This window comes from Haliotis rufescens, unplaced genomic scaffold (assembly GCF_023055435.1).
Source record: "Haliotis rufescens isolate VD_foot unplaced genomic scaffold, xgHalRufe1.0.p SCAF_26, whole genome shotgun sequence".
Lineage (NCBI taxonomy): Eukaryota > Metazoa > Mollusca > Gastropoda > Lepetellida > Haliotidae > Haliotis > Haliotis rufescens.
The window spans coordinates 5,316,910-5,388,998 of record NW_025963957.1 but is presented as its reverse complement, the minus strand read 5'-3'; the positions used below and the strand labels follow the sequence as shown (position 1 = coordinate 5,388,998).

The 72,089-nt window shown below is 38.8% G+C and overlaps 3 protein-coding genes across 5 annotated transcripts; all 3 read left to right on the top strand.

The window, feature by feature from the left end:
• Positions 1 to 251: 251 nt before the first annotated feature.
• LOC124147373 lies at positions 252 to 10,810 on the top strand. The gene is made up of 4 exons (XM_046518073.2): positions 252 to 429; positions 807 to 884; positions 9,072 to 9,142; positions 10,116 to 10,810. The coding sequence occupies exons 2-4, from the start codon at positions 882 to 884 to the stop codon at positions 10,507 to 10,509; spliced, it is 468 nt and encodes a 155-aa protein (XP_046374029.1). The 5' UTR covers positions 252 to 429; positions 807 to 881; the 3' UTR covers positions 10,510 to 10,810.
• Positions 10,811 to 16,116: 5,306 nt separating this feature from the next.
• LOC124147372 lies at positions 16,117 to 28,407 on the top strand. Its single transcript, XM_046518071.2, has 8 exons — positions 16,117 to 16,244; positions 17,892 to 17,937; positions 18,180 to 18,299; positions 20,526 to 20,654; positions 22,315 to 22,590; positions 23,742 to 24,002; positions 24,452 to 24,560; positions 25,185 to 28,407. Exons 1-8 carry the CDS (start codon positions 16,224 to 16,226, stop codon positions 25,426 to 25,428), a joined length of 1,206 nt encoding a protein of 401 aa, XP_046374027.2. The 5' UTR covers positions 16,117 to 16,223; the 3' UTR covers positions 25,429 to 28,407.
• A 10,064-nt stretch (positions 28,408 to 38,471) lies between these two features.
• LOC124147371 lies at positions 38,472 to 66,127 on the top strand. 3 transcript variants are annotated; one of them, XM_046518069.2, is made up of 5 exons: positions 38,472 to 38,615; positions 39,064 to 39,203; positions 42,520 to 43,068; positions 49,051 to 49,394; positions 57,437 to 66,127. In XM_046518069.2, the coding sequence occupies exons 3-5, from the start codon at positions 42,525 to 42,527 to the stop codon at positions 57,740 to 57,742; spliced, it is 1,194 nt and encodes a 397-aa protein (XP_046374025.1). In that variant the 5' UTR covers positions 38,472 to 38,615; positions 39,064 to 39,203; positions 42,520 to 42,524; the 3' UTR covers positions 57,743 to 66,127. The 3 variants fall into 3 exon arrangements, with proteins under 3 accessions (XP_046374025.1, XP_046374024.1, XP_046374026.1); XM_046518068.2 differs by lacking the exon at positions 39,064 to 39,203; XM_046518070.2 differs by lacking the exons at positions 38,472 to 38,615; positions 39,064 to 39,203 and adding an exon at positions 38,622 to 38,949.
• The last annotated feature ends 5,962 nt before the right edge of the window (positions 66,128 to 72,089 follow it).

Below are 72,089 nucleotides of genomic sequence, written 5' to 3'. Positions count from 1 at the left end.
TCGACCAGACTTTACATGCTGACTTAACATGTCGTATAGCTGGGGTATTACCGAGTGTGGCATTAAACAAACAAACAAACAAACAGTATATTTGATGAATAAAACTAGGACGTGCATGTGTCATGTTTAACAAGTGTTTCAGTGCTACAACTTGCAATTCACTGATTGGTCTGCACAAGTGTTTTGATCAGTGTTCAACCCTTATTATATGCCCCACGCTGATTGGTCCAAATAGTTGTACGACATATACACAGATCAGCTGTCTCAAACACAACTTTGCCAAGGAAATAATAACGGGAAGTTACATTGGCGCTGTCATCAGCGATAAGTCTTGAATATGACGCAAGAACACTACGACAACAGTTGAACTATAAACCCACATGCAATCTTGCAGGATACACCACGCAGTGGGATCTGGTCAGTATTGAGGTAGGTCAATGGAACTGGGAATCTATGTTTGTTTTCGCAATCGTAATAGCTTTCAGTCGTAGTACACTTACAGGTTTCGCATGGCAACCTACTTATTTCGGAAATCGAAAATGCGACAGATAGTTTCACCATGCGTTTTTTATGAATTTATGTCAGAGCTACCAGTTACATGATATTTACAGGATATTCTGAGAATCCGTGCATTTCTAACAGTAAATAACAAATTGGTTTTTATAACTGAAAGACACTAACACTGAAACTCACAAGCTAATTTAATTTGGGAAATATGTTCTTTTGAAAAGATCTGCTATCATTAATGTTATCTAAGAATGCTTGAAATGTATGATACAATATATTTATATTTTTTCTGTTAACAGTGTTCTTTACGTGTTCGTCAGGATTACATAGGAACGTGAATGGCGCAACATCTTTAGGCGAGGGATCTACGCATAATGGTATGTGTAAAAGCGTACACTCAGCATGGGCGGATACAGTTTTTTTTTAAAAGGGGGGGTGCACAATTAAGATCTATTTATTGTCTTTGGTGGTAATTTATACCCCCCCCCCCCCCCCCCCCCAACCCCCATCTCTGTATCCGCCCATGCTCAGCTCGCGTATAACTAGTAAACATGTTGAGGCAGTCAAACGCAAGTGGGCGGGGTGTGGGGGTTGGGTGGGGTGTAGGGTTGGGTGGGGTGGTATGGGGGTGTTTTTTCGCATTGGTTTGGGTGTGGTGAGGTTATGGGGTGGGGGTAAGGTGTGTGTGTGTTTGATAGCAGTTTACTATATATACATGGGGATTCAGGGTTAGAATAGATATGGAGTTAGCCACATATATATCATACAGTATTCTGTTAGAAGTGCATTTCAGCCCCCATGCTTGTCACACGAGGCGACCTTATGGATGGGTGGTAGGGCTCGGTGACTTGGTTGATTACATGTCACTCTACCCCAAGGTTAGAGTCGTTGCTAAAAATACCAATCACTGATTGACTCATTATCGTCAAATAGAAGGAATTTTGCTTAGTATGGCGCTAAACAACAAAGAAACAACAAAAAGGAAGGTCACTGACCAATGTACAATATACGTAGTTCGTTGTTTACTACAATACTAACCTTAACATTTTGTCTGTAATTTTCGGGGTTTTGTGGGTCACCTTTACCCTTATAAAGGGGTTGGATAACACATAGACTGACCATTTTTCTGGGAATGTACCAATATCAAGAACCATGTTAAACAGTTTTATATAAATATCTATACAGACATTAATGGTGGTTGAAATATATTCATTAATAATAAAACAAAAACAAAAAAAACCTTAATATGTTGGTTCGTACTATCCGTTTATTTGTAATACCCGATTTCGTATAATCCGTAGTTGAATAAAAATTAATCTCTTGAAATATTTTTTTCGGGGCTGTGTAGATCTGCATAGCCTCCACTAGGAGTTCGTTTGTCAACATAAAGAATATTCTGTCATACAACGGCATGCCAGGCACCATAATGTGGGAGTAGATCCTGAAGTGGAGCAGGGGGTCGACGTTGATCACACTGGGGTTGATCACTCTGATCACATTGGGGAGCAGGGAGTTGACGTCACACTGTGGGACATCAATGTGATCAACGTTGATCTATGTCCATGCTATGCCTCATGTGACTGAGTTATTGTTAATAAGCGACACTAAATGTACACAATCTGATCCACTTGGCATTAACCCCATCTGACCTCCTCACTCATTCTTTCCACGTTAATGCCTCCTTCTCACTAATACCCTGACAAAAAAAAATCTTACGTGACTCAATATTCTATATGTTGATATACTTTTTTAGAAATATGTAAGGAAACAAGGCGAGAAAGTCACGGGATACACTTGTCCTCTTGAACTGACTCACATCTAATTATGACCTATTTCAATCAAATTAATTACTTCCTGCTGAAAAGGAACAAGTGGATTTCCCGTTTCACAGTCCATACAAAGAGTTCTATTATCCTATGTATGTCGAATAAAAATATTCAAACTGAGGGCACTTCACTAGCACATCACAAAATAACGGTTGTTATTCACTCTGTCACTTCTATTTTATCCAGATATCGGTCTGGTGTGTTCGGTTCAGAGTTTCCAACAATCAAGACTTGTCAAACTGTTCGTCATGAATCAAATACGTTTCCGTGTGGGGAATACGTTTCGGTGCCCGTGTATTCACAGGGGAAGTCTATTTTCATTCTATTGTCAATATATCGACATCGTCGTTTTACAAAACCGAAACCTTCGTAGTAGGTAATAATCACTTATAACACGCTGCCTGTAATTGAGCAAATCTGGGTCAGATAGAGGTTGCCGTCATGAGCACGATCCCCGCTAAAGACTACGATCCCGCATTGTAACCATCCGATCCTCATTAGCACGCTCTTATGACAGGAATGGGAACTGGGGGCCTAATGTACCCTACACTGCCCACGCCGGTATCCCAATAAATCTGATTTACAGAGAATATATGGAGCATTTGCGTGTGAGAGATTTCCATATTTTGTTCATACACAAACAACTCCTCGGTTTGTGTCGCGTGAGTTTCTCAAAAGTGGTAAACAGTCGACCTGCATCATTTCCGACACTCCTCCCCCATTACGCTGACACGCCGTGATACAACTAGAATACGCTTCAAAACGGCCTACACCCAACTCACTTAGCCCTTAAATCGTAAATCTTTTCCATCATTTTATTTCTTAAAGTGATCCACCAACGGTGGTACAGTAGCAAATGTTTCCTAACGTGATAATAATATATATTTAACATTTGTATTTTAGGATATCAGAAAACTGCGTACCCGGTATATTTATTTGAGATAAATTTGGATCTGGGTACACAGAAAGCTTCACATTTAAACAGATAGAATCCATCTTCTCTAGCCCGCGACATACACAGTTTGTTTGTCCTTAATTCTCTATCTATACCAAATCAGCGGCCCACTTTGATTTTGGTCACAGGTTCTGTTTCAGAATAATAAACTTGTTTAGATAGGAGAAGACGAAGACGTTTTCAAACGAAATATTTATAATAACACCCTTTTGAACTTTTTTTTGACGTCAGATCTCCAATTTTGATAGAACTAATATTTTAAAAACTTCTCTATCTGAGCAGTTAGCCACTTGCTTAAAACGCTATGTGGGTCATTAAATATATACTTAAGAGAGACCACAGTAATTAAATATTTCTTACCCAGGAGAGGCGGTCGGGTAGCCTAGTGGTTAAAGCGTTTGCTCGTCACGCCGAAGACCCGGGTTCGATCCCCGACATGGGTACAATGTGTGAAGCTCATTTCTGGTGTCCCCCGCCGTGATATTGCTGGAATATTGCTAAAAGCGGCGTAAAACCATACTCACTCTTATCCAGGCCTTTTGTTCATGGGTAGATACAAATTGCAAATAAACTTAAAAGTTGCGATAATTTCGGTGATACAAAGTGCATGCCAGAAATTAACTACCCGTTTACCTGCGTTTATCGATAAGGGTATTCCACCCAGATCTCCATCAACCATGTGGGGTTGCATTTCTAAGACCACTTGCCGAATATTTCCAATTATGTATTTCCGTATGACCACATTTCACAGCCCTATAATAATATTGGTAATATCACTACATTAAAAGCCTTAAGTAAACACGTTTTTGTAAGGCATTTAGAAGTGATGAAGGAGTAATATACTCCGAAACGTTGTTCCTCATAATAAAGAAGTTGACATCCATAACTTCTCTTCCTTAAGTAAATAGTCCAAAGGAATATAATAATTTCTACATTTTGAGAGAAGACAGATCATGGCTTTAGATGCACGCTATGATAAACTTGTAATTGTTGACTTGTAATTTCTTTTTCTACTGAATATAAAACCAAAAAAGGATAGCCTGCAGCTTTTGGACGGCCCGCTCCCTAAGATCAAAACTTAATTTTTTTCCAAGTTTAAGTCAAATTTCCAAATATTTCCATGTGTGCTTTCTCACCAGCTGCTAACACATATATTTCAACTGAATTGGCTTGGTGGCGATCTTTTATAGAAAGACAAGTTAACTTCGAAAGGAAATCAATCTGTGAATAGAAAGTAGGTTAAGATCATATAACGCCATTGGTTGATCGATTGGCAATAACTGGTATAAACATTACTTTATACCGACAGTAAAATCAAGTAATAGTTCACATATACTTCAGCTGCTATATTCCATATGATATCAAACAGTGATGAATTTTGACAAAATTCAACGTACAGACAAAAATGCCATCATTAATCACAGGTCATATTCCACAACCGGTTTAGATTTGTCAATATCAGGGAGACCTAGGGTCACTTGGTAATCATTGCAAATGGCTATTGTCCTGACAAATTTGCACCAAGTAATGAAACTAACAGTTTACCTGTCTGCTAACATGGTTTAATGATCCTGTTTAGTCTATAAATAGTCTGCATATACATTGTAACCCTTTTTACAGATAGATAATATATCAATTTCGCACAGGGCACTATAATTAAAGCGTCTAGATCTCACCTTGAAATAATCTAGCCGTCTTTAAGGGTTTATAGCCAGCACAATCAACTCATATAGAGATGAAAGTACACATAACTTAATTTCAAACTGCTATAAAACTGGGTTCCGCACATTAACTTTGACCTTGAGTGAGGTGTTTGAAGTCATTGCGGTCTATAGATATGTCATGCGCAGGTCATGCTTGATAGTCACCTTGAGGGGTCACACGAAGGGACATAGTCACGTGATGATGACCACAATACAGTCTTCACAGACCAAACAAATACAAAGTAGACAATTTATGGATAACGACTTCTTTGATGTACTATAAGAGCGACGTTCCGGTATCGATCCTCATCCCGTTGTCAATTTTCCGGTGTCCCCCTGCCGTGATGTTGCTGAAATGTTATTATAAGCAGCGTAAAACCTCACTCACTCACTCACTCACTCTACATTTTTAAGCGATACTGAGGATCCCTTGGGGGGGGGGGGCACCACAAATGGGCTTCACACATTGTACCCATGTGGGCAATCGAATCCGGGCCTTCGGCGTGTCGACCTTGCACCACGTTACGTATTTCCTCTGTCTACAAAATTTAGGGAGACAGCCCCTAATCGTCGACAGAAGCGGACGAATTGTACGGCTTGTCGTGGCGTCGGTCAATGCCGCCGCCCCACCAGCAACCACGTCTACAATAAGGAATCGCCGGCCGACTTCCTGGCTTTGTGTAAGTCACAGAGCAGGTCCCCGCTACCATTGGCCACACTGTCCCGGGGTGCGTTCTGCCACGCTATTATCAATCAGTACCCTTTCGACCAGTTCCACCCATCATCAATAAACATGGCAGCTGTCGTCTCAAACTTCATCCCTGAGTTTTGTCTTCCGTCTCCACCCTGAGCTACCATTCGAACGTAAAACCTTGGTTGACTGTAGCCCGGTACTTGTTTTGCACGTGGATGTCTGTATTTTACATAAGAAAATATTTTATGTGCCGAGTGAAAAATTACGTTTCTCTCATCGAGTGACGGGGAAAATAGTGCAACCGTTTCGTGACAGAAAAAGGGTCAGTTGTGCACTTTGTGATGAAAGCAAGAAACTTGTTGTAGGTTACGACATTCCAAATATTTTCAGACATGGGGGCCACTCAAAAATATCCAAAATGGCCGTCGTAGAGGAACGAACTTCTGGAATATCTTATTTGGACATGACCCACAACCTAAATATATAAGGAAAATTGAACAGTTTGGAATGTACTTTACCAACACTACATCTTAAAGTAAATCACAAGTAAGAAGAAATGAAAAGAAATATGCATATCTTTCTTCTTCAGGATATTTTTTAAGACAAGCATAATTAAAGCCAATATACTATACCAATATTGCATACTCATGAGATAGATAACAGAATATTTAATACAAAAGATTGTATTTATTGAAATATGCTTGTACATGGCTAATGTCTTAGTTGTCTAGTGACAATTAAATGTAATTACATTTGCAAAGTGGTGTACTAATCAATCAAATGGGGCACCCACAGTCACACCAACCCTCGGAGTTACAACTACATCTTAGAAGGTCTTGGTTTGGCTTAGGACGTTGTGTAGTACACATACTCGCCCATAGTTTGATACACTACTCATAGATAGCGCAACAATGGTGATCATGCTAAGGCCTTGTTGAAGAGGCATGATTTGTGACGAAAATTCAGAAGACGTTTTCGTTCCATTTGTACATGTACAGTTTGAGAGTGCGTCCAGAGTTGACATTGTTTGGGATGAGTACATCTCTGACAGTCTCAATCCACAGCAAGAAGCACAAGAGGAAAAGAAGTCAGATGTGCAACAATGGGTCGGATTTTGTCAATGATTTGCTTCCATGTTCAGATGAAGAAGATGACACAAGACTCTTTTATTTAATGTTGCCAGACAGAGTCATGGCAGGATTTTGATTCGATCAGTTGATACAGATGTCAATGTTCTGGCCATTGCACTGGAAGACAGAATAGATGTGCCTTACCTCTGGATAGCTTTCGGAACATGCAAACTATTAAGATGTTTGGCTGTTCATGTCCTTGCTAGACTCCATGGGCCAGGGGAAAGTCTATTCACTTCCCGCTTTTCTTGCAATTACAGGCAGTGGCCAGACATCCGTCTTTTTGCGCGAAAAGGCAAAAAATTCAATCAGAGTTAGAAGCACGGCATGTGTATGACAAGGCCACAGAGGCTTTCAATCACATTGGTGGTGTACCGATCAAGCAGGTTTTGATGAACATGATGTCAGTCATTCAGCGTTTTGACGGTTTAATGTATAATCGGGCCAGCATCTCTAGAAGAGTTGATGAGGCACGCAAAGACTCATTCACTGGGGAAGCTTGAACAATTGATTCCGTGCCTCCAACATCAGCTGATTTGTACCAACATGTCAAAAGGGTTGCATTTAAAGCTGGCCACTGTTGGAGTCGAAGTCTGGAGGCGGATACAGACCTTTCCACACCAACTGAGAGAGGATGGGTAATATCAGTAGCCTTTGTGGACTACACTACCACAAGTTTCTAAACCATGCCAATAGCTTCTGAGATGTTAAACAATTTAGATTGACGTCTAGATTGACGAGTTAAATAAGAAATTTACTGAAATGTAACGAAACAAACTACAAGAAGTGACATTTACTCCATAATGACCACATGCCATTACTTTGCCATGTCAATGTGTTACTCACGTAAAATTGAAGTCAACAGTTTGTGTACGAGCTCGACACTAAAAGGGAGGCAATTTGCGGGGAGGTAACTCTTGTGGTTCAATAGTTCCGTCAAAGTGTTATGTTTACTGCAGTGAAATATCCAGCGCTATGTGGCAACGCTCGTCCCCATACACCTAGAGCCACTAGATACATCCTACAGCAGCATAACATCATCACCATCATCACCATCATCACCATGATTTGAATCCCATAGCAAACTTGTTTGTCGAGATACTAAGACGTGTTAATGACCTCCAACCAGGGACGACAACCACAACGGAACTGAGAGCAACCTTTCTACGCATATTGGCCCAGATCCCCATGGCCTTCATCAACCGCCTGGTGCACGCACTCGATGGACTGAAGATGTGTCGCCATCATTAACGCTTGGGGGCATACGGGGTATATGGCTTTGCCCTAAATTGAAAACCCAAGTAAACATTGTCGACACTATGTTCGTGATCTGTGTAAAATCTTGACATTCTCGCCTGTTCCGAATTTTGTTAACAAATAGTGGTAGCCAATTAAAAATGTGTTCAATCTTATTTAATCATTACTATATATAAATAAACTCCCATATATATAAATACACTCCCTTTAGTACCCCATGTTTGCCTCAAGAGTTGGACCGCCTCTGTGGTCTAGTGGTAGAGGGGTTCGATCCCCGGACGTGTCATACCAATAGACATTAAAAGATACCTGTTGTTACCCTGTAGGTAACTGGTCGGCTCGGAGTCGAGTGGATGAGTGGGGCATTCATGTTAAACTGCGGCATGGTATCTCAGTGGGCAAGCACTAAAAACACGGCATTAGTCCGGAGTAATACGCACGCACGCACGCACGCGACTATATAATTGCAATAGTCTTGGACGCGACGCTAAATTCCAATTTACCTCACCTCAACTGAAACAGATCTTGGAAGGTCACACGCTGTTTCTTGAGGGCCATTGTGCCTCGATGGCATTAGTCCGGAGTAATACGCACGCACGCACGCACGCACGCACGCACGCACGCACGCATTTGGCTATATAATTGCAATAGTCTTGGACGCGACGCTAAACTCCACTTTACCTCACCTCACCTCAACAGAAACAGATGTTGGAAGGTCACACTCTGTTTCTTGAGGGTCACTGTGCCTCGATGGCGTGGTCGATGTTCTTCCTCTGTCACTTGTATGTCTGGTCCAGTCCTCGTTATTTAAGCCGTCGTTATTCTGATAGGATATTGCTGCCAGCGGACTTCAGCAACTTTCGCCCACTCTCTCACTCTTGATTCAGATGTTATGAGAACGTTTTTCATTATGTTTTTTTATTATTGGAATAAGAATTTGTCGGCAGCGAGTTTTTGTATCAATGCCTGTGTTTATCATTTGAGTTGTGTTGAACGCAGGTCTTCGACGTTGCAGCTGTTGTAGTCAGCGTCATCGTCCTCACGGGAGTGGTTCTCGTCATCGTCGCTGGGTACGTCAATTAGTTCTCTCCATTCGTAACATTTTGGACCCGTGAAGATTCCGGGGTAGAATAGTTCTTCAGTAACCCATGCTTGCCGTAAAAGGTGACTATGCTTGTCGTAAAAGGCGACTAACGGGATCGGGTGGTCAGGCTCGCTGATTTGGTTGATACATGTCATCGATCCCAATTGCGTGGATCGATGCTCATGATATCAATCACTGGATTGTCTGGTCCAGACTCGATTATTTACAGACCGCCGTCATATAGCTGGAATATTGCTGAGTGCGGCGTTTAACAACAAACCAACCAACCAACCAAATCGTAACATTTTGCTTCTATGTTTGACGATTGTAAGGTCGAACGAGTGGTTGGCCTTACAAGCCTAATCTAGAGTTGTGCCAAGATAATATCCGGCTATTCCAGTAATATAGAGATCCGGGTTCGATTCCACACGTGACATCGTTACAATCTGCAAGTCCAATTTCTTGTTATACTATTCTACGGTGAAAATTATTACGCTAAATGATGTTGGTATTTCATAACCAGGTTTTGATTATTATTTGGTGTATAATGTTAATACCACTCGAAGGCCATCGAGTGACGTGCTAAAGTTGATATTTTATCACCGGCAAGAAAAATCAAATGTTCAAAGTCGTCTAAGGCGCCGCAACTCGCGGTGCAGAGTTGCGTCCCTTGGGTACGCGTATGAGCGAGGGCTCGAATCCCGGTTCACTCCGATTACGTTTCTAGGTTTGTCAGCACCATACCTATGCTCATGGTTTTCACCAAGTGGTAAACATCAGAGACCTGCATCACTCAAGGCTTTCCTCCCACATTAAGCTGACATGCCGTGATATCACTGGAAAAAACTCTAACACACTCACTCACATTGGTTGTATTTTTTTAGACACGTCTTAGTATTTCACCTTTAAATATTTTACAATGTGTCTGTTACGTTTTATTTACCAATTATCTTCTCCAGACTGTGTACGAATAGTTGGTGCTGCCAAGAGAACATTGACCCACCCTCCGGCGAGAGCAGGATCCCCGTCGCAAACGATTACGTGAATATTAATCCTTCGAAAGCTGGGAAAAATACTAATCCTCCGAAAGCTGGGAAAAGTGAGAAAAAGGGGAAAAGTGGGAAAAACAGATTCTCTCGGGCGACTACAACTTGTGACAATACTGACATTAATGACGACCACGTGTATGAAGACGTCACCGCAAGGCGACCAAGCAAAAAGGAGGCTGAGCCATGCCGAGGTTACTTGTCCATGGAGGTGTTGAAGATTAACCCGAATCGCGACTCAAACCGAGCACGCACGTGTGAGAGACCAGTCAAAAGTGTCTACATCAGTGACGTCAATCTGCAGTAGAAGGATACTTTACTGTGGCATGGTCAGCAAACTGACGTTATGTGTGGTGGCGTGTGCTGACAAGAATATGAAACGGAATTAGATAGGAATTATATATTATAGGAATATAGGTGATTTACCTTTGATGGTTAAGTATTGGTAGGGTATATATCAATAAAAGTAAACGTTGATATAGATAATGTTCAAGAAAAAGATAATTGACTTTCACTTCAACAGTTTAAAACGTTCATGTAATTTCCAATTATATATATAATATACTACTCAAAAGAATTAAAGAACACCCGGGTATATATATATATATATATATATATATATATATATATATATATATATATATATATAGTTATCTGTCATGGCATAAGTTGTTTCTGTGTGGTCTACATAGTATTCCCGCTAATTGAAGCGAATCACTTTCTGTTAGATGAACAATGGGGGCGGTCAGGTAGCCTAGTGGTTAAAGCGATCTCTCGTCACGCCGATTCCCCAAAAGCATACAATGTGTGAAGCCCATTTCTGGTGATCCCTGCCGTGATATTGCTGGAATATTGCTAAAAGCGATGTAAAACCATACTCACTCACTAGATGAACAATACTGTACATGAATCAATTTGCATTCCTACAGAAATACTTAATATATTATTGTTGTAATTTACATTCTAACGTGAAGATTCCGGGGTAGAATAGGTCTACAGCGACCAGTACTTGCCGTGATAGGTGACTATGCGTGTCGTAAAAGTCGACTAACGGGATCGGGTGGTCAGGTTCGCTGACTTGGTTGATGCATGTCATCGTATCATATTGCATGGATCGATGCTCATGATGTCAAAGACTGGATTGTCTGGTCCAGACTCGATTATTTACAGACCGCCGTCATATTGCTGGAATATTGCTGAGTGCGGCGTTAAAAAACAAACCCAACCCAACCCAACCCACATTCTAACGTAACATAATCACGGAAGCATAATTATTAACAACAGTATAGAACAAATAAAACCTTGATCACTGATTATCAAGTGTTTATGTATGATACAAATATACCCATGTAGATCCAGGGTAGAATAGGTCTTCAGCAGCCCATGCTTGTCGTAAAAGGCGAATAACGGGATCGAGTAGTCAGGCTCGCTGACATGGTTGATGATTGTCATCATATCCCAATTGCGTAGATCGGTGCTCATGATGTCAACCACCGGATTGTCTGGTCAAGACTCGATTATTTACAGACCGCTGTCATACAGCTGAAATGTTGCTAAGTGAGGCGTTAAACAACAAACAAAGTTCCGTTGCAGTATCCTACGTGGATTCCCGATAATTTGTATGACTATCGTTCAGATAACGTTTAATGAGTTTACATGTAAGACGTTGTTGTTGTTGTTGTTGTTTCTTGTTGTTGTTGTCGATGTCATATGATGTGCCAAAGGCACGAATATATAAATATCCAAGAAAAGCTATCGTCTTAAAACATACTCGATTTTGATTGGTCTATCAGATCATAATTATGAAAAATAGCTGAATTGATGACCATATCGTTCTTTTCTTTTTCGGGCGGTCGAGTAGCCTAGTGGTTAAAGCGTTCGCTCGTCACACCGAAAATCCGGGTTCGATTCTTGACATGGGTAAAATGTGTGAAGCCCATGTCTGGTGTCTCCCGCCGTGATATTACTGGAATATTGCTAAAAGCGGCGTAAAACCATACTCACTCACGCTTTTCTTTTTCACTTGTTTCACAAAAAGGTTTGGGATGTATAATTGTGCACCAATGTTCTACAAGTTAGCTGTCTAGATGCTATCGTGTTCAACGTCCTTATTTTCTGAACGAAAGGGAAGATTAAGTGCAAAAGAAATAAAAGAACCATCACACCGAAAAATGATGTTTTTCTTTGTTATCGAAACCGGCGTACATTAACATTGACACGCAACACACTAATTTCTCTCTTTGATCTAATTCTCCCCGGGAATAGCTGAATATTCATGATATTGCCGATGTGGCGTTAATTCACTCACTCACTTTATCAAACTTAGCATCGTTTCCAAATCTGAACGAAATATATAAAGGTAGATCATGCAACACCAGATCGTATGTTAAAGTGAGTGAGTGAGTGAGTGTTGCTTAACGCCGGTTTTAGCAATATTCCAGTAATATCACGGCGGGGGACCCCAGAAATGGGCTAAACACATTGTACCCATGTCGGGAATCGAAACCGGGTTTTCGGCGTGACGAGCGAACGCTCTAACCACAAGGCTACCCGACCGCCCCTCGTATGTTAAAAACGTTGAAAGTACAGGTAAGAGGCGACTAACGACATTGGGTGGTCAGGCTCGCTGACTTGGTTGATGCATGTCATCGTATCCCATTGCGTGGATCGATGCTTATCATGTCATTCACTGGATTGTCTGGTCCAGACTCGGTTATTTACAGACCACTGTCATATAGCTGGAATATTGCTGGGTGCGGTGTTAAACATCAAACAAACAAAACAAAACACGGTACAGATGAACGTAAACGTTATTTTTGGTATTCTGAAAACAAAAACAGTCAAATAAAACTATTGGTTCTCGTGGAATATAGAAAAGACTTGATTCTCCGGTGGAGAATTCGAACCTGCCACATATTTATAAGGACGTAATTTTATAAGGTGGTTAGTAGCTTTACTGCAAAGTTATTAAGTCTTTGAAAGGCATTCAGAAGTGATACCCATAAGGAAGAGAAGTTATTCCTTCGTAGGCTAAGTTATTATTAATATATAATTAATTCCATCTAAAACCCACTACAAATTGAACTTCAACGAACCAGGAACTCCACCATCCCCGAAGTTCTAACCATGCATACTTACCCAATGAGTGAGTGAGTATGGTTTTACGCCGCTTTTAGCAATGTTCCAGCAATATCACGGCGGGGGACACCAGAATTAGGCTTCACACATTGTACCCATGTCGGGAATCGAACCCGGGTCTTCGGCGTGACGAGCGAACGCTTTAACCACTAGGCTACCCGACCGCCCCCTTACCCAATGATGAAGAGTATACTAATAATATCCAAATAAACGATTTTGGCACCTCTCTGTAGGTATTTCTGAATGGGTGGTTGTTTGTTTGTTTGTTGTTTAACGCCGCACTCACCAATATTCCAACTATATGACGGCGGTCTGTAGATAATCGAGTCTGAACCAGACCAGTGATTGATGTCACGAGCATTGCTCCACGCAATTTGACATATATCAACCAAGTCAGCAAGTCTGACCACCCGATCCCATTAGTCGCCTCTTACGACAAGCACAGTCGCCTTTCAGGGCAAGCATGGCTTGCTGAGACCTATTCTAACCCGGGTCTTCACGGGTTGAATGGATGATTGAGTCGAATTTCAACTTAATGTGTGGGGAAAGGGCGAAGTGATGTCACATTGGTGAAAGTCACGAACTGGGTATTGCGTTGATAAACCAATGATCATTATCAGGTCCAATCAAGTATTCGAACCCATGTTTATAGATAAGGGCACCGGCGACGCAACTCCAGATCTGCGCCTGAAAACACTGGGTCAACCACATTTATAAACACCTGAATATTTCTTGCGTATGTTGATGGGCCTATTATGAGCAAAGAAAGTCCTGATCAGGAAAAGATCAAATGTAACGAAAAACTACTGAATCATACGTACGTTCAATGTATAATGTTGAAAAATATGGCATTGTCAAATCCACATAACGCCAAGTCAGAAAACTACACTCGTTAGCCTCGTCAGGTCCCGGACACACGAAAAGAAAGTATACACGCATGTTTGACAATGGCTAAACATGAAACAAATAAGAAGTGGCTTTTCGGTTGTGGTGTAATTGACACGGGTATCATATACAATTGTGGTGTGAACCTAAAGTTACAGTGTTTCGGCGACTTTTCAGTCGTTTAATGATATGATAAGGTTTGAAATTGTTTGTTGTTCTTTCTTTTCCCCTTTGCTGAAGTTTCTATTCATCAGCGTGTGCATGACTAGCCCCTTAGTTGCCACACGGGGATATTTACAATGTGACTCACACAGGAAAACTCGGTGCAGTGCATTTACACATCCCTGTCAGATGGGAATTTATTATAGGGATGCCTGGCTGGGTTGAGTGTGGCCTGACAGCAGTGTAGAATATCAACGTCTTTATTCAAGGTTATCAGTACGAGTTACACTACTGCCAAGTACTTGACAAGGCGTCTACAGTTCAGGGTGCCGTTTCACAAAGCGATCTTAGCGCTACGACTGTCATAAGCCAGTGTAAAAGTATGGGAGTTACGATCACCTTAGCGCTAAGATTGCTTTGTGGAACGGGGCCCTGGTCAGGTTGTTTTCTTCCTACCTGAACTATGATACAGTAAACTACGGTTATATCGAACCACTATATTTTGTTCGTTATAACCGTAGTTCGTTATATGCACATTTACAGCATCTATACAGCAAACGGACGGGACCAAAACAGTTCGTTATATATCCGTCAGTTCGTTATAAGCGTGTTCGTTATAAACGAAGTTTATTGTATTATGTATATCACTTCTACTCAGTTGTGTAAGGAGTGAGTGAGTTGGATTGAACTCCATATTGAAAAGTATCTAACTGTCACTGCGCGCGAGTTGAATATGGGAGGAACGCAGGTCACAGACGTTTACCACTTTGGTGAAACCCTTGCGCACGGGTATATGATGACAAACCTAGAAACATAATCAGGGCAAACTGATAATCGAACTCACAATCATAGGTTCAAGGCTCATCTAAGGGACTCTACACTTGATGGCGAATTCAGACGCCTCAGACGACTGGATCATAGTTAACTGAACTAAAGGAGCATCATAGTCGTTATGTCCCAAGTGTACCTTTCACACCAAAAATATAATAACGTTGATTACCTACCCTGGGGACCCGTGAAGATCCGGGATAGAATTGGTCTTCAGCAACCAGCACTCAGCAACATTCAACCTATATGAAGGCGGTCTGAAAATAATCGAGTCTGAACCAGACAATCCAGTGAGCATGAAATCATGAGCATCGATCTACGCATTTGGGATACGATGACATGCAGCAACCACGTCGGCAAGCCTGACCACCCAATCCCGTTAGTCGCCTCTTACGACAAGCATAATCGCCTATTACGGCAAGAATGGGTCCGTGAAAACCTATTCCAGCCCGGTTTCTTCACGAAACTCCTGGGGCGGTCGGGTAGCCTGGTGGTTAAAGCGTTCGCCCGTCACGCCGAAGACCCGGGTTCGATTCCCGACATGGGTAAAATGTGTGAAGCCCATTTCTGATGTTCCCCCGCCGTGATATTGCTGGAATATTGCTAAATGCGGCGTAAAACCATACTCACTCACTCACTCACGAGACTCCTCCTTCGTAACATCCGATGTTCCGTATAACCCGACGGACGAATATATTATAAAAACGATAGCGCGTGTTCATATATCAGCTGAATGTTTTCGTTTTGAACACAGCACTGAAGAGGTAAAACAAGTATAGGTAATACATGTCTATGCGGACAGGTCTAACACGTGGCAACAAGTTACCTTATGTGCTATTTCGACACTAGCTAACAATAAAACAAATTGAATATAACACACACCCAGATAATGTTCCACACACGGAAATATTTCATGTTCGGTCGTTTCATTTGAGTTGCACATGACATTGAACGTTTCCATGACTGTATGCCATTATTAAGTAGATTTAGACATAGAAGAGATAAAGAATGATTGACGACTATATTCTGGTAAGTATACATTCACTTAATAATGACTTTCACGCATTGAATAAGAGTTCTCATTATAACTATTTTCTTCGACAAAAGCAAATGTATAGGTTATTAATATTATTTTATTTTTACGTAAAACTATGAGACGTTTGGATTCAGTGTATAAGTACTGGTAAAAATTGTTTTCGCGTCTGACACATACATTATACATACTGTTAGTGAGGCGAGTTATTTTCTCATTGTGAAATATATTTTTATACTGTGAAACCTTGCCCCTTAGATAACATGGTTTTCGCCAGTTTCTTCCTTCATATATGTTGTTATATGCAGTGATAAAGTTCAAGCCTTGCGCTTGATAAGCACAAGGGCCGGCAATATTCAAAAACAAGATCTCCGTCGAAGCTTCTCCACGTTTTCAAAATAGCGTTTCAATTAATATATAGATGGCAAACATTGCACAGATTTATAGTTTGAACAGAGTATAGTTCTGAAATGTGTCCGATTGAGGAAAGAAAGAATACACAAGACTGAAAAACATAAATTTTAACGAAGATATGTGACACTTCAGTGCGGGTGTCTGTACTGGGTTGGGATGAGTCACTTCCTGTTTGGTGGGGAATACCCAGCGTCAGTCAGCAGGTGCGCACACTAGTCTTGTGTACTTCTCTAATATAACTGCATGGTCTTTGCACAATTTGAAATGAAATTTGATATAAAATTAAAAACGGTTAAAAGTAGTGTAGTGAGGCGATGTTTGCAACATGTTTGCATATTTTATACATCCGATTGTGTCATATAGGTCAGACGAGCGACAGTCTTCTTACTACAGAGTGAGAGCGAGAGTGAGTGAGTGGGCAGGCGGATGAATGTGTGAGTGAGAGAGAAAGAGAGAGTGGATCGGTTAGTAAGTGAGTGAGTGGGTGGGTTGATGAGCGAGTGAGTGAGCGGGAGGGTGAATGTGAGAGTGATAGAGAGAGAGTGGATGGGTGAGTGAGAGAGTGGGTGAGTGAGTGAGCGAGCGGGTGGGTGGTTGAGTGAGTGGGTGCGTGAGTGGGTGAGCGGGTGGGTGAATAAGTTGGGGGAGAGGGTGGGTAAATGTGTGAGTGAGAGAGAGTGTGTGAGTTGGTAAGCGAGTAAGTGAGTGAGCGGGCGGGTAAAAGTGTGAGTGAGCGAGTGGGTTGGTGGATGAGTGAGTGAGAGAGCAAGCATGATTTTACGTTGCCTTTAGCATTATTCCACCCATTTCACGGTGGCGCACGCAAAGAATTGGCTTCACGCCTTGAACACATATTGGGAACCAAACCATACTTCTAGCGTGACGAGCGAACGCTTTAACCGTTCCGCTTCCCGAACGTCCCTTTCTTTGTATATAGAGAAGCGCAGAATTATGTTTCTTCTCATAAGGCTTCTACTAATCCAAACCTGGTTGGATTCCGAGAAGACGGGGCGTGTGCTGCCTTTACTTGTTTAGTAGACAGAAATGAGCATCGGGAAGTCCCAATGTATGATCAGCTGGGGTTTTTATCATCCCGACGATGTGGATCATTGCTCTAAATATTTACCACCAGTCCCCCCGGCCGAGGCCGAGGCTGTCCTGATATACATGTGTATTGCTGCCGTAAAACAACATTCACTTATATACTCACTGCTACACTCCGTCAACAGGTGCTCGTACTGCTCATACCCCCCATGGCAAGTCTGAACGTCACTGGTGAGTAGTCACAGGAAAGGCCCGGTCACCGAGAATCATCAATTATTTACCACAGTAATCGGAAATAGATGATAATGATGATGATGATGCTGATGAATAATTCTTTTTATTGTTATTATTAGCATTATTGACCACAGTAATTTGAAGTGATGATGATGAATTATTATTATTATTATTATTGTTGTTGTTGTTGTTGTTGACTGTTATTATATATTTATTATTACACTCTGTGTATATGCTAGGTAAAGGACAAGGACAGGAGTGTCGACAAACATCGGAGTGTGTTAGCCATGCCGAGTGTTGGGTCAACGTCTGTCAGTGCAACATCAAGTACTACCCCTGGAAAGGACAGTGTGAACAACGTAAGTACACATATACGCATTCCCCAGTCAGTACAATCAAAGTAGCACACGTATACATAAGTCCCGTCCCTTAAACCATGGAGCAAGTCTATGTTAAAGGAAAGATATGAATATGGTTTTACACCGCTCTTAGGTATATTATCATGGTGACATTCAACAATTGACCTCTGTGGGGAATCGAACATGGTTCTTTTGTGTGACGATCGAGCGAACGCTTTAACCACCCTGCTTAACTACCACCCTCCCAGCAGTAGGTCACGGTAGTCGTTTTGTAAAAGCTTTTCCCCGTATTTATTTATAAGCGATGCTTGTATTCATATGGTATTGAAACTTTCCTTTCGTTTACGCTGCACACCGAAAATGGACAATGGATTCAAACAAGTGCGGTGACAAGTCTGTCGCTTAAATAATTTGTGGGAGATGTCAGTTTTGATGTCCTTGGTGAGTTTGTGTGTGAGACGGCGGCCCACTAAAAGTGACATTATTTGCTTTTTCAAGTTTTTGTTCTTCATACCGATCTGCATCGTCATTAAACCGACACGACGACCTTGCTCATACAAACACTGCCCTACCATGCAGGTGGAGAAGACTCATTTTATAGCCAAACACATCTCTCAAACGGCATTAGTTTCCGGGGCCAATAGGTCACAGCACCTCATGGTTGTGTTAAGGCCGCCAGTATTACTTTGCGTGTTTTCCCATCTGTAACCGATATCCTATATTAATTATACTAAATGAATTTAAGTGTTTTACTCAATGAAGGGGGCAAAACCCAAAAGTTTCATATAATAAAGAATTTGCTATCTATAAGATTCATGAAGTTTTAATAATACCAATTCGCTCGCGTAAATATATATCACCCCACTCTGGGTAGGAAAGTGAGCGAATTTCCAGTTTCGTAAGGAAATTTCTCGGCGAAGTTGAACTGTAGGATATTTAAAAAAAGGGAAATAAAAACTTTGAAATATTCTGTATTCGCAACCAAAGGGATTTATTTTACTGTCATATTTTTCTTCCTAGCTATAGCTTCTCTGATCACAGCATGGGGATCACAACCATACACAATAATGTGGACAGCCCACAAAGTCGTCTAAACTAAGGATCATGTGGTTATTAATACAATAGTGAGGGAGTTGGGTTTAACGCCGCTTTTAACTGTTACAGTATTCCAGTTATATCGCGGCATGTCAGCTCAATGTGGGAGGAAAGCCCGAAGTGATGCAGATCTCAGACGTTTACCACATCGGTGAAACCCACGAGCACGGGTATGGGGCTGACAAACCTAGAAACATAATTGGTGCGAACCGGGATTCGAGCCCACAATCAAAGCTTTCTGGCGTGCCCAAGGGACGCAACTCTGCACAGCGAACAGCGGCGCCTTAGACGGCTGGACCACCCGTGCCCCCTATTAATACAATAGTTGACCGAAGGGCGTGGAATGTCGATCGTACTTTTGACAACTGATTTGCTTGGCCAAGACTTTATATTCAGTTTTATCACAACGTGTCAACTTGGTGTGGGATGGAAGCCCGAAATAATGTAGGTCAAGGACGTTTGGTGAAACTCTTGAGCACGGGTATGGTTCTGGCAAACCTAGAAACATAATCGAGGCGAACCGGGATTCGAACCCACGATCATAGGTTTCTTGCGTGTCCAAGGGACGCAACTCTGATCAACGAATTGCGGCGCCTCAGACGACTGGGATACCCGTATCAAATACGTCACAGTTGAATGACCATTTCTTGTTTGTTTCAGTGTTAGCAAACATCACTCTTGGATGTATACATTCTTTTACCCGGCAATTGAGCTGGCAGATTACTCACTGCCGTGCAAAGGACCATTCATTCACACATTCTCTACTCCATTGCTAACAAACAGGATCGATTGGTCAGACTCGTTGAATGGTTGATAAATGTCATTGTATCCTAATTGCATGGATCGATGCTCATGATGTCTATCACTCGATTGTCTGGTCCAGACTCGATTATTTACAGACCGCCGTCATATAGCTGGAACATTGGTGAGTGCGGCGTTAAACAACAATAAAACAAAACAAACAAAATGAAGTATACACCAGTATTATAATATGTTTGTCTTCCCCAACCAAAGACGTAAGTGCAGAACCAAAAACAAAACATGTGAATTCGAAACAAGTCGATCCTGAAAAGTACTGTATACGTTTGTATGAAAGAATTACATTTCAGATGTAATTTCGAGATGTTTCAGGTCACCGCCCCAGCATGCCGTGTTCCAGCGATATGGAGTGCGTGGACGGCGCCATCTGCCGCACCAACTACTGCCAGTGCGACGACACCCACTACCACGCCAATACATATAACAAGCGTTGCATGGCGCGTGAGTACTTCTGTAACACCCACCTAAAGTCTATTATAACTACGGGCGGTCGGGTAGCCTAGTGGTTAAAGCGTTCGCTCGTCACGCCGAAGACCCGGGTTCGATTCCCGACATGGGTACAATGTGTGAAGCCCATTTCTGGTGTCCCCCGCCGTGATATTGCTGGAATATTGCTAAAAGCGGCGTAAAACCAAACTCACTCACTCACTATTATAACTACCGTCACATACTATATATAAACTGGCGAGCAAAGGAAACTGTAGGCCATGTCATACAGAGAAACACAGATTATACACGAAATAATGTTGTTTCCTATAACTACTGTTGATTTATATCGTAACATATGTGACATGCATGATCATCAGCATAGATTACTTGCCCCTATTATCAATTACAAGCATATAAACTAAGGGGCAAAGGAATCTATAACTCTCGGCTGATCTTATCATTTGTATGATGTTCAATTGAAAATTTCTTAAAGTTAGCGATATTATATATGAACTTTACTGGCGCTTGGCCAGGACTCAAGGAATATTTCGACGGGGTTATATTTTTGAAAACAGGTATTGATAAAATAGCATAAAATAGCATAATACACAACAACCGATGAGTATCTTAGACATCTTATTTTTGAACATCACTACATTTGCTTTTTTTCGGGACATATTTCCATTTCAAACATGGAAAGGGTCATGTGGTTGTAAATGCATTGCTTTCCGGTATCTTCATTGAACCAATATATTTTTACACAAAATTACCTTTACAAACTGTTGCAGGAATGAGTGATGGTTAAATACACAATCCATTTAACAACAGTTCTTTCAATTTTCGATTACATTAAAATCAAACTCGGTATATGCTTTCTGTTGTCCCTCAGTGCGTTAGTCAAGCTATTCTTTAAGTGGGGTGAAACTTCCGATCAAACTATCCATGAATTATACTTGTCCGTGACGAAATTACATATATCGAAATTAAATATTCGACAGTGATATCACGTCTGACTATCGATAGCTTTCATAGAGATAACAAAAAGCAACAATATAATTATACAGTTTTACTTTTAAGTCCGTTTGAACTAACATGTGTACATGTGTAGCATTCAGAATATGTGCAAGGTTTATTGGAGAGCGAAGTAAAACACACCCTACTTACATGCGTTTGAATGAGAATCCACTAAACTCCCATGAAATCTAAGAAATGGAGGGCCTGTTAACTTAGTGTTAAGACATGCCGTACTGCCAATTATAGATCCAGGGAATCACTAATGACGGATGGTAAACTTTCACTTATATTGCAACAGTAGTATCACCATCGCAATAAAATTGCAATAGTTAAATATCGTTAATAGTCACCTTTATTTGTCAATGTTATGGGTAATATGCTCATATGGTGAATATTCTCGATTACCCCAATGTTATATTGATCTCCTTTCTATTGTGATAAATATCCTGGTCCCATTCGTCATAACAGGGTCATTTTGAAACATTCAACTCTAAATGTCACCTCAACCACGAACAAGAGAGTGTGTGAAACGACAAAAAGACAGTCTGAGATGATGGCTTCACATCCTAAACAAAGCTAGGTAAGAGAATGGGTCAGGGTATTTACCATAATTTAATGGAGATATGAAACACTGGACACTCGAGGATATCCCTTACAGTGAGTCAGCTGTTCCCCCGAAACATACGGACGGAGAAGACTACCTCGACAACGGCTACGGTAGCTTGGGACGCCCCAGAACTACAGCCTGTGTCATCAACTCTGAAATATTACGTCTCGTATAACGGCAAGAAGAGAGTGTTTATCAAATCGCTCGAAGTCCTCAACTTGACTGATTTGACACCTGGAACGGCTTTCAACGTCACTGTCAGTGTCGCCGTAGATGAGTACAACATTATTAAGATAGCACCATCAAAAACAGCCACCATGCGAACACGTAAGAAGTAATTTCCATTTCCATTAATTTGTGGTATTTTGATATGAGTCTGTAATAAATAATTACTATCAACTTAAATGTCTTATAAATATTATTTAACTGCTTATCTATCACCGGGATGTCTGTGAGAGACCTTAAGAGACAAAGTCAGGGCGAGGTACACTATGAGCGTTTGGCTTATCGCCGCTTTGAGAAGTATGTATATTTCAGCTGTATCAGAGCGTGTCAGCTTGATGTGTGAGGTACGCCCGAGTGACGCAGGTCCTATATGGGTATGGTATGCAAGCCTAGAAACATAACCGAGCCGAACGGGGATTCAAACTCACATCCATACGTTTCTGGTACGCCAAAGGCACGCAAATCAGAAAACACCAGAAAACTCGACACCAAGGAGTTTGCCTTCCAAATTGTGCCACTGAATTGGCAGACTTGACGATCAAAAGCTTTAAGCCTACTTGGATATTTGCATGAGGATACCGACTATGAAGCATTCTATGGTGAGGCGACTCACTTCACATCCACACAAGGGGGCACTGGTGGCCCAGTCGTCCCAGGAGTCACAATTCGTTGTGCAGAGTTGCGTCCCTTGGGCACTCCAGAAACCTATGGCCGTTGGTTCGAATCACGGTTTGCGGCGACTATGTTTCTAGGTTTGTCACCACCATATCCCTGCTCATGGATTTCACCAAAGTGCTAAACGTCTGAGACCCGCATCACCCGCATCATTTCAGCCATATGTATAGTAAGTGAGTTGAAATACCTCACATCTGTCATTGGGAAAGTAAACATAAAATGTCAACACCAGAGAATACCCAGTCTCGATTATGCTACGAAGCAGATTCCAGCGATGAAAATCATATGAATGGATCACTGAAAACCAGTGATGAAACCGAAAAGGGTAAGCATATCCTGTGCTACCGGTTCACCAGTCACACACGCAATTTGCATAAAGAGGTAAGTATTTGTTTCATGCCTGACGCCGCACAGAAGTACACCTGCCATGCATCGGCGGCCGCCAAACAAACCAGACAAACCAGATAATCATGTGATTGATAGGAATTTATACCCAAGAAGGAGCATATTTGTCACAAAGAACTAAGAAGTGCACGTGTTGTTTGACATCATTAATCTGTACTCTATTTTATCTCCAGTGCCTTCAGTGCCATCCAATTTACGCCATGACGCGGAGTTGGCGTTCTTGCTCGTCTATTGGTCCGTTCAGGGACACGCTGACTCCTTCAATGGGTCACTGTGGTCCAGATCCTCCACAGAGAGATTCACCACGCCATACACAAGCTATATGTTCCTCCGGCCAAATACAACCTCAAGGCAGATTCTCTGTGTGACGGCCAGGAGCGGGGACCTCTATAGCCAGATGGCCTGCTATACATTTCATATGACCCTCTCTAATGGTGAGTTTTGTAATGGAGACTGAAATATTGTATGTGAGCCCTTTTTCATAGTATTGCTTAGTGCTTCATGTATTCAATGGGAGTCGGTTGAAATATTTGTTCTGCCAGTACTTCATAACACAATAATGCATGTCCAGTGAGAAGGGGCGGTCGGGTAGCCTAGTGGTTAAAGCGTTCGCTCGTCACGCCGAAGACCCGGGTTCGATTCCCGAAAAGGGTACAATGTGTGAAGCCCATTTCTGGTGACCCCCGCCGTGATATTGCTGGAATACTGCTAAAAGCGGCGTAAAACCATACTCACTCACTCCAGTGAGAAATTTTTGTTGTTTTTAAAAGCTGAGCCCAACATATTTTACAAGCATTTTCTGGAGCCAAATTTTTAGAAAAAATAAAAATCACAGAAAACATCAGAATATCCAATGGTCGTTATAACACATGTGTATATCCAGGTATGGGGAACACCACGCAGTCACGATCGTCAGTGCCAACATGGTCGCTCATCTTGGCAGTGTTGTTGACCTGCTCCATTACCTCTGCTGCTCTCCTGATTGGCTTTCGGTAAGGATCATATATACAGGGACAACGTTACACCTGACGTATATAACCAGTTATACTCAGGGTTTCCATTGAGATCTTCTGATTAACAAATTACCGGATTTTCAAATCATGGATATAGAGCCTCTGAGTAGGCCCGGCGCACTGTGGACATATGTAGGCTTTCCAAATAGTGTTCGTACTTACGTGGTTTTAACTGTATTCACCATTTGCAAACGTAGAGATGTGATATGAACGCTTGCTATTACTGTTTGCCTTACAATAGTAATAAGAAGTCCTTAACTATTTCAAACGGAAGCGTTTTGTGGAATAATATTCTCTGCCTTTACGTATTTTATTATATACTTGTCAAAAAAGGTTAAGGACCACCTGATTCTTTCACATTACTTTTGTTAATCTGTCATTCCATGGAGCATTACTATTCTTAACAATAATAATATGAAAGAATCGGGTAGTCCTCAACTTCTGTTGTGTAGTAAATACAGCTCATTACTTTTAGGTGTCTATATAATTATCTTTCCGCGGTTTCACGATGCACAAACTTGGGCTATATTGTCAAGCATTGTGAGAACAATAATGCAGTGAACGATCATATTTCTGTTTACAATATTTTGGTATCATCGCCAGGTTCCGAAAAAGACAGTGTCGCTGTGTCACTGGGAAGGGAGAAAACGTGTACGACATGATCCTGTTCCCGAGATCAAGCGTGAGAGGAGGCTCAAGTTGTGACGGAGATTTCGAAGGCGCGGCGACGTATGTGAACCACTCTGCCGTGACTGATGCAGCCAGGACAGAGGGGATTGTGTTCGAGAACGACACGGAGACTGACGATAGTGTGGGGTGTGTGTACGATCAACCCAGATGTATATAGATCTGAAAAGTGACTGCCGAAAGTGAGGTTGAGTGGGGTTTAACGTCGCGTTAAAGATTATTGCACACAAAATGAAAGTAAAATCTGGAGTCCTTAGATCATTCTTAAAAAGTATTCTGTTACAAAATGTAAAACATACCTAAACAAGAGCGTAATTTGTCCTTCCACTGACAGTTTGTAATAAGTGGATAATACAATTTAGAACCACTGATAATCGATTAACTATAGAAAATACGAAACATATTAAATATGCATTCTTTATAATGTTTCATTAGGCGCGGAAATGCATAGCCTATTGCTTTGTCCGACGCCTAATAGTTCAAGAAACCAGACTCTTCCGGCTTGATATACAACGATAACCGCCTGTTAAGGTTTCTCCGATCTTAAACAATTTTCACAAAATTTCACTACTGGTGAAACTGTCCAATGTTACAAAATTGTGTGTGCTCCATCAGTAAGCTATGATTTGTTATGTCAAGTTGCTGTCATGTGATATTTCTGAACCACGCTTGTGATTATGCCAATAAACTTCTGAATGTGAATCGTGGCCTGGTGACCAGCTGCGAATGGATGTAATCAGCGTAAGGCAAGATGAATGAATGAATGAATGAATGAATGAATGAATGAATGCATTTGTTTTACGCAGCAGCCAGTAATGATCCATATTAAAAATCATTTGAGGTCACTAAAATTCTTTAACATAAATTTATATTGTGATATGATTATATACAAAATCAACTGTCAAAAATATTCTTGAAAGCGTCGAGAGCGCTGTTGGCAGCGAATGAATACACGCTGGTCAAGTAACAAAAATGGGGCTTTGCGAAACGGAGTCTCTCGATTGAAGAGTTAAATGAGAAATTTACGGTTTATACAAAACTTTTACAAGAGAATAACAAACAGACAGACGGGATATTAGCTTCATAAATGGCCACTATTTTGCTTTGCCAGTGTGGAACTAATATAAAAAGGATTAGTCAAACGGTTTGTTTACGGTCCAGAAACCTATGATAAAGGGAGACAATTTGCAGGTAGGCAGCTCTTGTATGGCAATAGTTCCGTCAAAGTGTCATGTTCACACCAGTGATATCAAGTGTCATGCTCACTGCAGTGAAATATCAAGAGTTATGTTCTGTGCACTTTAGAAAACGCAGTTTTTTACACAGAAGTAATGTAGTGGTTGAAATAAGAATAATTGTTTCGTTCGCCCCAACCAATCTATGTTGTCTCATCACAATGGAGTCTGAGATCAGTAAACAAGGCAACACCAAACTATATGTAGTTATGCTTTGGCCACAGTTTAACGTGGTTTTTTTCCCAAATTCGGTCGCACCCACCCTCTGGCAGACATTGTAATCTACTTTCACGCTCTGATGCCGATATATAACGTACAGCACAGAGCGAGGGCTGTTAGCAGGAATTAATCAATAGTAGGAGTGTATGATTATATAAGGAACGATTAGCGTTACGTGTGCGTGGTATACTGATCATGCTGATTGCAACGAAATCGTGGCTTTGAATGGACGCGGTTTGACGCTGCTTTTGCCATGTAGAAATATCACAGCAGGGACAGCAAGCATGAGGTGCTATGTACAGAGTGTAGCCATGCGATATGATGTGTGTTTGTTTGTTGTTTAACACCGCACATGCCTTATAAAAATGATTTAACAATTACGTGAGAAAGACTAAAAACAAATTCAAACAAATGGCGAAAGAAGATCCAAGACAATTTTGGAAATGCTTTAAAAAAATCAAGATTTTGACAAAAATATATCAATTGACCAACTTTATGGGGTTTTTTAAAAATGAAATGAGTGAACACCAATTACAGATTTCAAATGTGATAATGAAGAACTTAACAGGCAATTCACTGTTGCAGAAATATTATTGGCAATCAATTCACTTATAAAGAGAAAAAGTGTTGGAATTGATAAGATAGAAACGAGTATCTGATATCGAGTAAAGACGTAATGATCAATGTTTATCACGAACTGTTTAATTCAGTTCTTGAAAGTGGAACATTTCCGAAATGATGGTTGGTTGGTATGACCAGACCTATCTATAAAAAGCAAGGTGACCCCTCCAAACCTGAAAATTATCGCCCAATTACCTTATTATCTTGTCTTGGTAAATTGATCACCGCAGTTTTGAACATTCGCTTCACATCTTTTACAAATGATAATTATATTACTTCAGAAATACAAGCTGGCTTCAGGAAAGGTTACAGTACTGTTGACCACTTTTTTGTAGTCTGTGTTTTAATAGATTTATTAAGGGCTTGTTAAAATAAATTGTACTGTGCATTTGTGGATTTCCAAAAGGCCTTTGACAACATTTGGCGGATCGGATTATGGCAAAAGCTCTTATCATATGGTATCTCTGGACGAATATTAATCTTGTTCACAATATGTATTCAAATATAAAATCTTGTGTCGTTCATGATGAAGATAGATCAGGATATTTTCTCGTAACAAGGGAGTTCGGCAGGGTGAAAATTTGTCACCATTACTGTTTGCAATATATTCAAATGATGTTGAAACCTTTTCGAGAGCCCACAGCTGTAAAGGTGTGTCCCTTGAAACATATTTTGGGGTTTAGTACGCAGACGATACTGTAATATTTTCGGAAAACTCTGTTGACTTACAAAATAGTCTAAACGTCTTCGTAAAATACTGTGAAGAATGGAAACTGAAGGTTAATCTAAAAAGTAATCTTTGGTTCTGGCACAAGAAGGTAAACTAGACTTTAAATTTGGAAATAAAATAATCGAAATAACAGACTGTTATAAAAAATATATACATACTTAGGAATTGCTTTTAATAAAAACAGATCATTTACACAAGCCATCAAAAGGTTAAGAGAACAATCTTTAAATGCCTCGTTTGCTTTATTATCCAAAGCCAGAAATGTATGTCTCCCAACCACTGATCATGGTATATGTTATGTTTGATCATTGTATAATAAATATATTCAACTCTCTTATTTGTCTTTATCTTATCCTGCATGGGCTTGTCTGCTGTGTTTCTGAAGGAGACAACCTATTACCCATCGCTGGTGCAAAACATTGTTTTGATAACACCGTAGACGAAAGTGAGGCCCCCTCTATGGTGTTCACTGCACACATGCGCTTGTGATAAAGTCAGACATGAACGTCAATGCCGGGATTGAGAATGTACACTACGTCCGGACGTCATCAATACATTGTCATACAGAAGGTGTAATGGGGAAATTAATATTCTGTACATTTGTAGTTGTCACAAGGAAAACAGAAAAATACTCACAGGCTGTGTATGATGAAATCGCGCCTGTCGTCTGCTACAACTAGGGGAGGCAACTCTCGATTGCATACCACTACATTATACAAAAATAACGTAAGCATATCATCAGGTCATGTACGTTGGGTTCAGGTTGCGGGCAAAGGGTCGAATTACATTCTTTGGCCATGCAGCATTTACATACAGCCATGGGGGAAAGATTCTTTGTAACAAGGTAAATGTATTGTCAACTCCTTCGCCATTAGGCTATGACATGTTCGACCACAGGGCCACGGATAGCCATACTATACTGACTGTACTGATTACATTAAAAAAAGCTCTTTTTTAATGTAATCAGTACAGTCAGTATAGTATGGCTATCCGTTGCCCTGTGTGTTCGACCATCCCCTAAACTGTATATTCTACCTAACAAAAATTGTGATCACACACATTAATAGATATTAAATTAATATTGAGTATAATAATGCTGATGACATTGAATATATGACATATATCACTGAAGAGACTGGTTAGTCGTTTGGAATAAAATAAAGTCACACACAAAACACGTTACGTGATGACATGTCTGGGGTTAGGGGGTCAAAATGAAACTTAAGACACTCAAAGACTTACTTAAGACTCGTTTTGATATATTTGACATTAAAAGACACGAGTGTGATTTCTATTTAGCATCCAACTTCATCCAATTTTTCAGTATTTGTAAACACTAGTAACAAGTGTCTTGAGTGTAGAAAGTACAGCTAACCAGCTTTAGTTGCAGAGTTTAGTGATGTCATTTGATTGTGACGTCACGGTTACCGATGACGTAACAATTGCCTGCAATACAATATGATTTAATTTTATTGCAGCCATATCCCCATGGTGATATCGTTTGTTATTACGTTTACATTTATTTATTATAGCTGTATTTTCATTGGTTAAGAAAGGGCCACATGACCTTCTTTAAAACACGAGACCCACCCTGCCGTGCAGCGATCAAAAGTGGTAATGCACTGCGTGAGTAAGCCAGTGGACTCAAAGAAGAGAAATATTTTCGGCCAATCAGAGACAGGGTAACATAAAGCTTGTTGTGCATCATCTCGTGTGACATCTGGTTACATTATTGTTGAACTCGAAATATTCTTGTTTGTTTTTTTAAAATTATGTAATATAACAATTATTGACCACAATTCGGGCAATATCATTTTTTATACAACATACTATTGTAATCATGAATGAACAATATTTGCTGCATATCACCCAAGCGATATCACCTGTGGGGGCCAGTTTAGGGGGATAAAAATAGAATGTCTTTCGATATCAAATATATCAATACGAGTCTTAAACGTTTGTCATTCGGGTGAGATTCTATTTATCACCAGAATCGGACCATTCTATGAATTTCTATATTTCAAAAACACAGAATTACCGGGCATCTTAAAAAAAGGCAGTCGTTTTAGATTTTCAGAATTTCGTTTTTTTCATAGTATATACACATCAATGGAAATAGTTGTTAACTGTGTCATGCTTGCATCATGATTTGAACAATTCATCTACATTTTGTGCTATATCAACTCTAATATGGATGCATTAACGTAAAACACGATGTGCACACTGTGCAACTTGACAACAAAGCAACACAAGCCCCGCCCATATCTGTCAATCAGTTAACAGTATTCTGTTAATTAGTGGGCGTTAAGAAATTTTGGAAAAATAAAAGTAAAATAAATCGGTTAGCCAATCAAATGCCGCGGAATCTCCATCAATTTATTTATGGGGACATAATTGTTTTGCTTGGTTAGCTATTCAAATACCACGGGATCACTTTCAGCTTAATTGTAAATAATTAAAGGGACATTACTCCATCCCCGTGATGCCTTGTGTGATGAACTGGGTTTCATTGTTGGCAGAAAAAGAACGCGAGGAGGGAATGGGCTTTATATTGGTTTTTACTTCACCCTGTCGTGTTTATTCACTGCGCTAACACATTTCCCCCAACGCACGTGCATTTGTATCCGGTAGCAATGCAACAGATTGACACATCAAATACAAGCAACAGCTGTCGGTCGTGCGTTACCAGACAAATTATTCTGAATAATTTATTATAAATACAAGGCAACTTTTACTCAGTCTGACTCGACAACCTGTAATTGTCTTCAAGAATATGAAACATATTTCAGCACAGTTTGCCACGTTTGTGTGAAGGGTCCCATGTCGTTCAAGTTTTTAAAATCGACTTTCAGTTTTGTATACGACCCCTCTGCTAGCTGCAATTAAGGTAACAGGCTCGCGTTCGGTGTGTTTGCAATCAGGACATTTAAGGTGTTACACCACGTGCATGGTGACGATGGAGACGGAGGGACGTCATGGCAGCTGTACACGATGCTGTGCTCGGAAACTAAAATTTAGAATAAATGCTGTCATGAGCTTTTGATATAACGTACACGTATAGAAAGCGTAAACGCGAAGCTATAGGAGATACATGGTATGAGGATAACTTATTAGAAACTGTAGAATATTCTTAGTCTTGCATTTGTACGTAACATGTATGGAAAACGTCGGCGTCTACACGAAAGTATGATATTAAGATTTTTGTATATCATGTATAACACACGCGGGTAGACGGCGTCTAACGAGAAACTAAGATATTAACACTCCAGTATACCATGACACAAGCATGGGAAGAAGGCGTCTACGCGAAACTAAGATATTAACACTCCAGTTTACCATGACACAAGCATGGGAAGAAGGCGTCTACGCGAAACTAAGATATTAACACTCCAGTATTCCATAACACAATCATGGGAAGAAGGCGTCTACGCGAAACTAAGATATTAACACTCCAGTTTACCATAACACAAGCATGGGAAGAAGGCGAAACTAAGATATTAACACTCCAGTATACCATGACACAAGCATGGGAAGAAGGCGTCTAGGCGAAACTAAGATATTAACACTCCAGTATACAATGACACAAGCAGGGGAAGAAGGCGTCTAGGCGAAACTAAGATATTAACACTCCAGTATACCATGACACAAGCATGGGAAGAAGACGTCTAGGCGAAACTAAGATATTAACACTCCAGTATACCATGACACAAGCATGGGTAGAAGGCGTCTAGGCGAAACTAAGATATTAACACTCCAGTATACCATGACACAAGCATGGGAAGAAGGCGTCTAGGCGAAACTAAGATATTAACACTCCAGTATACCATGACACAATCATGGGAAGAAGACGTCTACGCGAAACTAAGATATTAACACTCCAGTATACCATGACACAAGCATGGGTAGAAGGCGTCTAGGCGAAACTAAGATATTAACACTCCAGTATACCATGACACAAGCATGGGAAGAAGGCGTCTAGGCGAAACTAAGATATTAACACTCCAGTATACCATGACACAATCATGGGAAGAAGACGTCTACGCGAAACTAAGATATTAACACTCCAGTATACCATGACACAAGCATGGGTAGAAGGCGTCTACATGAAACTAAGTCATTTACATGCTAGCATTGCATGAAACAAGCATGAATAGAACGCATCAACATCAAAAAAAGATATTAACATTCAGTTTACCATGAAACAAACATGGGTAGAAGGCGTCAACATGAAACTAAGCTTTTCTTCGGAATATATACCGGGAGTTCTTTGCAAATGAATATTTCTCTTCAACAAGGTTGAGCTGTCACTTTCCGTTATGAAATGCACATAAAGTTATGATATAGGATGTCAGGGTCGGGCGTATCTCACATATTTGACAATATATTTAACTAGTGAGTGAGTGAGTATGGTTTTACGCCGCTTTTAGCAATATTCCAGCAATATCACGGCGGGGGACACCAGAAATGGGCTTCACACATTGTACCCATGTTGGGAATCGAGCCCGGGTCTTCGGCGTGACGAGCGAACGCTTTAACCACTAGGCTACCCGACCGCCCATATATATTTAACTAAAACGTTCTTATTATTTCCATGTTTACATTTGACGATTTTACAACTAAAATGTGATCTGCGAATGTCAATTCAATGCATTCATTATGGGGGTGTTCAACTACGAAATTATATTTTATATAGATTCATCAACAATTCATCAATACATTACTTCTAACAATTTGAAATGATTCTGCCAACATAAAATACTACCCATCGACTCTTTTCGCAAGGTGCATTTTCGCAATAAATTGGCCACCCACATTCGTTTCTATGATAGCATAATGTTTGAATTGAAAAAGTCAATATTAACGCCTGACGCCGGAACTGACCGACACAGCTTGTCGTGCTCAGTGGGAACAGCCCATACACGCGATGAACAGAGAATTCGAACAATAGGCTCCCGTTGTTAGTAAAGCGCCGGGACTGGCTACAGATGCTTGTTTAGCAATCTCTCATTAATATTATTTATCTTTTCAGATTTTTATATCCGGGAACCCTTTTACGAAAAGGGCAATAGTTCAAAGAACAAATGTTTTAATGATGAAGTGTTGGTTTGGATTAATTTATTCCGTGTTTATTTAAAGACGTCTGTTGAAGTTATTATTAAAAGCTTAAAGGTAAGACAATTCGACATTTTGAAAGCAGTTTTTCCAGAAAAAATGGAAGAAAATAAGTTTACAATGACACAAAATGATTGTGGTCGGGACATGCTCGATGTCTTGTGTGTGTAATCTTCGTAATAATAAAGCAGGTGAGTACTGTTTGTATACTGGATAGGGAAAATTAGAAATAGAAAATCCAGAGATAGAAAACTACCTTTAGTATGTTAAGATTGATATGTCATACTTGTCACACTGATACTGACAGGCAACTGACACCGGAAACGAAAGAGATTTTGTGTTAGAGATAGAGACTGTACCCTGCCTGTTGTCTATATATTGTCTATAAATTGTAGCTGTCCGTGTGTCTGTTGTGTGTCTCGTGGATGCAATTGTGTCTCCTGTGTGTCTGGTGGATGTCTGTGTGTCTATCGCGTGTCTCGTGGATGACCGTCTATCTCTGTTATCTGTCCGCGTGTTGTCTGTCGTCTGCCTGGTGGATATATGTTTGTCTCTCTGTTATCTGTCCGCGTGTTTGTCTGTCGTCTGCCTGGTGGATATATGTTTGTCTCTCTGTTATCTGTCCGCGTGTTTGTCTTTCGTCTGCCTGGTGGATATATGTTTGTCTCTCTGTTATCTGTCCGCGTGTTTGTCTGTCGCCTGTCTGGTGGATATATGTTTGTCTCTCTGTTATCTGTCCGCATGTTTGTCTGTTGTCTGTCTGGTGGATATATGTTTGTCTCTCTGTTATCTGTCCGCATGTTTGTCTGTTGTCTGTCTAGCAGATATATGTTTGTCTCTCTGTTATCTGTCCGCATGTTTGTCTGTTGTCTGTCTGGTGGATATATGTTTGTCTCTCTGTTATCTGTCCGCGTGTTTGTCTGTTGTCTGTCTGGTGAATATATGTTTGTCTCTCTGTTATCTGTCCGCATGTTTGTCTGTTGTCTGTCTGGTGGATATATGTTTGTCTCTTTGTTATCTGTCCGCATGTTTGTCTGTTGTCTGTCTGGTGGATAAATGTTTGTCTCTGTTATCTGTCCGCATGTTTGTCTGTTGTCTGTCTGGTGGATATATGTTTGTCTCTCTGTTATCTGTCCGCATGTTTGTCTGTTGTCTGTCTGGTGGATAAATGTTTGTCTCTCTGTTATCTGTCCGCATGTTTGTCTGTTGTCTGTCTGGTGGATATATGTTTGTCTCTCTGTTATCTGTCCGCATGTTTGTCTGTTGCCTGTCTGGTGGATAAATGTTTGTCTCTCTGTTATCTGTCCGCATGTTTGTCTGTCGTCTGTCTGGTGGATAAATGTTTGTCTCTCTGTTATCTGTCCGCATGTTTGTCTGTCGTCTGTCTAGTGGATATATGTTTCTCTCTCTGTTATCTGTCCGCATGTTTGTCTGTCGTCTGTCTGGTGGATAAATGTTTGTCTCTCTGTTATCTGTCCGCATGTTTGTCTGTTGTCTGTCTGGTGGATATATGTTTGTCTCTCTGTTATCTGTCCGCGTGTTTGTCTGTCGTCTGTCTGGTGGATATATGTTTGTCTCTCTGTTATCTGTCCGCGTGTTTGTCTGTTGTCTGTCTGGTGGATAAATGTTTGTCTCTCTGTTATCTGTCCGCGTGTTTGTCTGTTGTCTGTCTGGTGGATATATGTTTGTCTCTCTGTTATCTGTCCGCGTGTTTGTCTGTCGTCTGTCTGGTGGATAAATGTTTGTCTCTCTGTTATCTGTCCGCATGTTTGTCTGTTGTCTGTCTGGTGGATAAATGTTTGTCTCTCTGTTATCTGTCCGCATGTTTGTCTGTTGTCTGTCTGGTGGATAAATGTTTGTCTCTCTGTTATCTGTCCGCATGTTTGTCTGTCGTCTGTCTGGTGGATAAATGTTTGTCTCTCTGTTATCTGTCCGCGTGTTTGTCTGTTGTCTGTCTGGTGGATAAATGTTTGTCTCTCTGTTATCTGTCCGCGTGTTTGTCTGTCGTCTGTCTGGTGGATATATGTTTGTCTCTTTGTTATCTGTCCGCGTGTTTGTCTGTTGTCTGTCTGGTGGATAAATGTTTGTCTCTCTGTTATCTGTCCAAGTGTTTGTCTGTTGTCTGTCTGGTGGATATATGTTTGTCTCTCTGTTATCTGTCCACGTGTTTGTCTGTTGTCTGTCTAGCAGATATATGTTTGTCTCTCTGTTATCTGTCCGCGTGTTTGTCTGTTGTCTGTCTGGTAGATAAATGTTTGTCTCTCTGTTATCTGTCCGCATGTTTGTCTGTTGTCTGTCTGGTGGATAAATGTTTGTCTCTCTGTTATCTGTCCGCATGTTTGTCTGTCGTCTGTCTGGTGGATAAATGTTTGTCTCTCTGTTATCTGTCCGCGTGTTTGTCTGTTGTCTCTCTGGTGGATATATGTTTGTCTCTCTGTTATCTGTCCGCATGTTTGTCTGTCGTCTGTCTGGTGGATAAATGTTTGTCTCTCTGTTATCTGTCCGCGTGTTTGTCTGTTGTCTGTCTAGCAGATATATGTTTGTCTCTCTGTTATCTGTCCACGTGTTTGTCTGTTGTCTGTCTAGCAGATATATGTTTGTCTCTCTGTTATCTGTCCGCATGTTTGTCTGTTGTCTGTCTGGTGGATAAATGTTTGTCTCTCTGTTATCTGTCCGCATGTTTATCTGTTGTCTCTCTGGTGGATAAATGTTTGTCTCTCTGTTATCTGTCCGCATGTTTGTCTGTCGTCTGTCTGGTGGATATATCTTTGACTCTGTTATCTGTCCGCGTGTTTGTCTGTTGCCTGTCTGGTGGATAAATGTTTGTCTCTCTGTTATCTGTCCGCATGTTTGTCTGTTGCCTGTCTGATGGATATATGTTTGTCTCTCTGTTATCTGTCCGCATGTTGTCTGTCTAGCAGATATATGTTTGTCTCTCTGTTATCTGTCCGCATGTTTGTCTGTCGTCTGTCTGGTGGATATATGTTTGTCTCTCTGTTATCTGTCCGCGTGTTTGTCTGTTGTCTGTCTGGTGGATATATGTTTGTCTCTCTGTTATCTGTCCTCGTGTTTGTCTGTTGTCTGTCTAGCAGATATATGTTTGTCTCTCTGTTATCTGTCCGCGTGTTTGTCTGTTGTCTGTCTAGCAGATATATGTTTGTCTCTGTTATCTGTCCGCATGTTTGTCTGTTGTCTGTCTGGTGGATAAATGTTTGTCTCTGTTATATGTCCGCATGTTTGTCTGTCGTCTGTCTGGTGGATATATGTTTGTCTCTCTGTTATCTGTCCGCGTGTTTGTCTGTTGTCTGTCTAGCAGATATATGTTTGTCTCTCTGTTATCTGTCCGCGTGTTTGTCTGTTGTCTGTCTAGCAGATATATGTTTGTCTCTCTGTTATCTGTCCGCGTGTTTGTCTGTTGTCTGTCTAGCAGATATATGTTTGTCTCTCTGTTATCTGTCCGCATGTTTGTCTGTTGTCTCTCTGGTGGATAAATGTTTGTCTCTCTGTTATCTGTCCGCGTGTTTGTCTGTTGTCTGTCTGGTGGATAAATGTTTGTCTCTGTTATCTGTCCGCGTGTTTGCCTGTTGTCTGTCTAGCAGATATATGTTTGTCTCTCTGTTATCTGTCCGCATGTTTGTCTGTTGTCTGTCTAGCAGATATATGTTTGTCTCTCTGTTATCTGTCCGCGTGTTTGTCTGTTGTCTGACTAGCAGATATATGTTTGTCTCTCTGTTATCTGTCCGCGTGTTTGTCTGTTGCCTGTCTGATGGATATATGTTTGTCTCTCTGTTATCTGTCCGCGTGTTTGCCTGTTGTCTGCCTAGCAGATATATGTTTGTCTCTCTGTTATCTGTCCGCGTGTTTGTCTGTTGCCTGTCTGATGGATATATGTTTGTCTCTCTGTTATCTGTCCGCATGTTGTCTGTCTAGCAGATATATGTTTGTCTCTCTGTTATCTGTCCGCGTGTTTGTCTGTTGTCTGTCTAGCAGATATATGTTTGTCTCTCTGTTATCTGTCCGCATGTTGTCTGTCTAGCAGATATATGTTTGTCTCTCTGTTATCTGTCCGCGTGTTTGTCTGTTGTCTGTCTAGCAGATATATGTTTGTCTCTCTGTTATCTGTCCGCATGTTGTCTGTCTATCAGATATATGTTTGTCTCTCTGTTATCTGTCCGCGTGTTTGTCTGTTGTCTGTCTAGCAGATATATGTTTGTCTCTCTGTTATCTGTCCGCATGTTGTCTGTCTATCAGATATATGTTTGTCTCTCTGTTATCTGTCCGCGTGTTTGTCTGTTGTCTGTCTAGCAGATATATGTTTGTCTCTCTGTTATCAGTATCTACCTGTGTGTTTGTCTGTGGTCTATCTTGAGGAACCTCTTGTGTTTGTCCATTTGTCTTTCTGGTGTCATACTGTCTCATTTGTTTCCGTTATTTTCTGTCTTTTATTTGCTGGCGTATCTGTTGTCTGCATAACTGATATATGCCAGATTAGTATCGAGCATGTCCGTGTTTCCCTCTAGTTTATTTGTTTATGGTACGTCTGTGCAGTATCTGTCAGTTGTATATAAGTATGTCTAGAACCGATCTGCTGTCTATTTAGCTTAGGTCTGTGTGTCTCTCTGCTGTCAACAACAGCCACAACAACAGCAACAGCAATAATAAACTGCCGTTATGACGCCAGAGTATTGGTCCAATGTTGTCTTGGTAAATGTCTCTGTGTTATTATCAGTTTTTGCTGATAAAGTATTAATAACAGGAAGAGAATTGTTCATTTTGCTGTTTATCTTTTCCTCAGACGTCATATATATCATCACATTGTATATATCTCAACAATACTAGGTGTCGTCAGTCTTATTCATGCATATAGTTTCTTCCATTGACTCGTGTAATCATGAGAAACCAAAATACAGAATTTGTAATATTCTCAGTTAAATTTATTTTAAACGTTCTGATTGTTCGGAAATATAAATTCATTATGTTGGAGTTACTCTTTCATTGCCTGCATGGTGACATGTATATATTGTAAATATCATACTTTGCCAGGAACAGTACAAGCATCCACGATTTTATGGCATGTATTTGTCAAATTGACAAACATTTAGCTCCCACTGAATACCTACATGCGTTTTGTTTTACTTTCAACCAGAAATAGGTTAAATCCCTCAACAATTCCTTTTTTATTAGCAGTATGCGAGTCAGGTTTCCATAGAGTTATCTACCTTCGTTGAATTTATTGATTCCGAAAACTACCGATGTTGGCCGAACATTGATTATTCCCACAATCAAGTGACGTAGTGAGCTATGCCTGTGGTGTCAACATTGCCTGCCTCCGCTCATTATTTGGCTGAAACTCAGCAAAACGGGCACGGGATTGCTTCGTTTACCAACGATTGCTCTTCCCTGGGCAATCATTTACGTTTTTGGTCATTCGTAAGTGTTGCCCATATTCCGCAAATGCTAGAATTTACTATCAAAATGGTTTGTTTACATCTGAACAGAGGTCATAGCGAGCTCCCAGCCGTAGCATGGCTGTGTTGATGTTTTCATTTGATTGGACGGTGTACGGGCTACGCAGCTGCTTGTTGTTATAATCGGTTATTTCTGGATATAATTATTCCTACAAGGCTGTAGAAGAATCTGTAAATGCACCAGCCCTTTGTAGAATCTCATTGTCAAGGTCAGCTTAGTTGTAAACTAAGCAGACGATTTTTTACTGTCAAACAAGCAAACAGCTGATTGAGTGCGAGCGATGCGTCTCCATTTGGTAGGAAATTTTCCTTTGTGTGAGCATATCGGTTTACAGGCCAACAAAAAGGCATTGATTACAGGTGGTAGTAGTGCACACGATTTGACATGCTTGCCATTGTTATGATTGTAGTTGACTGCATTTGTTGCCACAATATGGAACCGTTTGTCAAGATGGCTAACTGTTGCGAGCCGAGATAGGACCATTTCCTGTGTTTTCATAAGTAGGCCACCATTAATCCAGGAAATAAGCATAGATATAGATTTCCGAAGGCAAGTATGATATTTTGTTGTGCAGTCATCATTCTGTTGTGAACATGCTTGGAGATGAATCTGGTGCAAATTCCATTGTCTGTCTGCAATCTGCATGTACTTATTTATTGCAGATATGGGCTTAGCCTAAAATGCTTAATAATTAATCTTGCTTAAATATGCCATATGATTTAGTAGTTTATCACACTCCCAGTTTGTGTTTTATATTGGCAGTTAGCTGTTTCATTAATTCTGAGATTGTACATATGCAATGCTACACCGTAAAATGTTGATAAACTTGAAAAATATGGTCCTCAATTGTAAATGTCTTGACCCAAATTAAGTGTTAAATACAATATTTGAATGAAATTTTTGTTCTGTTGTAGATGTTTTAAGGGAATATGTTGATGCATAAATTGTATTATTTTTACTCAATTCGGTTTATTTGAGGTACCTTCTAATGTTCAAAAATTTGTTTTTCAGCTGCCAGTGGCTTTTATAGATTTATAATAATTTCTTTTAGACATAACCAAGAAATTGATTGATAATTGAAAATTTCAAAGTTTAGACCTAAATAGCAATTGTGTATGCAATTTGTAGTGAACAGAAAACTGCTAAGATACTTAGATAACATCCATATACCTTCAAATAACATATTTAGTCATTTCAAGGATTTGCCCTCCTTCGCTGTGTAGTGCCTTGGGTTTATTCCTACAAAACAATTTCTTGTCATCTTAAATCTTGCACAAAATCTCTCCTGTAGTTCTAGATGCTTTTCCATGGTGTATTCATATGTATTTGTCTGCATTAACACGTTTCTGTCATATATTACTTCACCTATTATTTGAAAATTAGCAATATCTTCTCGTTTGGATCACATATTAGAGACATAGAGTTACCCATCCAACCCGTTGAAATATTAACTTTTCATTCCATGACAGAGGGGTAGGACAGAGTACAGCAGAACTTGCATATTCCATATGGGCTCCCTAAAATCATTGCAGTGGTAGAAACAAACTCATTTTGGTAACAAGTCCTTGTGTGTTGTAAATATTTGCAATTAAGCATGAAAGTCAAGGGGTCCTTGTCATGACATTGATGTCAAAATGATAGATTTCCTGTAGTATGTTTCAGGGAAGGGGGACGAGATATTCAGATACTACAGAGGCAAACTTCAAACACCCCAGGACCCCTTAATTTCTGAGAATAATGTTGAAAATCCAACCAGTTTCATGTTTCTACTTGTTCAATGGATATATTTACCATTTTGAAACCATTATGATGATGCACTATTGTTCTTGAAGTTGATTCGGAGCCAGGAATTCACTAGCCATTCTGAATTTGCATTTTAACAAGTGAAACTGTCACAACTATCGGCCATTATGCAAAATGAAATTATATATCAACCATAACATACAAGGTTTAAGTCAAATCTATTGATTCTGTAAGTAGAATCAACTCGCCCTGACATTTCTTTTGGGGATATAAATTAATACCAGTTTCTGACAGTAAATTGAACCCTTTTCCTGTGTATATACATGAGTGAGTGATCTTTGAACCTGTTATCAATTTATTTATTGATAAGTTATCATCAATGTCAAGATATAATGTTGACAATAGAGAGGCCTGCTAGCAGTGTTGTGCCAACATGGCCATGATGAGTAACTGATTATTCATATCCTTTGTCCAGGGCTGCTTTGTTGTGAATTCACCTGTCATGAGTTCTGACGAATAAATCTTACTTGATTTAAAACAGATGACACCAAATTGACACTTTTCTTCTTTGTGATTTAATAAATTCGCTCAGTGAAGATTACTGGTAATCGTAGCTGAGTCATTTGTCTAATTCTAATTCTAGGTTTCGTTCAAACAGTGTAGCATTAGCAATGAGGTACAACATCAAAGCATTGAAATAGATGGAGACTTCATAAAGGATAAAGTTGTCTTTTCTCAATGACATTAACCAAATTGTTGTGTTCTTTGGGCACATCTCAGGGATTTATCTAGACGTGCTCAGAGGTTGCTATTTGGCCCCAACCCTGCAGGAAATATCAGTAAACATTTCCCCATTCATGATTTATGTTGTGACATTAAACATGTGACTTATATTTCACTGGTAACAGGATCATTCAAGAGGGCATGGCTTTTATTCTTAGGTTTACATTATGAAACACTGAATAAGATGTTAAAATACATGATTAAGATGCCTATGAATTTAGGAAAATGTGATCTTTAAGAAAATCCAAAATTTGAACAAAAAATTATTTCCAATTGGGAACATCAGGGTTATTGATTTCAGCATCTTGTAGTTGTCTATGTAAGATATTGGGGTGTCATTAGGAGTATGTTTACTTTAGTTATAGTCCAAAACTAGGCCTAATCTAAACATGTGAAACTAAGAGGGCATAAATCATGTAAATGAAAGCAATGTTTGTTCTTTCTTCCGGTGGGATTGGTCTTATTGTGCTGCCCCTGTGTCGTTGTTTCACACACCCCCAAATCATAGTGATAAGTGTTTGGTGAACCTTCCCCCATTCACTGTATCATTTTTTTTCTATGGAAGCAAAACAAACCAAAATTATCTTTACTAGCTAAGTGAATTTCTTGGCCAAACTATTGTCATACTCATGTAGTGATATAGTTTGTTTGTGAAACGACTTTGGGGAATAGGTGTTGCTTTCTATAGAAGTGCAGTGTTCCTCTAGATCACACACTGCATGCTTCCAGTGGCAGTTGGGTTTCAGCTGGGACCCTGGAGTAAGCTGTGCATGTTCTGTCTTACCAGATATTGTTTCCTTTGACATTTGTATTGAATTTTAGAGTTTTTATAAAGAGGGTTATGAATTATCTGGGGCTTATGATGTTTATGTTGGGGAAAATCCTTTTATTGCTTTTCCAATCATCAAGAGCTTAGGAATCTTAACATTAAGCATCTAAAAGGTCTCTGAAGAGACCAAAATGGCAAAGTGTATGTTTCAAAAATATCATATGCCAGTGATCATGGTAATCCGCCAAGTGAAACAGTTAAGTAATGAGAGTTAAAATCAGATATAAATTTTTAAAGGAATAACATTTTATAATTATTACCTGAGAAATAATTTGTACTGGTTTTCTTGTTTTTGTTTGAAAATATGCAAAATGTGCATTTCTTTATTTATGAATCACATTTTTAGTCTCATTAATGCTTAACATTGTTGTAATATATTGTAACATATATGTCAGTCAGGTAATTTTATTGTTATAGCATGATATGAATGTTAATATCTTTCATGTAATACTTAAGATACTCTGAAATTTGATTCCTAAGTAACAATCTCTTGTGTTGTTTGTTTTGCAGACATTATGAATATACACAATCAGGGACCACGTCAAGTGTTTCTTTACAACCACGGACGCACTCACTGGTCCCAGGGAGGGCCCATCTTTTATGATCATAGACGTATCAATCATCAAGTTGCAATTGGAACTGGACAATTTCAGGGACAGTGGTTTCGGGGCCCAGTAGTACCAGCTGGCCCACAGAACTCTCCTCCATTCCAGAATTTTCGTGTGAATATTTCATGGAACGGTCCTCTTAACGGTCCCTTTCACAACAATCTGAATATACATTTTGGCAGGAACTTTGTCAATCGTGTTCACTACAGAACAAATATGATTGGTGGAAGACAGGCTCCCCAGCCAATGCTGGGGGTTGACGAGGACACTGAGTTGTGTTTTATTTGTGGTGACTATCTCCAGAACTGTAATGAGCCTGGTGTACACATGTGTGATGGGGGGCGGGACCGGGACAGTTCTTCCAGGTGTAATCAAAATGCAAGACATTCATCTGATGCAGACCAAAGGCAGGCAGAAATTAACAAAGACAATAATATCAAGACAAAGTTAGGTGAGAATGAAATAAACATATTGTTTGGATCCTCTTCCTCCTCCTCCTCTTCCTCCTCCTCCTCCTCCTCCTCCTCCTCATCATCATCATCATCATGTGCATTATATGTGTTGCTTGTGTTTGATGAATATGTTTATACTCAGGATTCTAAATGAACTTTTGTAAGCAATAAGTGATCAGTACCTCATGCATGTCATAGGAGCCAACATGCTCATAATTTCAGTCACTGGTTTCACCTTGTGGGGATTCTGAGTTAAAGTAGGTCCCCAACAACCTTCGTAAAGGCTAGTTATTAGATCAGGAGGTGAGGTTTAGTGACTTTGTGTACCAATTGCATGGATCATTGCTCATAAACTCATTCACTGGCTTGTCTGTCCCAGACGAGATATTTCACAGACCACTGTCATAAAGCTGGAATATTGCTGAGTGCAACAAACATAATGCTCCAATCTCTGACTGAACTCTTCAGGCCCTCATTTAGAAAAAATTGCAGCTTATTTTGACAAAACAATTGACACGTAAGTTTACTGCAGGCCATAAGGACCCATACGAATTTGAAACTACAGGCCATATAGGCGCTTATTTCAGACACTGACTAAAAATCTTGTCCATCAAAACAGGGATTTGAGTTAGGGTTTTGTATGACACAGTTATGTGCATCTAGTATACAAAAATACATAGAATATGCAGAGAAAAAACATATTGTATACTGAGGGATGCACAATAATATTCATTGTACCAATTTCTTGACAAGAAGTTAAATTGAAATTAATTATTAGGTGTCCCTTGGACCCCTAGTTTTGTAGGTCAAGGTAAATCGCTGTAAATTGCTAGGAAACATTTACAATCTTGCATAGTGCTAACATATAAGGATCGTTGTTTAGGATTATTAATACCCCATATAATCCTGAAATTCTACTAGACCTCCAGAATACTTTAACATCAGACAAATTGACTTGAGCTAGCGGACATAGCATCCCTCATAAAAATCTTTCATAACCATGCCAGCATGAAAACATGAATTATATATCATGACAGGGTTTCAGATCATTTTCTAGGACATTGACTGGTTGTCATCCACAATGCCCTGAAGATATATTTCAAATTTGGTAAAGATACGGAAGTTAATATATAACTATACAGATATCAAAAGTTGATGATTTCATGAAAATGTTCTAATGTCAATTGTTTTTACTCAGCAAATTCACTGACATAATTGAAAACAGGCCTATATCAGTCTGCGACTCTGGCAACTAGTATGAAGCCCCAGTCTAGTATACTTCAGTTCAGTCTAGTAAGCTCATCCAGAGCTACAGATAAGCAGCCTATTTGCGTTCCACCCCCCCTATTCAAAACCCAATTACTTTCAATTAACTTGCGTACTAATTAACACATGCATTAAATGAAAAACTCAAATGCATGACAATTGAAGCTTTTTCATAATGCGTACAAAGGACCTAATTTTCAAAACACAATTACAAGCTGATTTATTTTCCGAGTGAAGCCTTTATATATATAGAACAGTTATATACATCTAAAACATTATTTCATTTTTTTTTAAATTTCAAAATGTTCACTATTTTTGGAAAAAAACCCAATAGAGTGATGAATAGATGAGTGAAAAAATATTGGTTACCCAATGAAAAATGTAATAACCCAATTAAAATAGAAACCCTAGAGTAAAAACTCAATTGCTCAAAAAGTTATCTGGAACTATGCTCATCTTATAGTTCACACAATAACTCAAAATTCTACTGAAAATAATGCCAAGAGCCAAATTGGGGCTTGCAGTCTCAAATGCTTTTGGCACAGACTGCTATATGCTTGTGATCAACAATTTTTTGTTGATATGACTTGTGCTTCAATGCATGAAACCAGACAGTATAGATGCATTCTTTTGGATGGAATAAACCCACCTGGAATTAAATATTGAATATAACAGTCTGTGACTTTAGCCACTTGTCTGAAAGCAGAGGCAAGAATTTTAAGCTAACTAATTAATATTAGTCTAGAATATTAAGCTAAGCTGATAATTGTCGATACAGTGTTTCAAGTGCCCCTTGCCATATTAAAAATTCAAAGTTTTAGGGGCTCCCTAGACATCGCCATAATGCTATGTGATGACCAAACAAATGACTCATGCTAGTGGAGACTAAAATGTGTTTGGGACAGACTGGTTCGAAAATAGCCTGAGAATTCAATTGAAAGACACCAATGGCTATTTAGAACTGGTGAAAACAAATATACAAACAAGAAAGGGGAAATCCCAATACATTTGTTTGGTGGAAATATATTCATCAGAATAGATCATGACAAGTTTCATCTCTTTGAGGATTTCTTGTCAGAAGAGGTCCCCATCATCTTGTGTATGTGGTAAGAGGTGACTAGTTGGTTCGTGTGGTCAGACTCCTTACTTTGATTGTCTGTCAATGTTCTCTGTTGTTGCTCATATTTTCACTGGATTGTCTGGTGCATTCTTGAATTTTTACAGGCTTATTTTTTCAGCCTCTACACTATCAAAAACCAGTCTGTAAGAATGGCTTCAATGCAGAGCCATACACTCATATATTTCACTCCCAGTATGGACATTTATCCTTTCTTAGGTAGGGTAGCATCGTGGTTAAAGTGCTCACTCGTCATGCCAAAGACCAAGGTTTGATTCACCACATGGGTACAATGTGTGAAGCATGTTTCCGGGGTCTCCTGCTGTTATGTTGCTGGAATATGGCTAAAACCTGCATAAAACTATACTCACTCACTCACTCACTGTTAAGGAATCTAGCTCCCTGAATAGCCTGTCATGGTTTAAAAAAAACTTCATACAGACAGCTGGCAGGCCTGTATGACTATCATGATGTCATAATGTAATGTTCTATGTGACGTCACAATGCTTGTCAGTCACAACTGACCCTATTTGCACTTCCTGTTACCACAGTCAAAGTCTGATGACAGGCACAAGATAGATCTAACTGTCACACAAATATTCAACAACAATTAAGCCTTGTTAATTGTAATGATACATTTGTTACGTGTGTCACTAGCAGGTGGACAGGATTGTATCAGTTGAACGTTAATGTACACCCTCCACCATATGGTGTAATGTTTTGTGTGTCCATACAGGTAATAAAACCCTGTACACACATCTAGTGACACGTGTAACTCATTATATATGACTGTATGGAGTAGCGCAGAGCATTGAGTACGTACATGCACTACCATCACATGTCCAGTGTCAATACCCGTACAGTGAATGAGTTGGGTTACATTTAGTCCCATTTAATCAGTCATACTTGATATAAATGAATGAGTACAAAATATACACAAGGATCACATCATATGGACATCTCATGTTACGTCATTATGAAACTGTTCCATCAGTCCTAAGATCAACAACCCCCTCTGTGGTCTAGTGGTAGAGTGTCCTCCCAGAGAGCGGAAGGTCCGGGATTCGATCCCCGGCCGCGTCATACCAAAAGACGTAAAGAGATGGTACTTGTTGTTACCCTGTCTGGCGCTCGGCTTTAAGGGGCTAAAACAAGAACTGGTTTGGCTTGGAGTCAGTATACTGTGTCTGAGTGGGGAATTCATGTTAAACTGTGGCATGGTATCTCAGTGGGCTAGCACTATGAAATCGGCATTACTTGTCTTGGATGTGACAGTTAACCCCATTTCACCTCACCTCGCCTTGCCTCGCCTCGCCTCGCCTCGCCTCGCCTCGCCTCACCTCACCTCACCTCACCTCACCTCACCTCACCTCACCTCACCTCACCTCACCTCACCACAAAAACTCTGAGTGTTCCTGTGGCAGAGCACTAGATGCTGCCTTTTTGTGTAAAATATGCAAAATATATCACCATAACCCACTTAATTTTGGGTTGCTTGCACGCATGAAAGATTTAGAAAAACTGTTAGTATGACAGAACTGAGCGTAATTTCAGCTTGCATACCCAAATGCACATCTGCATTTACTGATCAAATACAGGCATCACCTATTCATAAACTCTACTTCAGTGAACGATGCACAAAAGGGATACATCCTACTTGTGGCATATATGTCACTATTCTGTGCAGATTGAGGCAGCATATTAAAAATTACCTGAAAAGACATTTAAAGCAAAAATATTTTAACAAATGCCTACCCTTGATTTTAAAGTACCCAGATGACTCATTCCAAGGGAGTTAAAATATATCGAATACCCAAAGAAAATGATTAAGTACCCAATGTAAATAATAACATGTGAGTGAACAGTGTGGTGTAGAACTAATTGGAACACTACTTGTACACAACACTCCCTATCTCCTCTTCTTAAGGGTACTCATGATAATGGTATTAGACATGTTGAATTTCTAAAGAGAGAGGAATGGTGATTTTGATTTCTAATTTCATCCCTTTAAGACCCAAACCATGACACATTAGCACTTTAGTTTTTTAACTTTGATCAATAAATCACTGTTCAGTGAGTTAAATTGGATTTGAGAAAATAGTTCAGCTTATACTATTTCTGCCCATGATATGGGTTGATAACACTGATGAGGTCCTTCAGTTATTATTAAAAAAGAGAATACATTTTTCACATGTCAAAAGAAATAATAGCCCCCAACCTTGTTTTTCCTTGGTAGCCACCACACTAAATTTAACATTGAAACCTCACACTGCTCTTTCGGTTCCAAATTCAATTTAGCTCTGTTAAAGCTACAGGTAACATGGCTCCACATTGAAAACACAGTATGTTTATCCCCTAAATCATATAAGAATGGAGATTCTATGTACTAGATAATTGATAGCTGTAGAAAATGGCAATAGTCCTAGTCCTTGCCAAACTGCCTAACAGTTGAGGTATAAGAAATTGGCCATTTTTAAGGGTTTAGCTATATGTTATCATTGTAAGGGCTAGTGGACTAAAATGTTAGTTTCTAACTTTCTGCCGCTGATTGTGATGTAACAAGTCCTTAGATTCATTCATGTCATGCTAAATATCAATGGTATCAAGTCAATCCATCAAAGAATATTTGTAGTCTCCATTTAAGGTTTCGATGTTTGGTAGGCAAAATTTGGTTTTCATGTAAGGTAGGTGAAATTAGGTTTTGACCTGAGGTAGGCACCATTATTTGATCCAAGGGTTTAGACCAGACAATACAGTGATAGACATCATGAGCAACAATCCTGGAAATTGAGATACGATGACCTGATATGAACCAAGTCACCGAGCCAGACTGCCCTATCTAGTTAGTTGCCCCATATGACAAGCATAGGTTGCTGGGACCTATATTCTTACTATACTTGTAATACAGGTGAACACCTTTTATGTCTTTGTACAGGTGACTTGTTATATGGGTGAACTAGTGTTATGTCTTTGTATAGGTGACATGAAAGCCTGAAAGGGCGCATTTAGACTGACATCTAGTCTCTGAAATGAACATATTTTACAGAAAAAACAGATGTTAAATTATAGTTATACCAAAATAATAAAAAGGTGCCCCGAGACTAGACTTGAAAAATATTATAGACTTGCATGGGCTGTATTGGATATATTTGTTTCAGGATCTGTATGACAGAGTAGGGGGCATTAAGATGGCCCAGTTGTCTAAGGCACTAGAATTTGCAGTTCAGAATTGTGCTCGGATCATATAATCAAGGATTTGAATCCAAGATTATGATTGATTATGGTCCTATGTTTGTCATTGTCATACTTTGGTTGTTCACTGTGCTTGTAAACTTCATAAGCATTAATTGAATCCTCTACTGAAGTTTAGAAACCATCCCTATTAAACATTAAGGGAGAGAAGCCAATCTTTGATACCTACACAATTAAATACTTCAAGCACCTTCATTTCTTTTGAAACTGTATTCTTTGATACTTAGAACACTACTGGACATAGTTTAAAAAAGGCAATCCTATTAGCTGTCATAAACCCCTAATCTACAGGTTTGAAGCCAATATCCAAACATTTTGCTCAAAACATCCTCCTCTTTACCCTCAGAAACTGTTCTTCAAAATGTTCAAGACAGTTTGAAAAATGACTACAAAACAGTATCAGAAGCACTTGAAAAGTACCTCGCGGATCGCATCAGTGAGATTAGCACGATACACAGAGAGGTGAGCTCCCGGAGAGAGGCTTTAACCAAGCTACAACAGGAACTGGAAGCCAGGACCAAGGACCTGGAAGTGAAGGAGAAGAAGCTGGTGGAGTCCCAAAGCCAGTTCACCAAGGAAAGGCAACGGTGGGTGGAGGACAGCGAGAAGGAGAGGATGGAAATTGCTCGCCAGTGGCAACAGCTGAAGGATGAGATCACACGCATGGAAGAGCTGCATGATGTACAGAAAGTGAGTCATCCTCCTCCTTGTCATGATCTGTCTGTTTTGGTGCAAGTTTTGGTTGTTTTATCTGCTATGCAGGGTAGGATGTTAGTTGAACCTTTAAAAAGAGCTTCAGATGGGGTTCGAGTAGAGTATTTTGTGTTTTAATTCTTTTTTTTTTAATCTTGACAGTTTGACAGTAATTGGTGAGAAAATAAAATAATAGAGAAACAAAGACTAAATTAAAGAATCCCTTGGCTCTGTTTAATGGTTTTGCAAGTTATCTTTGTCACTGGTACCCATGGCTTTCAAAACCTTTCTTTTAAAAATGTATATTCTGCAAGGTTTATCCTTCCATCCTGAGATTTAATACACAGCAGTAGGATAGATGTACTAACTCCTTGTACCAGCTTATTCATTGTTAATGTCACCATATTTATTTGTGCTTTCTGTGTAAATAACATATATTAGAATATATTCTCAAGGACCAAGATAGTGACATCTTTTCATAGGAAAAAGGTAAGTTGTTTAGGATGAACTTATACTAGATTGCTGGGAATTTAAAGCTGATATCAAACAATGGCATCTGTTAATTTGTCTCTGGAGAAAAATTCTGGAAAAAAATGAATCTTTTCAAAGTTTGAATGCTGTTATACCTCCATGGCAGTGACTATGCCACAGGTCACTTAGTCGTCCTGATTTCTGATTTAGATCCTTCGTGTCTCTGAGATATTATCACCAGGCATGGTGTAGTAGACACAGGTAAGGTTTGTAATCCACGACTCAACACAAGTGTGTACCTAATGCAGAAGGTGATCAGATTATGAACATGAGGGGCTGCTAGGTAGCCTAGAGGTTAAAGTGTTTGCTTGTCACTCAAATAACTGGTTCAAGTCTCCACATGGGTCCAATGTGTGAACCCAATGCTTGGTATCAAGTTTGAATCTAGTAGTTGTGCTGATTTGAGCTGCTGTAATAAATACATGCATGACAGTAATCTGCCGGGCTAAAACATATGAAATAATAAGATGTAAAATCAGGTCACATTAAAACCACAGGATGCTGGTAAACAAGTGAAAGGTAAGTCTGTCTCAGTGGGTTGCAACAGTTCATATCACCTTTTAATGGGGTTTTTCTTATTTTGGATTGGTACCATTGTAAGCATCTGCATGCCAAGCACTTTCATTCAAGCAATTCTTATACTCATTTTTGTAAAGGAAGGAATAATTGTCAGCCCTGAGAGTGAACTGAGGATTGACCATTGATCAATTGTCTATGGTTTGCAGGTAAACATTTCATTTCAGTGTAGTTGTGAAAGGAACACAATCAAATATGGTGGACAATATGTGTCAGTTTACATGTTTTGAGCAAGTGTTGTTCTTGTGAAACTTTAGTTATGATGAAAATTGTAAAGCAGGACCTTACTATGTAATTAGATGAGTGTATCTTTAGCTCACTTGAACTGAAGGTTCATGTGAGCTTATGTTATGGCACATTGTCAGTTATGTTTTTTTTCATTTTTGACATGACCTGTTTTCATAAGGTCTACACTGTTAAAACTTTTGTGATTCCAGAAAAAGGTGTCTCTTAGAAATGCACACAGTGCCTGTACAATTTTATCCATGGTCACCAGTGTAATATTGGCCCATTATTTGCCTTCAACATTTCTGCAATTATCCTTGTGAATTTTGTGCAGCAAATATGTTAGTGTGGAAATCAGGCAATTATATGTTCATTTTAAACCAAATGAATTTACCCCGCTATGACCTTTGACCTTGGTGACCTTCACAAACCATCATTAACCACTGCGTTTGTGCATCTCCTCTGAAACCACTGTGTAGTATTTTTTTCTACCTGTTCCAAGCTTTGGCCCAAGCATTCTGATCTGAAGTGACAGATGGCTTCCACTGCAGCCATATTAGAAATAACTATGCCACTTTAGTACATATCATTTTGAAATTGATGTACAGTTAGATTGTGGTATGTACAAACATATGTGTCTGATATTTACTAATTTTGGTTATATTTAAGAATTCACTTTTACTTTGTGTGAGTTCATGGGAGTATGATCCTTACTAGAACTCAGAGCCAGACAGCATGAACATTGATACAAACATTTCTTGTAATATTTTCTATCCCTATTTGGTCCTCCGAAAGATGTTTGTGTACACAATTTTAGAATTTGTGTATGCTCTCATGTTTGGACTGACTGCCAGACAAAAACTGTGAAAAAATGGTTCCTCAAGACATTGTATGGGCGGATGTATGCTCAAAATGGACAGGACTAACATCCTTTGTAGTTACAACAAATGAATTTGAATATTATTCAACATTAGATGAACAATGTCTGTTAAGACTACCTCTGTATGAGTCAGTCACAGTGACATTGCATCATAATACATTGACTTCAAGATAGCAAAATGGCTGATATGGTCAACGTGACGTGAGAAATATCCGCAATTTGTCATCAGTGATCAATTGGCCGATCATGTGTAGAAATTGGAATAGGTTCTGAAGTAATTTAATCGATTGTTGCACAATGTTGTTGACTGTCATTGCGTGTGTAGTTTTTAGTGTGCATTTTGTTCAATACAACCAGTTGTAGCAAGAATATTTGATAATGAGCATGCAGTCAAACACTCTGACATTTTCAAATTTAGGAAGTGGAATTTTGTGTGTATGATCCTAGTGAAAATATCGTCTCTTAGATTTTCTATCTGATTTAAAAAATGATTGCCATTGCAGATATTATAAAGATATTTTGGTGTATACTCAAACCCTTTTGAAGTATCATTTGAAATTAGTTATTCAGTATTTATGATGGGGTATTTGCAAGTATGTGTGATAAATCTACGATCAATATTAATCTAGTTGTATTGCATTTCCACTTCTCCTATACCGGAGAGATGCAGGGGAAATTGAGACTAGATCCCAGGTTGTAGCAACAGATGTTTGATCTGGTATCTAACGTGGCTGCTCAGCTGCTCAGGCATGGTTCAATGAGTAATTTGATACCCAGTGAATATGGTTATTGTGTAGCGACACATGTCACATGGTTTGTTGGACTTACTGTGATCATGGCGATGTGTATAACCTTGATTTCAAAGATGGTTTGATTGATATTGTTGCAAATGTTAGAGCAAGTTCAGGTGAGCTCCAGAACCTTTTGGCTCTATTGTTTCAGCAAACTCACTGTACACTCACTGACACATTTTCATTTTCCTTATAGTTTTATGTGTAATTATTGCATGTCTAAGTTTCAAACGTTTCATTGTTTACCTTGTGATCAAGAATATATATATGCCATCCAGAAACAAAAAGAAAATCAGGGTTTTTTTGCACATCAGTAGGTCTTACAAAATACATAGAGCACATTTAAACATTGTCATAACAATTACTTAAGAAACAACTGAATAGTTTATTCAGAATATTTCAAGCACAGATAGTCAGACAAACTAGAGCTTGTCTACCAGAAAATTTAAATTTAGATGCAAATATCCTGCACAGATAGCATGACTAACCTTAAACCACTACATGTACAATTTGTTAACAGTAGCACCAAGTGTTACATAAGCTGCACAATATCAAGCTGTGCGATAAAAAGTGTTACGGCAGACCTACATACACATGTACTGTTATTATCATGATTATTGAAAAAAGCACATGCTGGTTATCTATGTCCCTTCGCGGACAAGGTATGAATATGTCTCAGTGTGTGGGTCGCAGTGACACAGGAATATATTTTCTTCTGTGTGTTTTTTTTCAACGATATCTCTGACCTAACCTAATGTTTCAGGTTTTACAGGATTTTGCACTGCTTAGTATCAAAATACCTCACAGATTTCACAAGCAAAGTGTCTGACACACTTGTAGTTTTGATTATAACAATTGGACAATACAGAGATGAAATTGGTAAGACAAGGATGGGTTCCTGACTGATTTAGCTGTATGGGTGTGCACATGGTGTTTAATAGTTTCTGTGGAGAGCTTCACTGCATCAGTCATCAGTCCTTTGCGTGCCTTACACATTCATCCCAGGGATTATATATGTTTCGGAATATCAGCTTCCAGGCAACTTTACATGTAATCAAATATTCCAGGAATATATCTCTTTTTGAGATATATGGAGTAATACCAAACATACCAAAGATGTGATAATGGTTTTATTACACCACTAATAACTGTGAGGCAATGAATGAGATAAAACTTCAAGAAGTTAGGAGGACTCGAGGACCGAGGATGAAGAGGAGCCTGTGTGGTGCCCCAGGAAACAAACCATCATCATGAGCTGATTTTGTGAATTTCTGTCAGTGTGTCCCCTGTTGTGAAGATGGTCTTCTTGTTGTGGATTTAACAACTTACCTTTTGATATGAGGTGTGGAATCAGATCACACTGCCCAACACGCTAAGTTGCACAAAGAACTCATTTGAGTGCTTGACAGAAAAGAATTCCAAAACCTAATCAGTCTAATCTAAGGAAGAGTCCCTGTATCTTGGTTGTCACTCCCAGAATCCAAGTCATAAGGCGACGATCTGGTTGCCTCGCAGCCCTCATTGCTGAACACTCCAAGGTTATCCTTGGGTAAGGTAATTTTCTAGACATTTGATAGACAATGATAAAACACATTAATTAATTTACTTATGGTACAATCATTATCTCTGTTGCAATAGAGGAGAACGGAAGTAATATTGTTTAGGTAAACCTGATGTGTGGAACAAGAATAAAGTCCTATACATTAGCATGTTAAGTCATCAATTCAACAGCCATTATAAGAAAGGAAAATATCTTTGGCATAGTATTTTACATGTTGTGCTGAACTGTTCCAAAACTTGGTGAATATAAATAATGACTATATTCCTTTGTGGTATCATGTATTATGATAGTTGCTTAATGTTTTTTTGTATATAGGAATGAACATCAGCTATCAACAATTATGTAAGAGCAAAATTGTTAAGGTAAGTTCTTGTATTGAGAGGTTATTAGTTTCCATGGTTACTGAGTCCAATACAATATAAAACTCTTGCATTACCGTTAATAACAGTAGTCAAAAGAATTTTCAACTTCAAATATTTTGTAAAGATTATTATATGAAACTGCTAAATTCATAACATATGATCAATATTTTCACACATCAAATGTCAGTCATGTTTATTTGTTTCACAAATATAAATATGAACACAATACACAAAGTGTCAAATATTGCAACAAGGAAACAGATTTCCTTTTCCGGTCCTCATAGTTAGCAAGACATGTTACCATGGTTACATGTAAGGATGTAGTCTTTGTTAGATATTTTCTTCCTCGCATTATGAATATTTCCTGAAGTTTGATTTGAACATGAGAAATGATGTGCTAATAAGTGCTAAGAGTGCTTGAATTATAAAGTTTGAGACATTTCAATATCCTTTTGCGTCAAGATTAACGGGTTAATCAAAATCCGCACGAAGCATGTGTAATAATGATCTTATGCACCTTACAGCATTGTCTGTTTAATGCAGACATCGCTGTTGTCGTAATACAGACATCATTGTTGATGTAATGTGTTGGAAACATGTTTACGATGTTGAGCTCAATACTGTTCTCAAACTAGATGCCACTTCCCCTCACAACACCTATTATTTGTCTCTGTAATAATAAGAGGACTATCACATTTGTGTGTATCATTCAGACACAGTTTTGGACTGATGCTTGGACAGCCTCAGACAACATCAATGTAAACTTGCAACTTTAAACACATTCATGTTTCTCCAGATACCATGCTGTTAATGATGTATATTTTTCAGCCACCGTCAACAGTGGACAGTACATTGGTGATACACATATATAGTGTTATTCCCATTTTGTTGTTCACACTGCACAGCGATTCGTCGATCTTTTCCAGTATAGGATGTTTCCGATTGTGCAACTGTTCGTTCACTATGTATAGGTCAAGTAAGTTGTCATTGTCAGCCAAAAAAATCCACTGATGTACGCAATATGGGCATAAGGATTCAGATGATTTATCGATTTGACCTGTTTGGCAAGTCATTATTTGAAGGAGTGAATACTGCTTTGCACTCTAGGAGCAGTCATTAGCTCACCTGGACCAAAGGTTCAAGTCAGCATGTGCCGTGATCTGTTGTTTATTGTCTATTGTCAGTCGTTATATGTTGATTCTTTAATGAAAGAGACACATGTGACGAAGTTGTCTAAGGGGCTGCAATCCCTTGTTGCATCCCTTGGCAGTACCATTAAACTATGACAGAAGGTTTAAAGCTCATGTTTAATGTAGGTGGGGCAGATACGATTTTGTTGATGGTTTTCAAGTTAATTAAATATTAAATATTTAAACATCTATCTTAGAATATATCACAATATCACTTATAACCAATCCATCTTGTGACAATTTCTGTTGCACAGTCAACACGGTAACCTATTAATACCCGAAAATATATAGACTTTGTCATGAAGTAGGGCATAGCTTGCCAAGTTGTCTGTGCAGCGTTGTGTCCCGTAGGCTTGCCAGAAAAGTATGATCATGGGTTTGAACACCTTAATTGTGTTTCTAGTTTTGAAAGCACCATACCTCTTCAAAGGGGCAAAGTGATGTAGCTGAGATACTGTTAAACCCACCTTGATCACTTTAGTGGAATGTTTCGTTCAAATGTATACCACTTTGGTGAAACCCACAAGCATGAGTGTGGTGCTCACAAAACTAGACACATATTCAGGACACATTTGGAATTTGAACCCATCCTGCATGAAGGATGAGTAATTCACAAATTGATCATTGGTCCTATTTTTCAGCATTTGAAATGGAGTAAATGTTCATGCATTAATAATATTTTTGAAATATGGATCATTTGAAAATATTTTAATAAAGAAAACATGGGACTCTAATTTGTCTTGTTTAGAATAGTGTAATGTAGGTTGGGACAAGACCCTGCTCTTACCAGTATACATATTCAAATGTGTTGACTTCCAGTTCAGCATGTTTCATGAGTACTTATCACTGCTATTTCCTTCTACTTTCTGTCTTTTTAAGAGTACTCATAATTTGTCCTGTTAATATATATCCAAACTGATATTTAAATGTGTCAATCATTTTGAAATAACAAATGTACTGCTTGTTTGAAAACTGTTAAATATCATGACATATGAGGGCTTACTATAAGCTGTGTTTCAAGGGACATTATAAGTGCAGTATACCTAAATTTATCAGTCATTATGAAAATAAACCTTTCTTATCAGTTGATATATGTCAAGTATTAAGTTTGGCATCTGATGAATATCACCTTTGATGGGAAAGATTATTCTTGGAGTGATGTTTATTAGATATTTATTTACAAGTAACTAGATCTATCTTCACTATGATTCTTTGTCATGATCTTGGTGAAGGTTACGAAATGCTAAGTGCAGATAATTTTATGATTATTTTTGTTGTTAGTTAAAAAAACCCTTCATGACAACTCAAACATTTGAAATATGATAATGAAAAAATACAAAAAATTCAGCAAATCATAAGTTTTCAAAGTTTTATAGTAAAAAAGGTACCAGTATTTACCATGCAGTATTTCAACCACAAGTGTTGGCACAATAATACATGCAATGTCTGCTCAACAGCTGTGACTGCTCTAAGGCATTGATTTTGCTCAGCAAGAATGCAATGGGATATTGAGCTCTGAATATTTATTATTAACTGGTCCTTATGCCATATGGTTGTCAACTGAATATACATCAGAGTTTATTGGATTGATATTGCAGCAATTTAATTAGGTGTAACAGTAATTTGTTAAAACAGTATGTTTTGATTTGCTACTTTTTAATTAAAGTGAAAGTCAGATCCTATTTTCAATCATATCCGTACACGTCTCGCATGCTTTGACTTTCTGGTAGAAATGTTTTTGTTCAGTTTTATGCTGATGTCAGCATGTCTTAATTTTGTCTGAATTTCAGTAGACGTAGACGTAGAACAATGGTAATGTTTGATAATATACAGCAAATGTGCCTTTTTTTCTATGCAGATATGAATATTGAAATTGGGATGCATGATATGCGCTTGACTAATATGATTCGGTCTTATTTTCAGGGACGTGTGAAGCTTGATGTAGGCGGCCATGTTTACACTACATCCTTGCTGACCTTGACCCGTGATGCTGAGTCCATGCTGGCGGCCATGTTCAGTGGACGCCATGAGATACGAGTGGAACAGGATGGAACAGTGTTTATTGACCGTGACGGCACACATTTTCGCCACATCCTCAACTATTTGCGAGATGGTGGAGTGACGGTTGACTCCTTGCCAAGGAGTCGACAGGTCCTGAAGGAACTGCGGAATGAAGCTGTTTATTACCAGCTGCATGGCTTAGTGCAGCAAATAGAGAAATTTCTCTAACTATTCCATCTTGCCTTCTCAATACAATCCAAATGCTTACACCAGAAATCACACTGGTTTGACATCACAAATCTATGTCTTGACAGCCAAAGATATCAGATTCATCCTATAGCAGCAATGCAATGAACACATGACACTGCCAAAGTTTACACATTCAGGTTGGAGTGAGCAGCAGAAATTGGGAAAGTTCAGACTTCTTATGAAACAGTTAGTCCTGGTGAAATTGATCACAAATAAATTTCTTTTCAGAACATGATTTAAAACACTATTTTGAAGCTGAAGGACTCTGTAAGCACGTTGGATCCTAGGATAGTCCATACAGTATGGTTAATTTTCTTCTGCTTTGAGCATACCTTGGCGCCCATAACTTTGCTATGTTGGTGTTTGGTGGAGGTATTTTAGACAGTTCTTGTTCATTCTACTTAAAATGCCAATATTTACAAAACTAGTTTTTTCAGGAAACTAGAAATCAGAGTGAAGAACGCAATGTGTATCTTGTGTTTCAATTTATAAATAACAAATTATGTGTGTTTAATTTTGGGGCCATCTTAATTTCATAAATTATGCTAAATATGGAATAATGCTAGGGTTTAATATAATGAATTATATATCATAATGTAATGTTATCTGCATAAATATATACACCTGCAGGGATGCTACTGAGAATGTTTGCTCATTATATTATACATGTTTTGAAGCTACAAGCCAGATTTGCAAAGAAAAAATCAAACTCAAACAATCTTGAATTTGTTTTATTTATCATATCAATTTATTTGTTTATTACCCATGTTGAAATAACAGATTTGTAATCTTAAATTACACTTCACATGCAGTCCTTGTAAATCAAATATCTTGGAGTAAGCATTGCAAACATAATAATCTGTGTTAGCCGATTTTAAGAAACTCGTAATTTCTGTTACCTATGTTGAAATAAATAAGATTTAAATCTTAAGTAAACTTAACATATTCCTTAAAAGTTGTAATCAAATATCTTGGAGTAAACATTCAATAAACAATATTCTGCTTATGGGCATATTTCATAATCCCAGTGAAATTAAAGTATGGTGTCCCATGTTTCCTAAGAAACCAAGAATCTTCTAGCTTATACAGTGTTAGAAAGTGTTTTATATATAATCAGTATGTCTTTCGATTCAATTCTTATTCTATACCTCGTATATGATTGTGATACCTTGTTGTATAATCAATTAAAATATATATTATTCATATATATCTATAAAATTATTTTACCTACCAACTTTTATCTAATGTTTCTTTGAGTGCAATGGAAATGGTTATATTTCATTTATTCAACACTGTTGACTCATTAGGAGCTTTCTTCTGACAGTGTATGGTGTCAACATAGACAAGAGGTCGCATGTCCAAGGGGGTCATCGTTTTAGGTTTATATATATATATATATGTGTGTTGGACAAGGCCTGTTTTGGGGGAGCTCTTTGAGTCAGTCAGTATTATGTGTTTTGAATACACGTTTCAGATTCTTCAAGGAAGATTTTGAGTTTTGAGGAACTTGTGGTTTTCGGTATTTAGCCATCGCTATAATTGGTCATCTAAATATTAACCTGCATTGGGCCAAGATTTTAGATTACAATTGTTTATTGTTACATATTTTATCTCTGGAAGATGGTGTTCTACTTTGGCCTTTTCTCATGGAATTCATAATTGCTATCATTTTAGATAAATGCATGTTATTTGAATTACATCAATATTTGTGTCAATTTTCTTGTATTATCTGAGTTTTAGTATTGACTATTTGGAAAAATCAGTGATCATTTGAAGAATAGTTGTCACTTCAAGACGATATATTAGTGAAAAATAATGGAATGGTTAATGTGTGATGTACTCGTAATGTGGAATGTCTCAATTACTGAACCTGTGGTATAAGTAGCCATACACAGTGAACGACACCATAGTTATATAGATTTCACCCAAAATGTGGTCAAATATATACTCTCAAATGACAGTTCTACAGTAGCTGTAATTCAAACTTTCCATTATACACATGCTTAACCACCATAGGCATGGAACCTAGTCACTATACAGAAGCACTGTTTATCAATGCTTGTATATGATTAATATGAGATAATTCACAATATTACCCACATATATTCCATTGCCTGTTCACCTACCCTATAACCATTTTCTTATATAAGCCTGGTAGGTATAGCTATTTATTACTATGACATATGTTATATCTACTTGTGATGTTATAAAGTAGAACCAATGATCCTTTATTTTTGTGATATTTACCTAGTGCTGACCTATTTGCTCCTGTGCATGTTATGATATACAAGATCAACTATGGTGTGCTGGCTTTCTAGTAAGAGTGGTTTGTATTGTATGTCACATGTGACACGTATGTGGGACTCAGGAACCGGTTTAGATAACAATTATTAACCAAGAAATTCACTGTCAGATATGTTGATATTTTTCATACCGTGCAGGGTAATGCCATGTGTGAAATCCCACAATTGTTTTGGATCAGTTCTTGAATAAATCTGCTTGTCACTACAATTTTTCACTATCAAATTAGGCCATGTTTAATCCTCTTGATGTTTTTCTCAGTAATGTCATTTCTATTGATCACGTTGAGGTTATTTTATCATAATAACATGGCATTTGAAATAATTTCAGCTTAGATGTATTTTTGGGGAATTAATCCTGTTAGACATTGATTTGAAAAGGAGAGTTAAGTGAAAATGACATTTGAGCTGTTGCATTTCATCAATGTTTGTTTTCTTATGAGAAATATCTATATTGATCACTGATCTGTATTGTGAAAGTCCCTGATAATGTTTTGCACAGATCCGTGAGTAATTTTCTCTCTACAAGAGGGTGTCTCCTACCTTATCTCTTAGTAACACGATTGGAGTGAGTGAACATTATACACTGTCATTCAAGTATTACCGTACACAACTTAAATATTGTAACAGTTAACATTTGCAGTTGTATCTAGTGAAATGTGCAGTCTTCTAACCTTTTCAGAGCACATAGATTTGAAATATGGATGTAACTTAATAACAGTGACTGTTTACACTTTTCTTCTGATTATCTGTACCCGGAGTTAGCTCCCTTAGATTATGATCGCATGTGTCGTTGCCGAAATGTTTCATGTAAGAGCTAGGGGTGTAATGGTCTATATGATACCCATGGAATATACACAATACAAGGACTATACTTTTCTGTATTTGTCATTTGAAAATTCTTGTGTAGTTTATCGTGCTAGATGTCACCTCAGGTGTTTTCTATACCGTATTCGCTGTCTTAAGTGCCCTACTCCTGTAAGTACCCCCTGACCAACTTGTAAGTAATTTTGATGACAGACAAGATTAACTGAACAGCAAGGGCTGAAAATGTACATGACAGTCTGTATGCTCTTGTGTATATTATAGATATTCTTTCACAGAAAACAGCAGCATTAAAGGGGATATAATTGCTTAGTAATTTTTATCAATTTCTTCATCAATGTTTGTACTAAGATTAATTATGCATAATTCACTGACATTAAAAAACTTGTGTATGGTTTTAATAACTATCCCCGTTGCCAATTATATAAGCCCCTTAGTGCTTATTACGGCAAATGCGGTATTCTTCCTACCATTGATAGGTGACATTATCCATCCAAATAGAAGTATGCTTTCTGTATGGTATTCATAGTAAAAGTCCTTTTGATTTAGCATCAGATCTTGGACATACAATACATAGTAGACAGTTTTAAGGTTTATGACAACATGAACTGAATGGTAGAAGAAATTAGCATCAGTATGTAGTTTAAAGTCTGTGAAATCTGTATGGTACTACATATTGTATGGTAAAGTCAGTATTGTCATAGGAATCCAACCGTCTCTCATGTTTATGGTTACACCCCTAGTAGGAACCAACAGAAGTGGAATCAACACGCTACAAGTATTGTCTCAACAGTTTCTTAAGCATGCTATTGGTGTCTGTAAATTAGATGTAATCGTAAAAATGTTAAGTAATCCTAAAAAATGACCAGTGTTACAGTTTTGCCGCTAGGCTTGGAGTTTAAGAAGCTAAAGCACACCAGTTAGAGAGAAGATGTGATTCGAAGTGAGCTTATTTGTGGGTAGGATTCAGGTGCTGAACCATATAGAACTGGACATACTGTACACTTAATATTGTGAGGTTTAGAATTGGCTGTGGTTGGTGAGCCTCCTTGTGAGTACATTGAGTGTTTAAATAGAGAAAAACAGGTTTGTAGGTATTTCGGTTCCACGTGATACATTTTTAAATTGGGCTTTTGGGCTTTGGTATTTATGGTAATAAGCATACCGTGTATGTATTTTATCAATATAAGTGTATACTTGTTGAGGTTTAAAGGATTTTTAATGACATATGTTCCAGCAACATAGTCAGTTGCAATACTTTCATCATGCATATCAATCACAACTTATATGCATCAGCATTTTATATTTGAGGATCTGGTTTTTTTTCATATAAAACAAAATATGGGCGAAAATCTAGGTTTCTTTTAGATTTGGATGCTTCAGCTATGATTTTACCTTGTCAGACACAATAAGCCCTTGATCATACCTTTTATGATATGATTATCTCCCTTTGTTACAAATGTTACAGTTATTGATATTTACTAGGTATTGACTTTGTTGTGAATCCTGTTGATTTTAATTTGTTATTAACCTCCTTCAATGCAATAAGCAGGGAGTTGCTGGCTGTCTGCTAAGTGATAAGCTATAAGTAATTGTTCAGTGGTAGACAGTATGGACCTGATCAAGCACTGTTCCCAAAACTTATTCCCCAGTCATTATGAATCACAAATATTGGGATCCAGGTCAGAATATTTCAACTGTGGAGACAAAATATTGGATTAGTATCATTATACAAATTTACATGAAAAGAGAATTTTTAAAAATTATGCAAATTTCTGCCAAGTCAAAGCATCATGAGCAGTTACGCCATGTGTATTTTTGCTGATAAATGTTATTTTAAGAAAATCTGTTTCATTTGCTGCTGTGAGGATAATATTATAATCATAAAAAAACATGTTTCTCATTTCTGCCCATGTTATTTTTTCACCCAGTTTGTCAAATCATTCTCATCCAGATTTGGGAATGGTGTACTGAAAGCAGATATCAGCAGCATTATTCATTTGTCTGTGTGCCTTGCTTAAGAAGAGAAAGCCATACAAGGCCATAATGCCATTATTTTTACAATGAATCATAAAAGACTCAATTTCTTATATTTTTAATAATTTCTGTTGAACAAGTGCATCTGTCATGTGATATCTGGGATGTTATATGTCACTATGGTTTAGGAAAGAAAATGCTTTGCAATATTCAAATATATAACTCAAGTCTTAGGTTCAAATAAATAACTCAAGTATAAGGTAAATTTGTAGTGTATCTAAATATCTCCTATAACAAGACAGCACTTATGTTTCAAGAGAGTGATAAACATTGAATAACTTGTGTTTAGTTAGTTCCAAAAACAAATTCATATTTTCTGTCTTCAAAGTTTTTTCTGACCAGGATCCTTGGTTTGTGACTGAGATTAATCAAACACATATGTTGGCCAACAATATGATCTCTTGTCATCCTCAACACAACCCATGTTTATTGATTACACTTTTGTGTTACCTCATTCCATAACAGACCAGTCTGATAGGCAGAACATCACTGTGGAGAATCCGTGTGAAACACACTGAACATGTGATAGAACCTGGCAGTGTTGGACACAGAGCCATCCCACACCGAAGTTCCTGTAGATTCAAACCCATATGATATACATGTACTTTGAAAGTGAAACATATCAGTGTTCCGGTATTGACCAGTTAGGATATAATTGTACTTTAAACCGTCATATTGACCAATTTGAATCTAGTATTTTCCAAAGCCATGGAAGCGTATCATGTAAATAATTCCAAATCTTGATTGAATGTATGAATCATTGTTTTCACCCCAAAACTGGATAGCTTTTCTTGTAATTTTATCTAAATCTGTTAAATGGTATTTTATTGATATTTTAGTCTATCACATTTGACTGCATTCATATTTTTTAACCGACGGTTTCTACCTACCTTGTATTAACATTTCCTGTAAATTATTTCACAACCTCAAGCAAATATTAATGTCAATGCCTGATAATAAATAAACAGTCTCGATTATCTGCCGAAACAGATTCCATTTGGCTTAAAACATTGTGAAAATTACATGAGTGGATCACTGAAAGTCTTGACTATTAAGTTTTGATATACAGTTTGAAAAATATTTTGAATGGATATTGACAGTACAATTACACTGTAAATAAAATGAAATGACAGTGATGGTGTCACAGTGACACTGTAGTGTTCAGCATCTCAGACTGGTCTTGCGTGTTATTCATGTAGTTCATATACACACATTTGACGGTATGCATAATTCCACTTCATGGGACATCCTAGCTGCATGTTTGCTCAATATTATGCAGATTTTACTCAGGTCATGTAAAGGTATTCTTCTCCTGCACACTGGGAGGACACAAGGAGGTTACGCTGTATCAGTTTGCCGACTCTGGTACTGCTCCTCATCCACTACACAATCCCCTCTCCAGAAGCTGGCATCCTACTGTAAGCAATACGTGTGCCCTGAGGGCCTCCATTTAATATTTGGTCACAAATCTGGAGGAAGGGTTAACAACACAAACATATCAGGGATGGTGAATCAATGAATAACTTGTCATGCTCAGTGGGTTTGTTAGAACCTTTAATAACAGTATATTGATGTTTATTTGCCCTTATATATTTGTATAAATTCAAGACATTTCCCACCAAACTCTTTGAGTTATATGCCAGTTGGTATGCAGGTAGGCCTGCAGCCTATCCAAGAAAACATCCTCAAAATCATTACAATCAATATCAACTTTTGATAGGACTAATCAGATATGTCATTCTATTCCAATATACTCTTGACATGAGAATCAGTTTGTGTCATGGAGAGATAGAAATATCCCTATCAAGAGTGGAGAAGTATCCAGTGGAACAGTGTTGGACCTGCTTGTTATTGGGTGGAAACATTCTTATTATTTACGGGATCAGGTGGTCAGGCTCGCTGACTTGGTTGATGCATGTCATCATATCTCAATTGCGTGGATCGATGCTCATAACGTCAATCACTGGATTGTCTGGTCCAGACTCGATTATTTATAGGCCTCCATCATATAGCTGGAATATTGCTGAGTGCGGCGTTAAACAACAAACAAACAAACAAATCTTATTATTTATCTTGTTTATTTTCTTCAGAGATGCATTTCCCACACTTCTCTATCAAGCTGCAGGTCACTGTAACCAGGCGGATCCAGCTTGTGTATGCATGTTGGTTGTTCAGGCGTGACAACAAGCCCATAAACATACAGAGCCTGCAGCCATTCAGTTGTGTTACCTCCTTGTGTCCTCTGTGCAGCAATCGTGTAGGTTTTGCTTGTAGACAATGTTGATTGTAGTATGTACCCATCATTGTCCTCCTCTAACCGTCCCCTAGCATATACTCCCAATTATTTTTACGCCTTTTCCAGATCAGTGAGATACTGATAGCTATTCTTGATATATTTTTCAGAATGTAATTAGGTGTTTTTTGACGTGATAGAAAGATTTATAAAAATAGAACTTTACAGATGTAGTTTGAATAAATGTTTATTTACATAATATTTTCAAATTTTATCTTGTACCAAACTGATACTTTTTTCTCTATATCGCTAAATAGTATGATAATATTGTCTTCCCTTTCCTCACAGCCTTCTAAATATTGAGGGTGACAAATCTATTGGGTACTTTTGCATGACCTAGATGGGCATGAGTGGTTATCATATACACAACAGATATACATGTTTTACTTCCTCATCAGGGGGAACTGAGTAGCCAAGTGGTTCATGAACTCACTTGTTGTGCTTAGGAGGGGTTTGAATTTTACAAAGGGCACTGTGATGGCCACCCTGGTGTGCCCCCTGCTTTGGTGGAAGTATAGTTAATGAGACTTTATAAAATAGACAATCACCAGCTGTGTCTTCAGTGATAGATAAATATTACATTATTAAGTGTAATGTTTGAAATTATTAGAAACGTTTGAGATGTTATAGTTTGAACTGAAATAAGATTAAATTCCTATTCTTTGTGATAATGTTTAGCTTTACGAAAACTGAACATTTACCTTATTTTCAGAGATTAGGACAAGCATTCAGAGCTTCCATCACCAAGAAACTATTCTTGTATGTCTGTTGTATTTATGCTAACTGTCTCTTTCTCAGAAGGATAGCATGTGTATGTATGTGTATGTATACACGCATATGTCTTTTAAATTGGTTGAATGTGCACCCTTTATAATTTTTGTAGAATAAACAAATGCTATATACCGCTGATCAAGTGTCCTGTTTTCTATGATGGCCTGGATGTTCTTCAAACTGAAGGTTAAAGGGTACCAGTGTGGCACTAAACTGAAGATTGGAAGACTCCCATCAAGGGAACATCTGTGAACAAACCGTGAAGGTTCTCATGAGGAGGAACATTTATACATTAGAAGTGAGATAGTGCTACTTTAATCCACAATATTTCATTTGGACCTGTAAACATCCAGGATTTGACCACACCAACTACTGTTTGTCATGGTTAGGGACCTGTTATACTGTAAAGTGGCTGTCAATATAACCTATGACCATGGTCTATCACCAGGTAATTCACCGAACTGGTACTCCAGAGGGACCAAGCGAATCCCATGCAATCTGCAAAAACAAAACTTTGGAAGTGTTGAACAATGCCAGGGAGGCCAATGATATAGATCTGCTTGTTCCAAGAGACATTGAGCGGGCACATAGAATAGGACAACCTAACACGGATAGACCACGCCCTGTGATCGCTTAACTTGTGCACTGGGAGGATAAGATGAAGTCTCTAAGTTTGAGAGATTCCCTTAGGTCAAAGGGATATGGCATTTCCAATGATTTAACTTTAAAACAGAGGCAAGAATTAAAGAAATTTTAAGATGAAGACCAATCTAAACATATTTATAAAGGTGGTAAAATTGTGTCAGCACCCAAACAGGTTACGGATGCTTCAATCAATGTCTCGGATTGGAGAAGAGGTGGGGTCTCTGACAGAATCAACAGTCCACCCAGGAATGAGGGGAGTTCGCGCCCCACTACCCGCAGTCAGGCTACCAGCTCTAGGGGCAGCCAGCAGGACCGCACTACCTAGGGGTGTTGCCGGGGCCCATACCAAGACTCAGAGGATTTAAAGTGATGACTCTCCTACAATAAAACTCTTATATTGGAATATATCTGGATTGAAATCTAAATTAGATGACTGTGACTTTGTTTCATATTTATATTCATTTGACATTGTAGGCCTCACAGAGACGTGGATTCAGAAGTTAGACTTCCAGAACAAGTTGGCAGATTATTTATATTATAATAGACCAGGTGGTAAGTTAGCAAAAGCAGGGAGACTCACTGGCGGTATCATAGTTATGGTTAGAAAACAGCTGAAAAAATATAGTAAGCGGACTCGGGTGAAAGAAAGTGGTATTTACATTCTATTAGATAAATTACTGTTTGGTACTGTAACAAATGTGCTATGCTGTTGTGCATATATACACCCAGAAGGCTCAGCCGATTATGATAAATGTGCTACTTCTAGAAATGGTGTACTGATGTTTCAAGACGAGCTCCTGGATATTTTATATCAGATCGATGACGTTTCATGTATTTTGGGGGGAGATTTTAACTCCAGAACAGGGACAGAACCCGACTTTGTGGAAGACGACATTTTGGATTATCTTGAAGGGCGTGATAACTCGTCTTGGGATTTCTTGATAGACCATTTTGATTTGCAGAGATACTCTTCTGATACTATTTTGAATAAGTTTGGTAAATGTTTGTTGAACCTATGCTCTGTCTTAAATATTCATATTAAGAATGGTCGTTGTGGCAGTGACGCTGGTATTGGGGACTATACATTCATTAGTAGTACAGGGGCAAGCGTAAATGACTATATTATCTCCACCGTACATATCTGTAAAACATTCGACACAGGCACACGCTACGAGTCGCAACATTTTCCATTAACAATGGTTTTACGTGCGTGTACGCTTCACTCAGTCATCGAGGTTATGATGATATCAATTATGCAAGTACATTTAGATTTAAGTGGAGAATTGATAAAGAAGAAATATTTCTTTGTAACTTAGCTTCAGACAAGTTTGTATCACTTGTTGAAAAAGCAGTTAATGCCGTATTCACAAATATTGATGAAAGTATCGAGTTTGTTAGAAAGGCACTCTCCTATGCTGGGAACGAAATGAAGAAAGTGGTTCACGTGGACAAGAAAACACGACAGTGGTTTGATTGGGAATGTCAGTTACTAAAAAGAGAGAGATGTACATGCCTCAACAAAGTCAGACATTGTCTCTGCTGGACTAATATCCTTCCACTTTATAACACAGCTGGTTATACATGTATTCCAGATATTGTCTGTGCTGCCTTTATATCCTTCCACTTTATAACACAACTGGTTATACATGTATTCCAGACATTGTCTTTTCTGCATTTATTACCTTCCCCTTTATAACACAGCTGGTTATACATGTATTCCAGATATTGTTTGCGCTGCCTTTTTATCCTTCCACTTTATAACACAGCTGGTTATACATGTATTCCAGACATTGTCTTTGCTGCATTTATATCCTTCCCCTTTATAACACAGCTGGTTATACATGTATTCCAGATATTGTCTGTGCTGCCTTTATATCCTTCCACTTTATAACACAACTGTATATATACATGTATTCCAGACTTTCTCTGCTTTTATATCCTTCCAGTTTATAACAACTGGTTATACATGTATTCTAGACATTGTCTGTGCTGCCCTTATATCCTTCCACTTTATAACACAACTGGTTATACATGTATTTCAGATATTGTTTGTGCTGCCTTGATATCCTGCCACTTTATAACACAACTGGTTATACATGTATTCCAGACATTGTCTTTGCTGCATGTATATCCTTCCCCTTTATAACACTGCTAGTTATACATGTATTCCTGATATTGTTTGTGCTGCCTTTATACCCCGCTACTTTATAACACAGCTGGTTATACATGTATTCCAGACATTGTCTGTGCTGCCTTTATATCCTTCCACTTTATAACACAGCTGGTTATACATGTATTCTAGACATTGTCTGTGCTGCCTTTATATCCTTCCACTTTATAACACAGCTGGTTATACATGTATTCCAGATATTGTTTGTGCTGCCTTTATATCCTGCCACTTTATAACACAACTGGTTATACATGTATTCCAGACATTGTCTTTGCTGGACTTATATCCTTCCCCTTTATAACACAGCTGGTTATACATGTATTCCAGACATTGTCTCTGCTGGACTTATATCCTTCCACTTTATAACACAGCTGGTTAAACATGTATTCGGGACATTGTCTGTGCTGGACTTATATCCTTCAACTTTATAACACAGCTGGTTATACATGTATTCCAGATATTGTTTGTGCTGCCTTTATATCCTTCCACTTTATAACACAGCTGGTTATACATGTATTCCAGATATTGTTTGTGCTGCCTTTATATCCTTCAACTTTATAACACAGCTGGTTATACATGTATTCCAGATATTGTTTGTGCTGCCTCTATATTCCGCTATTTTATAACACAACTGGTTATACATGTATTCAAGACATTGTCTGTTCTGCCTTTATACCCCGCTACTTTATAACACAACTGGTTATACATGTATTCCAGGCATTGTCTTTGCTGCCTTTATATCCCGCTATTTTATAACACAACCGGTTATACATGTATTCCAGACATTGTCTTTGCTGCCTTTATATCCCGCTATTTTATAACACAACTGGTTATACATGTATTCAAGACATTGTCTGTTCTGCCTTTATACCCCGCTACTTTATAACACAACTGGTTATACATGTATTCCAGGCATTGTCTTTGCTGCCTTTATATCCCGCTATTTTATAACACAACCGGTTATACATGTATTCCAGACATTGTCTTTGCTGCCTTTATATCCCGCTATTTTATAACACAACTGGTTATACATGTATTCCAGACATTGTCTGTGCTGCCTTTATATCCCGCTATTTTATAACACAACTGGTTATACATGGATTCCAGGCATTGTCTGTGCTGCACTGATGGGCTCCGCCGGGGGCATGATTTACCATAGTTCTCAGGCGATGTCTTCGGCGTGGGCCTATTGCTTTGCGGTAAGTGTGCTAGTGTGGAGGGATCATCCCATTTGTCAGACACCCACTTTTCAGATAGTGGAATATTTCTTAGCTGCCACACACCCCTTAACTCATAATGGTATGACCCAGACACTGGCAATCTCTTTGAGGTTTTAAACGGCTTAGTTAAACTATAAATATGTTTGTTTTCACTGAAGTTTGTGATGTGGTGCTGAGAATACAAGCCGGGTCGTCGAAGTTAAATCTTTCACTTGTCTTAACTGCGGCTTTTTGACAGTATGGTTATACCAGTTCTTCTCTCCGGATGCGAAGTATGGGGATTTGAAAACATCCTAACTCTAGATGATGTCCATTTGCGTGTTCTGGTTATACATGTATTCCAGATACTGTCTGTGCTGCCTTTATATCCTGCCACTTTATAACACAGCTGGCTATACATGTATTCCACATATTGTCTGTGCTGCCTTTATATCCATACATTCATAAAACCGTTCACACATGCATTAAACCGTTCAAACATGCATAAAACCGTTCATTCATTGATAAAACCGTTCATACATTCATAAAACCGTTCATACATTCATAAAACCGTTCATACATTCATAAAACAGTGCATACATGCATAAAACCGTTCATTCATTCATAAAACCGTTCATACATGTAGAAAACTGTTCATACATGTATAAAACTGTTCATACATTCATAAAACCGTTCATACATTCATAAAACCGTTCATACATGCATAAAACCTTTCATAAAACGTATTTGTCCGGTTTGAATGTACCCTCTGTGTACTAGTATTCCCCGCGGTCTAAGCCCACGTCGAAATGATCTCACCGCCATGTTTATCACTTTCTACAATTTGAAAGAGGAATACAGCATCTTTATTTCACTGCTGTCGAGCAAGGTATAATTACATATAAGAAGATATACTGAAATGTCGCCATTACTGTAAAATAAAGAAGTTGTTGTCCATAAATTGTGTGTACTTTATCATCTGTTTCCTTTTAAGAAATTTCTATGAAACAATACAATTGGAAATCAAACGGCGAGTTACATGCGAGACGTTTATTTCTCACCATATTGCCAGACTACAATATGTTTCTGTTTAGGCTCTGTGCATCACGTACATCTAAAGTCAATGTCAATAACTATTGCGCGACACGTTTTTTCGCTGTAAGGAGTTTGGAGTGCCTAACTGACAGAGACCGGCAAAATATCTTCTGCACTTGCAGGTAGGCCGTTACAGTAACGACATAAATCATTCAATCTTTATTTTCACATATACTGAAAGGCCAAAGGGCATACATCATGTCACGTTGAACGCTGCAGCAACATATCGCATTCTGTCTGGACCAGACAATCCAATGAATGCCATCAGGATTTTTTTTAAAAACATTTAACGCCGCACTCAGCAATATTCCATTTGGTGGGGTGGGTGGTATTTTGGTAAGTAATATTCCTTTAATATCACGGCGGGGACACTGATATAGGTTTCACACATTGTACCCATTTGGGTAGTCGAACTTCGATTAGCGAACGCTTTAACCACCAGCCTACCCCCGCCTCGCCCCGATAAAGATCCGGGTTAGAATTGGTCTTCTGCAACCCATATGCCTGTCGTAAGAGACGACTAACGGGATCGGGTAGACAGTCTCGCTGACTTGGTTGATGCATATCATCGTATCCCAGTTGCGTAGATCGATGATCATGATGTCAATCACTGGATTGTTTGGCCAGTCTCGAATATTTACAGACCGCCTTCTTATAACTGGCATATTGCAGAGTGCAGAGTTAAACAACAAACAACAACAACTTTTCACAAAATACATTAAAAATGGTGTACATAGAAAAATAATGTTTGATGAAAAATGTTTTTGAATTGGTAAATATGCGGAACTAACATTGTGATGTGTTTATTACCCAGATCCTTCACACCATCCAGCCTCAACAGATCATGTGACTTGCTGCAGAAGATGGTCGGGATGGTCGTCACCAGCCTGGTCATCCTCATCCTGGCCTGGGGGCTCACCCTGGCCAACTGCGTCATGTCTGGTATCCTTGGCAACAAACCCAAGGTACATCACTCCTCACGCACATTTTC

What these genes read in the sequence shown, in the direction of transcription:
- LOC124147371 (XM_046518068.2), top strand. Translation starts at nt 42,525, where the DNA reads ATGAATATACACAATCAGGGACCACGTCAAGTGTTTCTTTACAACCAC. An exon ending in TAATATCAAGACAAAGTTAG is followed by an intron (nt 43,069 to 49,050) that starts GTGAGAATGAAA and finishes CTTTACCCTCAG; the next exon opens with AAACTGTTCTTCAAAATGTT. An exon ending in AGCTGCATGATGTACAGAAA is followed by an intron (nt 49,395 to 57,436) that starts GTGAGTCATCCT and finishes TCTTATTTTCAG; the next exon opens with GGACGTGTGAAGCTTGATGT.
- LOC124147372 (XM_046518071.2), top strand. Translation starts at nt 16,224, where the DNA reads ATGATTGACGACTATATTCTG. An exon ending in TAACAAGCGTTGCATGGCGC is followed by an intron (nt 20,655 to 22,314) that starts GTGAGTACTTCT and finishes TATCCCTTACAG; the next exon opens with TGAGTCAGCTGTTCCCCCGA. An exon ending in GCTCTCCTGATTGGCTTTCG is followed by an intron (nt 24,561 to 25,184) that starts GTAAGGATCATA and finishes TATCATCGCCAG; the next exon opens with GTTCCGAAAAAGACAGTGTC.
- LOC124147373 (XM_046518073.2), top strand. An exon ending in GTTCTCGTCATCGTCGCTGG is followed by an intron (nt 9,143 to 10,115) that starts GTACGTCAATTA and finishes TATCTTCTCCAG; the next exon opens with ACTGTGTACGAATAGTTGGT.